At 48.6% G+C, this 72089-nt stretch overlaps 1 pseudogene; it reads left to right on the top strand.

The window, feature by feature from the left end:
* Positions 1-264: 264 nt before the first annotated feature.
* On the top strand, positions 265-52051 carry LOC137545132 (uncharacterized; annotated as a pseudogene).
* The last annotated feature ends 20038 nt before the right edge of the window (positions 52052-72089 follow it).

Below are 72089 nucleotides of genomic sequence, written 5' to 3' on the forward strand. Positions count from 1 at the left end.
CTACTAGGTTCGGCTGAGCCCGAACTGCGCCTAATGCTGATTCTGGAACATCGGCAAGCAGAGAGGGAAATACGACAAGCCCAGAGGGAACAAGCTGCCCAGCGACTCCAGGCCGAGAGTGAAAGACTCCGGGCAGAGGAGGAAAGAGCTGAACGGCAACACCAGCCGGAGCTGGCTAAACTTCAGCAGCAGAACTGGTCTGCTGGACCCGCAGAACGCGAAGGTGAGCGAGTCCACAGAATCCCCCTGTATAAGTTCCCCACTATGGACAAGGACTCTGACATAGACACTTTCCTACAGGGGTTTGAAAGGACTTGTCGGCAGTATGGGGTGCCCCATGAGCAGTGGGCAAGATACCTCACACCAGGGCTGAGAGGCAAGGCCCTGGAGGCGTTTGTGAGTCTCCCCCAGGAGGAAGAAACAGACTTTGAGGTGATTAAGAAAGCCATCATTGCGCGATACCACCTCACGCCAGAGGTGTATTGCAAACACTTCAGGACATTGCAGCGAGGTCCTAATGACAGTTACCTGGATTATGCGTGCAACCTGCGCACTGCCTTCCAGCAGTGGGTAAAAGGACTGGCTGTGGAAACCTTTGATGCCCTGCAGGAACTGATAATAAAAGACCAGTTTCTCCACACTTGTCCTGTTGAGGTCCGGCAGTTTGTACGGGACCGAGAGCCGAAGACCATGGATGAGGCCGTGAAAGTTGCTGATGACTACACGTCTAATCGAGCATCTGATTTTTGGAGGACTACGGCGCCCAGCTGGAAGGGAGAAAAGACTGCGAGACCTTCTCCTCTGAGCACCCAGCGAAGCTAAGCACCGCAGCCTTCTGGAGGTAAAACAGCCACCGTTGACACTCGGAGATGTTTTGCCTGTAACAAACCGGGTCATATCAGTGCTACGTGCCCAGAAAAGAAGAAGGAAGCCCCAAACTCTGGCGGGGCCCAAAATGCGTTGTGTGCCACCAGGAATGCAGGTCGCTATGCAGAGAATCTGCAACCTGTCACGGTTGGGGATACAGTTACCACCGGTTTGAGAGACACTGGAGCAGAGGTGACTCTTGTGTACCCCCAGCTTGTGAACTCGAAGGAGTACATTCCTGGCAAGACTATGGCTGTCAAAGGAGTTGGGGGTGTCACCCCCGCCATACCCACCGCCTTGGTCCACCTGGATTGGGGGGCCGGCAGCGGAATGAAAGAAGTGGGGGTAACGGATGCCATCCCCACGAACGTTTTGTTGGGTACTGACCTGGGACGGTTAGTGGCCCGGTATGAGCCTACTCCAAACCCCGTGGAGCCTGTATCCCCAGCAGAAGTTCAGGACTCTTGCAAGGTATTGTTTGATAATGCTGTGCAAGTGGGGAGTGCTGGTGAGGCCCCAGGGGCTATGGACTGTGTACTAGGAGCCAGCCCTAGTGAGTCTCCAGTGCCCAGGCCTGGAGGGGGACACGTTGTTACTAGTGTTGGACGAACAGTGTTCGCCACTGTTCGGGTTCTGCAGAACATCACCCTGTTGGTGTTCGGCCAAACTGTTCGGCCGAACTAAGAGCGCATGGCCGAACGTTACCCGAACGTTCGGCTAGCGCTGTGATTGGCCGAACGGGTCACGTGGTTCGGACCCGAACGCGCTCTGATTGGCCGAACGGGTCACGTGGTTCGGGTAAATAAATACCTGATCCACGTCATTTTTCCGCCATTTGTCTGTGGGTTTAGCTTTGGGTAGGTAGGCAGGGTAGTTCTCTCTCCAGCCAGGCTAGCCAGGGTCCCCGGTCATTGTGTCGCTGCTGGGAATAGTAGTACAACGCTCACCCACACTATATAGCATTGTGTTTACTGCCACTCTGTGTCTCTGCTGGGAACAGTAGTACACCGCTCACCCTGTATAGCATTGTGCTCTGTGTCGCTGCTGGGAACAGTAGTACACCGCTCACCCTGTATAGCATTGTGCTCTGGGTCGCTGCTGGGAACAGTAGTACACCGCTCACCCACACTATATAGCATTGTGTTTACTGCCACTCTGTGTGTCTGCTGGGAACAGTAGTACACCGCTCACCCTGTATAGCATTGTGCTTTGTGTCGCTGCTGGGAACAGTAGTACACCGCTCACCCACACTATATAGCATTGTGTTTACTGCCACTCTGTGTGTCTGCTGGGAACAGTAGTACACCGCTCACCCTGTATAGGATTGTGCTTTGTGTCGCTGCTGGGAACAGTAGTACACCGCTCACCCACACTATATAGCATTGTGTTTACTGCCACTCTGTGTGTCTGCTGGGAACAGTAGTACACCGCTCACCCACACTATATAGAATTGTGTTTACTGCCACTCTGTGTGTCTGCTGGGAACAGTAGTACACCGCTCACCCTGTATAGCATTGTGCTTTGTGTCGCTGCTGGGAACAGTAGTACACCGCTCACCCACACTATATAGCATTGTGTTTACTGCCACTCTGTGTGTCTGCTGGGAACAGTAGTACACCGCTCACCCTGTATAGCATTGTGCTTTGTGTCGCTGCTGGGAACAGTAGTACACCGCTCACCCACACTATATAGCATTGTGTTTACTGCCATTCTGTGTGTCTGCTGGGAACAGTAGTACACCGCTCACCCACACTATATAGCATTGTGTTTACTGCCACTCTGTGTCTCTGCTGGGAACAGTAGTACACCGCTCACCCACACTATATAGCATTGTGTTTACTGCCACTCTGTGTGTCTGCTGGGAACAGTAGTACACCGCTCACCCACACTATATAGAATTGTGTTTACTGCCACTCTGTGTGTCTGCTGGGAACAGTAGTACACCGCTCACCCTGTATAGCATTTTGCTCTGTGTCGCTGCTGGGAACAGTAGTACACCGCTCACCCACACTATATAGCATTGTGTTTACTGCCACTCTGTGTCTCTGCTGGGAACAGTAGTACACCGCTCACCCACACTATTTAGCATTGTGTTTACTGCCACTCTGTGTCTCTGCTGGGAACAGTAGTACACCGCTCACCCACACTATAAAGAATTGTGTTTACTGCCACTCTGTGTGTCTGCTGGGAACAGTAGTACACCGCTCACCCTGTATAGCATTTTGCTCTGTGTCGCTGCTGGGAACAGTAGTACACCGCTCACCCACACTATATAGCATTGTGTTTACTGCCACTCTGTGTCTCTGCTGGGAACAGTAGTACACCGCTCACCCACACTATATAGCATTGTGTTTACTGCCACTCTGTGTCTCTGCTGGGAACAGTAGTACACCGCTCACCCACACTATATAGCATTGTGTTTACTGCCACTCTGTGTCTCTGCTGGGAACAGTAGTACACCGCTCACCCACACTATATAGAATTGTGTTTACTGCCACTCTGTGTGTCTGATGGGAACAGTAGTACACCGCACACCCTGTATAGCATTTTGCTCTGTGTCGCTGCTGGGAACAGTAGAACACCGCTCACCCACACTATATAGCATTGTGTTTACTGCCAATCTGTGTCTCTGCTGGGAACAGTAGTACACCGCTCACCCACACTATATAGCATTGTGTTTACTGCCACTCTGTGTCTCTGCTGGGAACAGTAGTACACCGCTCACCCACACTATATAGCATTGTGTTTACTGCCACTCTGTGTGTCTGCTGGGAACAGTAGTACACCGCTCACCCTGTATAGCATTTTGCTCTGTGTCGCTGCTGGGAACAGTAGTACACCGCTCACCCACACTATATAGCATTGTGTTTACTGCCACTCTGTGTCTCTGCTGGGAACAGTAGTACACCGCTCACCCTGTATAGCATTGTGCTCTGTGTCGCTGCTGGGAACAGTAGTACACCGCTCACCCACACTATATAGCATTGTGTTTACTGCCACTCTGTGTCTCTGCTGGGAACAGTAGTACACCGCTCACCCTGTATAGCATTGTGCTCTGTGTCACTGCTGGGAACAGTAGTACACCGCTCACCCACACTATATAGCATTGTGTTTACTGCCACTCTGTGTCTCTGCTGGGAACAGTAGTACACCGCTCACCCACACTATATAGCATTGTGTTTACTGCCACTCTGTGTCTCTGCTGGGAACAGTAGTACACCGCTCACCCACACTATATAGAATTGTGTTTACTGCCACTCTGTGTGTCTGCTGGGAACAGTAGTACACCGCTTACCCACACTATATAGCATTGTGTTTACTGCCACTCTGTGTCTCTGCTGGGAACAGTAGTACACCGCTCACCCGCCACTGTATAGCATTTCTGTACTGCCACTGTACTGCTGCCAGTCAGCGTGTACTTTAAGGATAAGTGAAATGAAGAAGAAATCCTGTGAAAGAGGGAGGGGCAAGGGAAGAGGTGTTTCCCCTGACGGTTCACGTACAGGCCACAGTGGAGCACCGAAGAAAACCCACTCAATACCGCCCATGTTGTCCAAGAAATCAACCCTCACAAATCCAAAAGAACAGGACCAGATAATTAATTGGATGACCTCTCAAGTGTCCAGCAGTGAGTTAAGCAGCACCAGCACATCACGCACGAGGTCCGAATCCTCAGCCAGTTACAAGGAGCCAGTGGGCACAAAACTGACCCAACCGGCAGCGACACCACGCACACAACTGCCAAATAACCAGTCTGAAGAATTTCCTCAGGACACAATGGGGTATTCGCAGGAGCTATTCCCAGCCCAACAAACTTCCACCTTTCAAAGGTCAATGGAACAGCCAGAAATTTTGTGCCCGGATTCACAACCATTGACTGTGGGAAATGCACCGCGCACTGAAATGCAAGGCGAGTCCGAAGAGGACTTTGAAACCCAAATCCCAGAGCAAGTTGGGCAGGAGGGGTTTCAATTGCACGAGGTCGGCCGAGAAGATCTTGAAGACGACGTTGGAGTGTGCTGCGCAGAGGTTGTTGTGGGGAGCTCTACTCCACGGCGGCGGCCCACAATCACATATGACGAGTTTGAGGAGATGGAAGAGGAGGAGGGTATGGACAATGTTGACAGAGACCCAGATTTTGTATGTGAAGGAGAACATCGCCGTCGTAGCAGCACAGATGAGTCTGTTGAAGAACCCACTGCTGCACGAGTTCGCCTTGTGCCACAAGGTAGGCGGCGCGAAATTTCAGGCACCACAAGCGTGGAAGTTCAAGTGAGACGCAAAAGAGGCGCAAACAGAAATCGCCAGCAAGGCAGGTGCTCCAAAGGCCTTTCTTTGAAGACTGCAGTGAGGATGGTACCATGGTGATTTGCAAGGTGTGCAAGACCCGCCTGAGCAGGGGGAAACATATTAACAATCTCTCCACCACCAGCATGACCCGCCACATGGTATCCAAACATCCCACTCTGTGGCCGCCAGGACAGGGTACCAGCAACACTGCCTCCCTTGGGGTCACCAGACTCACCACCAGACCCTCCTCAGCAGCAGCAGTAGCCCAGCCATTGCGTGGTTCACAACAACATTCACAAACATCAGACGACGCTGACACTGTCACTTTCCGGAATAGTGCTCTTGAGGTCTCCCAGTCATCAAACACAACAACCAACAGCCGTTCAGTGTGCAGCCCTACGGTTCAGTTGTCTGTCTTGGAGATGCTTGAGCGCAAGAGGAAATTGCCAGCAAATGACCCCCGGGCCGTGGCACTAACAGCCAGCATAGCCAAGCTTCTGGCCTGCGAAATGCTGCCATATCGAGTGGTGGAGACAAACAGCTTCAAGGGCATGATGTCAGTGGCCATCCCACGTTACGTGGTTCCCAGCCGCTACCACTTTGCGCGCTCTGCAGTGCCTGAGTTGCATGAGCACGTGGTCAGCAAAATAACCCGAAGCTTGAAGAATGCCGTTGCCTGCAAGGTTCACCTCACCACTGACACCTGGACGAGTGCGTTCGACCAGGGTCGATACATCTCCCTTACCGCGCACTGGGTGAACCTTGTGGAGCCTGGCAGTGATTCCTCACCTGCTACGGCACGGGTGTTGCCCACGCCGCAAACAGCTGCACCGCCGTCCCTCCCACTGGATAACAACAGCAGCACCTACCTCTCTGACTCCTTCTCCTCCAACGCATCTCAAAGCTGTATCTCATCCGGAAACGCTAACCCAGCAGCAGTAGGATCGTGGAAGCAGTGCAGCACAGCTGTTGGCATGCGTCAGCAAGCGTTGCTGAAGCTGATCTGCCTTGGGGATAAGCAGCACACAGGGGAGAAAATTTGAAGGGGAATAAAGGAACAGACGGATTTGTGGCTGGCACCGCTGGACCTGAAACCAGGCATGGTTGTGTGTGATAATAGGAGTAATCTCATTCGCGCTTTAAGGTTGGCTAAGCTGACACACATCCCTTGCCTGGTGCACGTGATGAACCTAGTAGTTCAGCGGTTCCTGAGGACATACCCAGGCGTGGCCGATCTTCTGTTGAAGGTGCGACGAGTGGCCAAACATTGTAGAAATTCCAGTACTGCTTCGGGGGCACTCGCCAAAATGCAGGAGCACTTCAATCTCCCCCACCATCGCTTGCTGTGTGATGTCCCTACGCGCTGGAATTCTACGCTGCACATGCTAGCCCGCTTTTGCGAGCAGAAGAGTGCAGTGGTCCAGTACATGATGGCGCAGTACCGAGGCGCATCCGGACAGCTGCCAAGCTTCTGTGGATCCGATTGGGCCAACATTTTGGACCTCTGCCAAGTCCTCCAAAATTTTGAGCAATCCACGTTGCTTGTGAGCAGTGACAACTCTTCAGTCAGCATTACCATACCACTGCTGTGTTTACTGAAGAAGTCAATGTTGAAAATCAAGGAAACAGCTGTCATGATGCAACTGGGGGAATCTGAAGGAGAAAACGATCAGCGTGATGGTACCAACATCAGGCCATCCGCCTCAGGAAACGCTGGCCCCAGCAGCTATGACGAAGAAGAGGAGGAGGAACAGCTGGAGTTGGAGCAGGAATTTCATGCCACCACTGACGAGGGCCAGAGCGGTGCACGTTGGACTTCCACAATTCAGTGCGAATGGTCAGCAGAAGCAGACCAGGAAGAAGGTGACGACTATGATGCATCACAACAACTATCACAACGCTCACAAGAGGATGATGAGGATTCTGGCAGGACTCTGGCACACATGGCTCAATTCATGCTAGACTGCATTGAACGCGACCCACGCATTGTGCGCATTCTGGACAACACCAATTACTGGGTTTATACCCTTCTGGATCCACGGTACAAACACAATATTCCAAAACTGCTTGAAGAAAGAGTCAGACAGGTCAAAATAGAAGAATACCAGCAGGCCCTTGTGGAGACTTTAGAGAGGAGATTGACATCCTCCCCCTCCTCTAGCCAGTTGTACGCCGACAGACTGACTTCCACAAACCAAGGACGACCAGGAGGGCAGCAAACAACACAAGCCGCAGCTAGTGCCCAAAAGGAAATGGTATCGGCAGTGTCCTTGGAGTGGGAAAATTTTCTGACACCCATGCAGCAGCCCACAGAACAGCAAGGGTGCAGATCCACCTCCAACACCGATCGCCTGGAGAAGATGGTCAAGGACTACATGTCAGATGGCGTAGCTGTGTTGAACAATCCATCTGCACCCTTCAACTATTGGGTATCGAAGCTAGAAGACACCTGGCACGAACTGGCAATGCACGCAATAGAGGTGCTGGCTTGCCCGGCAGCCAGCGTTATTTCGGAACACTGTTTCAGTGCTGCCGGAGGCATCGTCCCAGATCGGCGTATCCGCCTCTCCACAGAAAATGCAGACCGTCTGACTCAAATTAAAATGAATCAATCCTGGATTGGAAACGACTATGCAACACTCCTGGAACCCAACCAAGTAACATGAACAATGACCATCTGTGATGGGTTAGCGTTTCCGGTCCCTGTTTATTGAACCTCTTATCTGTATTACATTTATGACTGCATGGCGGTAAAAAGCATGCTATCCGCACACTTCTTGTCCTCATGCAAGGCCTGGGTTGTTGTGTCTGAAAGCGTGGCCTTCTCCTCCTGCGCCTCCTCCTGTTCCATCACGTGTGCTGCTGCTGGGTTAGCGTTGCCGGTCCCTGTTTATGGAACCTCTTATCTTTATTACATTTATGACTGCATGGCGGCAAAATGCATGCTATCCGCACGCTTCTTGTCCTCATGCAAGGCCTGGGTTGTTGTGTCTCAAAGCGTGGCCTTCTCCTCCTGCGCCACCCTCCTCCTGTTCCATCACGTGTGCTGCTGCTGGGTTAGCGTTGCCGGTCCCTGTTTATGGAACCTCTTATCTTTATTACATTTATGACTGCATGGCGGCAAAATGCATGCTATCCGCACGCTTCTTGTCCTCATGCAAGGCCTGGGTTGTTGTGTCTGAAAGCGTGGCCTTCTCCTCCTGCGCCTTCTCCTGTTCCATCACGTGTGCTGCTGCTGGGTTAGCGTTGCTGGTCCCTGTTTATGGAACCTCTTATCTTTATTACATTTATGACTGCATGGCGGCAAAATGCATGCTATCCGCACGCTTCTTGTCCTCATGCAAGGCCTGAGTTGTTGTGTCTCAAAGCGTGGCCTTCTCCTCCTGCGCCTCCTCCTGTTCCATCACGTGTGCTGCTGCTGGGTTAGCGTTGCCGGTCCCTGTTTATGGAACCTCTTATGTTTATTACATTTATGACTGCATGGCGGCAAAATGCATGCTATCCGCACGCTTCTTGTCCTCATGCAAGGCCTGGGTTGTTGTGTCTGAAAGCGTGGCCTTCTCCTCCTGCGCCTCCTCCTGTTCCATCACGTGTGCGGCTGCTGGGTTAGCGTTGGCGGTCCCTGTTTATGGAACCTCTTATCTTTATTACATTTATGACTGCATGGCGGAAAAATGCATGCTATCCGCACGCTTCTTGTCCTCATGCAAGGCCTGGGTTGTTGTGTCTGAAAGCGTGGCCTTCTCCTCCTGCGCCTCCTCCTGTTCCATCACGTGTGCTGCTGCTGGGTTAGCGTTGCCGGTCCCTGTTTATGGAACCTCTTATCTTTATTACATTTATGACTGCATGGCGGCAAAATGCATGCTATCCGCACGCTTCTTGTCCTCATGCAAGGCCTGGGTTGTTGTGTCTGAAAGCGTGGCCTTCTCCTCCTGCGCCTCCTCCTGTTCCATCACGTGTGCTGCTGCTGGTTTAGCGTTGCCGGTCCCTGTTTATGGAACCTCTTATCTTTATTACATTTATGACTGCATGGCGGCAAAATGCATGCTATCCGCACGGTTCTTGTCCTCATGCAAGGCCTGGGTTGTTGTGTCTGAAAGCGTGGCCTTCTCCTCCTGCGCCTCCTCCTGTTCCATCACGTGTGCTGCTGCTGGGTTAGCGTTGCCGGTCCCTGTTTATGGAACCTCTTATCTTTATTACATTTATGACTGCATGGCGGCAAAATGCATGCTATCCGCACGCTTCTTGTCCTCATGCAAGGCCTGGGTTGTTGTGTCTGAAAGCGTGGCCTTCTCCTCCTGCGCCTCCTCCTGTTCCATCACGTGTGCTGCTGCTGGGTTAGCGTTGCCGGTCCCTGTTTATGGAACCTCTTATCTTTATTACATTTATGACTGCATGGCGGCAAAATGCATGCTATCCGCACGCTTCTTGTCCTCATGCAAGGCCTGGGTTGTTGTGTCTGAAAGCGTGGCCTTCTCTTCCTGCGCCTCCTCCTGTTCCATCACGTGTGCTGCTGCTGGGTTAGCGTTGCCGGTCCCTGTTTATGGAACCTCTTATCTTTATTACATTTATGACTGCATGGCGGCAAAATGCATGCTATCCGCACGCTTCTTGTCCTCATGCAAGGCCTGGGTTGTTGTGTCTCAAAGCGTGGCCTTCTCCTCCTGCGCCGCCCTCCTCCTGTTCCATCACGTGTGCTGCTGCTGGGCTAGCGTTGCCGGTCCCTGTTTATGGAACCTCTTATCTTTATTACATTTATGACTGCATGGCGGCAAAATGCATGCTATCCGCACGGTTCTTGTCCTCATGCAAGGCCTGGGTTGTTGTGTCTCAAAGCGTGGCCTTCTCCTCCTGCGCCTCCTCCTGTTTCATCATGTGTGCTGCTGCTGGGTTAGCGTTGGCGGTCCCTGTTTATGGAACCTCTTATCTTTATTACATTTATGACTGCATGGCGGCAAAATGCATGCTATCCTCACGCTTCTTGTCCTCATGCAAGGCCTGGGTTGTTGTGTCTCAAAGCGTGGCCTTCTCCTCCTGCGCCTCCTCCTGTTCCATCACGTGTGCTGCTGCTGGGTTAGCGTTGCCGGTCCCTGTTTATGGAACCTCTTATCTTTATTACATTTATGACTGCATGGCGGCAAAATGCATGCTATCCGCACGCTTCTTGTCCTCATGCAAGGCCTGGGTTGTTGTGTCTGAAAGCGTGGCCTTCTCCTCCTGCGCCTCCTCCTGTTCCATCACGTGTGCTGCTGCTGGGTTAGCGTTGCCGGTCCCTGTTTATGGAACCTCTTATCTTTATTACATTTATGACTGCATGGCGGCAAAATGCATGCTATCCGCACGCTTCTTGTCCTCATGCAAGGCCTGGGTTGTTGTGTCTGAAAGCGTGGCCTTCTCTTCCTGCGCCTCCTCCTGTTCCATCACGTGTGCTGCTGCTGGGTTAGCGTTGCCGGTCCCTGTTTATGGAACCTCTTATCTTTATTACATTTATGACTGCATGGCGGCAAAATGCATGCTATCCGCACGCTTCTTGTCCTCATGCAAGGCCTGGGTTGTTGTGTCTCAAAGCGTGGCCTTCTCCTCCTGCGCCGCCCTCCTCCTGTTCCATCACGTGTGCTGCTGCTGGGCTAGCGTTGCCGGTCCCTGTTTATGGAACCTCTTATCTTTATTACATTTATGACTGCATGGCGGCAAAATGCATGCTATCCGCACGGTTCTTGTCCTCATGCAAGGCCTGGGTTGTTGTGTCTCAAAGCGTGGCCTTCTCCTCCTGCGCCTCCTCCTGTTTCATCATGTGTGCTGCTGCTGGGTTAGCGTTGGCGGTCCCTGTTTATGGAACCTCTTATCTTTATTACATTTATGACTGCATGGCGGCAAAATGCATGCTATCCTCACGCTTCTTGTCCTCATGCAAGGCCTGGGTTGTTGTGTCTCAAAGCGTGGCCTTCTCCTCCTGCGCCTCCTCCTGTTCCATCACGTGTGCTGCTGCTGGGTTAGCTTTGCCGGTCCCTGTTTATGGAACCTCTTATCTTTATTACATTTATGACTGCATGGCGGCAAAATGCATGCTATCCGCACGCTTCTTGTCCTCATGCAAGGCCTGGGTTGTTGTGTCTGAAAGCGTGGCCTTCTCCTCCTGCGCCTCCTCCTGTTCCATCACGTGTGCTGCTGCTGGGTTAGCGTTGCCGGTCCCTGTTTATGGAACCTCTTATCTTTATTACATTTATGACTGCATGGCGGCAAAATGCATGCTATCCGCACGCTTCTTGTCCTCATGCAAGGCCTGGGTTGTTGTGTCTCAAAGCGTGGCCTTCTCCTCCTGCGCCACCCTCCTCCTGTTCCATCACGTGTGCTGCTGCTGGGTTAGCGTTGCCGGTCCCTGTTTATGGAACCTCTTATCTTTATTACATTTATGACTGCATGGCGGCAAAATGCATGCTATCCGCACGCTTCTTGTCCTCATGCAAGGCCTGGGTTGTTGTGTCTGAAAGCGTGGCCTTCTCCTCCTGCGCCTTCTCCTGTTCCATCACGTGTGCTGCTGCTGGGTTAGCGTTGCTGGTCCCTGTTTATGGAACCTCTTATCTTTATTACATTTATGACTGCATGGCGGCAAAATGCATGCTATCCGCACGCTTCTTGTCCTCATGCAAGGCCTGAGTTGTTGTGTCTCAAAGCGTGGCCTTCTCCTCCTGCGCCTCCTCCTGTTCCATCACGTGTGCTGCTGCTGGGTTAGCGTTGCCGGTCCCTGTTTATGGAACCTCTTATGTTTATTACATTTATGACTGCATGGCGGCAAAATGCATGCTATCCGCACGCTTCTTGTCCTCATGCAAGGCCTGGGTTGTTGTGTCTGAAAGCGTGGCCTTCTCCTCCTGCGCCTCCTCCTGTTCCATCACGTGTGCGGCTGCTGGGTTAGCGTTGCCGGTCCCTGTTTATGGAACCTCTTATCTTTATTACATTTATGACTGCATGGCGGAAAAATGCATGCTATCCGCACGCTTCTTGTCCTCATGCAAGGCCTGGGTTGTTGTGTCTGAAAGCGTGGCCTTCTCCTCCTGCGCCTCCTCCTGTTCCATCACGTGTGCTGCTGCTGGGTTAGCGTTGCCGGTCCCTGTTTATGGAACCTCTTATCTTTATTACATTTATGACTGCATGGCGGCAAAATGCATGCTATCCGCACGCTTCTTGTCCTCATGCAAGGCCTGGGTTGTTGTGTCTGAAAGCGTGGCCTTCTCCTCCTGCGCCTCCTCCTGTTCCATCACGTGTGCTGCTGCTGGTTTAGCGTTGCCGGTCCCTGTTTATGGAACCTCTTATCTTTATTACATTTATGACTGCATGGCGGCAAAATGCATGCTATCCGCACGGTTCTTGTCCTCATGCAAGGCCTGGGTTGTTGTGTCTGAAAGCGTGGCCTTCTCCTCCTGCGCCTCCTCCTGTTCCATCACGTGTGCTGCTGCTGGGTTAGCGTTGCCGGTCCCTGTTTATGGAACCTCTTATCTTTATTACATTTATGACTGCATGGCGGCAAAATGCATGCTATCCGCACGCTTCTTGTCCTCATGCAAGGCCTGGGTTGTTGTGTCTGAAAGCGTGGCCTTCTCCTCCTGCGCCTCCTCCTGTTCCATCACGTGTGCTGCTGCTGGGTTAGCGTTGCCGGTCCCTGTTTATGGAACCTCTTATCTTTATTACATTTATGACTGCATGGCGGCAAAATGCATGCTATCCGCACGCTTCTTGTCCTCATGCAAGGCCTGGGTTGTTGTGTCTGAAAGCGTGGCCTTCTCTTCCTGCGCCTCCTCCTGTTCCATCACGTGTGCTGCTGCTGGGTTAGCGTTGCCGGTCCCTGTTTATGGAACCTCTTATCTTTATTACATTTATGACTGCATGGCGGCAAAATGCATGCTATCCGCACGCTTCTTGTCCTCATGCAAGGCCTGGGTTGTTGTGTCTCAAAGCGTGGCCTTCTCCTCCTGCGCCGCCCTCCTCCTGTTCCATCACGTGTGCTGCTGCTGGGCTAGCGTTGCCGGTCCCTGTTTATGGAACCTCTTATCTTTATTACATTTATGACTGCATGGCGGCAAAATGCATGCTATCCGCACGGTTCTTGTCCTCATGCAAGGCCTGGGTTGTTGTGTCTCAAAGCGTGGCCTTCTCCTCCTGCGCCTCCTCCTGTTTCATCATGTGTGCTGCTGCTGGGTTAGCGTTGGCGGTCCCTGTTTATGGAACCTCTTATCTTTATTACATTTATGACTGCATGGCGGCAAAATGCATGCTATCCTCACGCTTCTTGTCCTCATGCAAGGCCTGGGTTGTTGTGTCTCAAAGCGTGGCCTTCTCCTCCTGCGCCTCCTCCTGTTCCATCACGTGTGCTGCTGCTGGGTTAGCGTTGCCGGTCCCTGTTTATGGAACCTCTTATCTTTATTACATTTATGACTGCATGGCGGCAAAATGCATGCTATCCGCACGCTTCTTGTCCTCATGCAAGGCCTGGGTTGTTGTGTCTGAAAGCGTGGCCTTCTCCTCCTGCGCCTCCTCCTGTTCCATCACGTGTGCTGCTGCTGGGTTAGCGTTGCCGGTCCCTGTTTATGGAACCTCTTATCTTTATTACATTTATGACTGCATGGCGGCAAAATGCATGCTATCCGCACGCTTCTTGTCCTCATGCAAGGCCTGGGTTGTTGTGTCTGAAAGCGTGGCCTTCTCTTCCTGCGCCTCCTCCTGTTCCATCACGTGTGCTGCTGCTGGGTTAGCGTTGCCGGTCCCTGTTTATGGAACCTCTTATCTTTATTACATTTATGACTGCATGGCGGCAAAATGCATGCTATCCGCACGCTTCTTGTCCTCATGCAAGGCCTGGGTTGTTGTGTCTCAAAGCGTGGCCTTCTCCTCCTGCGCCGCCCTCCTCCTGTTCCATCACGTGTGCTGCTGCTGGGCTAGCGTTGCCGGTCCCTGTTTATGGAACCTCTTATCTTTATTACATTTATGACTGCATGGCGGCAAAATGCATGCTATCCGCACGGTTCTTGTCCTCATGCAAGGCCTGGGTTGTTGTGTCTCAAAGCGTGGCCTTCTCCTCCTGCGCCTCCTCCTGTTTCATCATGTGTGCTGCTGCTGGGTTAGCGTTGGCGGTCCCTGTTTATGGAACCTCTTATCTTTATTACATTTATGACTGCATGGCGGCAAAATGCATGCTATCCTCACGCTTCTTGTCCTCATGCAAGGCCTGGGTTGTTGTGTCTCAAAGCGTGGCCTTCTCCTCCTGCGCCTCCTCCTGTTCCATCACGTGTGCTGCTGCTGGGTTAGCTTTGCCGGTCCCTGTTTATGGAACCTCTTATCTTTATTACATTTATGACTGCATGGCGGCAAAATGCATGCTATCCGCACGCTTCTTGTCCTCATGCAAGGCCTGGGTTGTTGTGTCTGAAAGCGTGGCCTTCTCCTCCTGCGCCTCCTCCTGTTCCATCACGTGTGCTGCTGCTGGGTTAGCGTTGCCGGTCCCTGTTTATGGAACCTCTTATCTTTATTACATTTATGACTGCATGGCGGCAAAATGCATGCTATCCGCACGCTTCTTGTCCTCATGCAAGGCCTGGGTTGTTGTGTCTGAAAGCGTGGCCTTCTCCTCCTGCACCACCCTCCTCCTGTTCCATCACGTGTGCTGCTGCTGGGTTAGCGTTGCCGGTCCCTGTTTATGGAACCTCTTATCTTTATTACATTTATGACTGCATGGCGGCAAAATGCATGCTATCCGCACGGTTCTTGTCCTCATGCAAGGCCTGGGTTGTTGTGTCTCAAAGCATGGCCTTCTCCTCCTGCGCCTCCTCCTGTTTCATCATGTGTGCTGCTGCTGGGTTAGCGATGCCGGTCCCTGTTTATGGAACCTCTTATCTTTATTACATTTATGACTGCATGGCGGCAAAATGCATGCTATCCGCACGCTTCTTGTCCTCATGCAAGGCCTGGGTTGTTGTGTCTGAAAGCGTGGCCTTCTCCTCCTGCGCCTCCTCCTGTTCCATCACGTGTGCTGCTGCTGGGTTAGCGTTGCCGGTCCCTGTTTATGGAACCTCTTATCTTTATCACATTTATGACTGCATGGCGGCAAAATGCATGCTATCCGCACGCTTCTTGTCCTCATGCAAGGCCTGGGTTGTTGTGTCTGAAAGCGTGGCCTTCTCCTCCTGCGCCTCCTCCTGTTCCATCACGTGTGCTGCTGCTGGGTTAGCGTTGTCGGTCCCTGTTTATGGAACCTCTTATCCTTATTACATTTATGACTGCATGGCTGCAAAATGCATGCTATCCGCACGCTTCTTGTCCTCATGCAAGGCCTGGGTTGTTGTGTCTGAAAGCGTGGCCTTCTCCTCCTGCACCTCCTCCTGTTCCATCACGTGTGCTGCTGCTGGGTTAGCGTTGCCGGTCCCTGTTTATGGAACCTCTTATCTTTATTACATTTATGACTGCATGGCGGCAAAATGCATGCTATCCGCACGCTTCTTGTCCTCATGCAAGGCCTGGGTTGTTGTGTCTGAAAGCGTGGCCTTCTCCTCCTGCGCCTCCTCCTGTTCCATCACGTGTGCTGCTGCTGGGTTAGCGTTGCCGGTCCCTGTTTATGGAACCTCTTATCTTTATTACATTTATGACTGCATGGCGGCAAAATGCATGCTATCCGCACGCTTCTTGTCCTCATGCAAGGCCTGGGTTGTTGTGTCTCAAAGCGTGGCCTTCTCCTCCTGCGCCACCCTCCTCCTGTTCCATCACGTGTGCTGCTGCTGGGTTAGCGTTGCCGGTCCCTGTTTATGGAACCTCTTATCTTTATTACATTTATGACTGCATGGCGGCAAAATGCATGCTATCCGCACGCTTCTTGTCCTCATGCAAGGCCTGGGTTGTTGTGTCTCAAAGCATGGCCTTCTCCTCCTGCGCCTCCTCCTGTTCCATCACGTGTGCTGCTGCTGGGTTAGCGTTGCCGGTCCCTGTTTATGGAACCTCTTATCTTTATTACATTTATGACTGCATGGCGGCAAAATGCATGCTATCCGCACGCTTCTTGTCCTCATGCAAGGCCTGGGTTGTTGTGTCTCAAAGCGTGGCCTTCTCCTCCTGCGCCTCCTCCTGTTCCATCACGTGTGCTGCTGCTGGGTTAGCTTTGCCGGTCCCTGTTTATGGAACCTCTTATCTTTATTACATTTATGACTGCATGGCGGCAAAATGCATGCTATCCGCACGCTTCTTGTCCTCATGCAAGGCCTGGCTTGTTGTGTCTGAAAGCGTGGCCTTCTCCTCCTGCGCCTCCTCCTGTTCCATCACGTGTGCTGCTGCTGGGTTAGCGTTGCCGGTCCCTGTTTATGGAACCTCTTATCTTTATTACATTTATGACTGCATGGCGGCAAAATGCATGCTATCCGCACGCTTCTTGTCCTCATGCAAGGCCTGGGTTGTTGTGTCTCAAAGCGTGGCCTTCTCCTCCTGCGCCTCCTCCTGTTCCATCACGTGTGCTGCTGCTGGGTTAGCGTTGCCGGTCCCTGTTTATGGAACCTCTTATCTTTATTACATTTATGACTGCATGGCGGCAAAATGCATGCTATCCGCACGCTTCTTGTCCTCATGCAAGGCCTGGGTTGTTGTGTCTCAAAGCGTGGCCTCCTCCTCCTGCGCCGCCCTCCTCCTGTTCCATCACGTGTGCTGCTGCTGGGCTAGCGTTGCCGGTCCCTGTTTATGGAACCTCTTATCTTTATTACATTTATGACTGCATGGCGGCAAAATGCATGCTATCCGCACGGTTCTTGTCCTCATGCAAGGCCTGGGTTGTTGTGTCTCAAAGCGTGGCCTTCTCCTCCTGCGCCTCCTCCTGTTTCATCATGTGTGCTGCTGCTGGGTTAGCGTTGGCGGTCCCTGTTTATAGAACCTCTTATCTTTATTACATTTATGACTGCATGGCGGCAAAATGCATGCTATCCGCACGCTTCTTGTCCTCATGCAAGGCCTGGGTTGTTGTGTCTCAAAGCGTGGCCTTCTCCTCCTGCGCCTCCTCCTGTTCCATCACGTGTGCTGCTGCTGGGTTAGCTTTGCCGGTCCCTGTTTATGGAACCTCTTATCTTTATTACATTTATGACTGCATGGCGGCAAAATGCATGCTATCCGCACGCTTCTTGTCCTCATGCAAGGCCTGGGTTGTTGTGTCTGAAAGCGTGGCCTTCTCCTCCTGCGCCTCCTCCTGTTCCATCACGTGTGCTGCTGCTGGGTTAGCGTTGCCGGTCCCTGTTTATGGAACCTCTTATCTTTATTACATTTATGACTGCATGGCGGCAAAATGCATGCTATCCGCACGCTTCTTGTCCTCATGCAAGGCCTGGGTTGTTGTGTCTCAAAGCGTGGCCTTCTCCTCCTGCGCCACCCTCCTCCTGTTCCATCACGTGTGCTGCTGCTGGGTTAGCGTTGCCGGTCCCTGTTTATGGAACCTCTTATCTTTATTACATTTATGACTGCATGGCGGCAAAATGCATGCTATCCGCACGGTTCTTGTCCTCATGCAAGGCCTGGGTTGTTGTGTCTCAAAGTGTGGCCTTCTCCTCCTGCGCCTCCTCCTGTTCCATCACGTGTGCTGCTTCTGGGTTAGCGTTGCCGGTCCCTGTTTATGGAACCTCTTATCTTTATTACATTTATGACTGCATGGCGGCAAAATGCATGCTATCCGCACGCTTCTTGTCCTCATGCAAGGCCTGGGTTGTTGTGTCTGAAAGCGTGGCCTTCTCCTCCTGCGCCTCCTCCTGTTCCATCACGTGTGCTGCTGCTGGGTTAGCGTTGCCGGTCCCTGTTTATGGAACCTCTTATCTTTATTACATTTATGACTGCATGGCGGCAAAATGCATGCTATCCGCACGCTTCTTGTCCTCATGCAAGGCCTGGGTTGTTGTGTCTCAAAGCGTGGCCTTCTCCTCCTGCGCCACCCTCCTCCTGTTCCATCACGTGTGCTGCTGCTGGGTTAGCGTTGCCGGTCCCTGTTTATGGAACCTCTTATCTTTATTACATTTATGACTGCATGGCGGCAAAATGCATGCTATCTGCACGGTTCTTGTCCTCATGCAAGGCCTGGGTTGTTGTGTCTCAAAGCATGGCCTTCTCCTCCTGTGCCTCCTCCTGTTTCATCATGTGTGCTGCTGCTGGGTTAGCGTTGCCGGTCCCTGTTTATGGAACCTCTTATCTTTATTACATTTATGACTGCATGGCGGCAAAATGCATGCTATCCGCACGCTTCTTGTCCTCATGCAAGGCCTGGGTTGTTGTGTCTCAAAGTGTGGCCTTCTCCTCCTGCGCCTCCTCCTGTTCCATCACGTGTGCTGCTTCTGGGTTAGCGTTGCCGGTCCCTGTTTATGGAACCTCTTATCTTTATTACATTTATGACTGCATGGCGGCAAAATGCATGCTATCCGCACGCTTCTTGTCCTCATGCAAGGCCTGGGTTGTTGTGTCTGAAAGCGTGGCCTTCTCCTCCTGCGCCTCCTCCTGTTCCATCACGTGTGCTGCTGCTGGGTTAGCGTTGCCGGTCCCTGTTTATGGAACCTCTTATCTTTATCACATTTATGACTGCATGGCGGCAAAATGCATGCTATCCGCACGCTTCTTGTCCTCATGCAAGGCCTGGGTTGTTGTGTCTGAAAGCGTGGCCTTCTCCTCCTGTGCCTCCTCCTGTTCCATCACGTGTGCTGCTGCTGGGTTAGCGTTGTCGGTCCCTGTTTATGGAACCTCTTATCCTTATTACATTTATGACTGCATGGCGGCAAAATGCATGCTATCCGCACGCTTCTTGTCCTCATACAAGGCCTGGGTTGTTGTGTCTGAAAGCGTGGCCTTCTCCTCCTGCACCTCCTCCTGTTCCATCACGTGTGCTGCTGCTGGGTTAGCGTTGCCGGTCCCTGTTTATGGAACCTCTTATCTTTATTACATTTATGACTGCATGGCGGCAAAATGCATGCTATCCGCACGCTTCTTGTCCTCATGCAAGGCCTGGGTTGTTGTGTCTGAAAGCGTGGCCTTCTCCTTCTGCGCCTCCTCCTGTTCCATCACGTGTGCTGCTGCTGGGTTAGCGTTGCCGGTCCCTGTTTATGGAACCTCTTATCTTTATTACATTTATGACTGCATGGCGGCAAAATGCATGCTATCCGCACGCTTCTTGTCCTCATGCAAGGCCTGGGTTGTTGTGTCTCAAAGCGTGGCCTTCTCCTCCTGCGCCACCCTCCTCCTGTTCCATCACGTGTGCTGCTGCTGGGTTAGCGTTGCCGGTCCCTGTTTATGGAACCTCTTATCTTTATCACATTTATGACTGCATGGCGGCAAAATGCATGCTATCCGCACGCTTCTTGTCCTCATGCAAGGCCTGGGTTGTTGTGTCTGAAAGCGTGGCCTTCTCCTCCTGCGCCTCCTCCTGTTCCATCACGTGTGCTGCTGCTGGGTTAGCGTTGCCGGTCCCTGTTTATGGAACCTCTTATCTTTATTACATTTATGACTGCATGGCGGCAAAATGCATGCTATCCGCACGCTTCTTGTCCTCATGCAAGGCCTGGGTTGTTGTGTCTGAAAGCGTGGCCTTCTCCTCCTGCGCCTCCTCCTGTTCCATCACGTGTGCTGCTGCTGGGTTAGCGTTGCCGGTCCCTGTTTATGGAACCTCTTATCTTTATTACATTTATGACTGCATGGCGGCAAAATGCATGCTATCCGCACGCTTCTTGTCCTCATGCAAGGCCTGGGTTGTTGTGTCTGAAAGCGTGGCCTTCTCCTCCTGCGCCTCCTCCTGTTCCATCACGTGTGCTGCTGCTGGGTTAGCGTTGCCGGTCCCTGTTTATGGAACCTCTTATCTTTATTACATTTATGACTGCATGGCGGCAAAATGCATGCTATCCGCACGCTTCTTGTCCTCATGCAAGGCCTGGGTTGTTGTGTCTGAAAGCGTGGCCTTCTCCTCCTGCGCCTCCTCCTGTTCCATCACGTGTGCTGCTGCTGGGTTAGCGTTGCCAGTCCCTGTTTATGGAACCTCTTATCTTTATTACATTTATGACTGCATGGCGGCAAAATGCATGCTATCCGCACGCTTCTTGTCCTCATGCAAGGCCTGGGTTGTTGTGTCTCAAAGCGTGGCCTTCTCCTCCTGCGCCGCCCTCCTCCTGTTCCATCACGTGTGCTGCTGCTGGGCTAGCGTTGCCGGTCCCTGTTTATGGAACCTCTTATCTTTATTACATTTATGACTGCATGGCGGCAAAATGCATGTTATCCGCACGGTTCTTGTCCTCATGCAAGGCCTGGGTTGTTGTGTCTCAAAGCGTGGCCTTCTCCTCCTGCGCCTCCTCCTGTTTCATCATGTGTGCTGCTGCTGGGTTAGCGTTGGCGGTCCCTGTTTATGGAACCTCTTATCTTTATTACATTTATGACTGCATGGCGGCAAAATGCATGCTATCTGCACGCTTCTTGTCCTCATGCAAGGCCTGGGTTGTTGTGTCTCAAAGCGTGGCCTTCTCCTCCTGCGCCTCCTCCTGTTCCATCACGTGTGCTGCTGCTGGGTTAGCTTTGCCGGTCCCTGTTTATGGAACCTCTTATCTTTATTACATTTATGACTGCATGGCGGCAAAATGCATGCTATCCGCACGCTTCTTGTCCTCATGCAAGGCCTGGGTTGTTGTGTCTGAAAGCGTGGCCTTCTCCTTCTGCGCCTCCTCCTGTTCCATCACGTGTGCTGCTGCTGGGTTAGCGTTGCCGGTCCCTGTTTATGGAACCTCTTATCTTTATTACATTTATGACTGCATGGCGGCAAAATGCATGCTATCCGCACGCTTCTTGTCCTCATGCAAGGCCTGGGTTGTTGTGTCTCAAAGCGTGGCCTTCTCCTCCTGCACCACCCTCCTCCTGTTCCATCACGTGTGCTGCTGCTGGGTTAGCGTTGCCGGTCCCTGTTTATGGAACCTCTTATCTTTATTACATTTATGACTGCATGGCGGCAAAATGCATGCTATCCGCACGGTTCTTGTCCTCATGCAAGGCCTGGGTTGTTGTGTTTCAAAGCATGGCTTTCTCCTCCTGCGCCTCCTCCTGTTCCATCATGTGTGCTGCTGCTGGGTTAGCGTTGCCGGTCCCTGTTTATGGAACCTCTTATCTTTATTACATTTATGACTGCATGGCGGCAAAATGCATGCTATCCGCACGCTTCTTGTCCTCATGCAAGGCCTGGGTTGTTGTGTATCAAAGTGTGGCCTTCTCCTCCTGCGCCTCCTCCTGTTCCATCACGTGTGCTGCTTTTGGGTTAGCGTTGCCGGTCCCTGTTTATGGAACCTCTTATCTTTATTACATTTATGACTGCATGGCGGCAAAATGCATGCTATCCGCACGCTTCTTGTCCTCATGCAAGGCCTGGGTTGTTGTGTCTGAAAGCGTGGCCTTCTCCTCCTGCGCCTCCTCCTGTTCCATCACGTGTGCTGCTGCTGGGTTAGCGTTGCCGGTCCCTGTTTATGGAACCTCTTATCTTTATCACATTTATGACTGCATGGCGGCAAAATGCATGCTATCCGCACGCTTCTTGTCCTCATGCAAGGCCTGGGTTGTTGTGTCTGAAAGCGTGGCCTTCTCCTCCTGCGCCTCCTCCTGTTCCATCACGTGTGCTGCTGCTGGGTTAGCGTTGTCGGTCCCTGTTTATGGAACCTCTTATCCTTATTACATTTATGACTGCATGGCGGCAAAATGCATGCTATCCGCACGCTTCTTGTCCTCATGCAAGGCCTGGGTTGTTGTGTCTGAAAGCGTGGCCTTCTCCTCCTGCGCCTCCTCCTGTTCCATCACGTGTGCTGCTGCTGGGTTAGCATTGCCGATCCCTGATTATGGAACCTCTTATCTTTATTACATTTATGACTGCATGGCGGCAAAATGCATGCTATCCGCACGCTTCTTGTCCTCATGCAAGGCCTGGGTTGTTGTGTCTGAAAGCGTGGCCTTCTCCTCCTGCGCCTCCTCCTGTTCCATCACGTGTGCTGCTGCTGGGTTAGCGTTGCCGGTCCCTGTTTATGGAACCTCTTATCTTTATTACATTTATGACTGCATGGCGGCAAAATGCATGCTATCCGCACGCTTCTTGTCCTCATGCAAGGCCTGGGTTGTTGTGTCTGAAAGCGTGGCCTTCTCCTCCTGCGCCTCCTCCTGTTCCATCACGTGTGCTGCTGCTGGGTTAGCGTTGCCGGTCCCTTTTTATGGAACCTCTTATCTTTATTACATTTATGACTGCATGGCGGCAAAATGCATGCTATCCGCACGCTTCTTGTCCTCATGCAAGGCCTGGGTTGTTGTGTCTGAAAGCGTGGCCTTCTCCTCCTGCGCCTCCTCCTGTTCCATCACGTGTGCTGCTGCTGGGTTAGCGTTGCCGGTCCCTGTTTATGGAACCTCTTATCTTTATTACATTTATGACTGCATGGCGGCAAAATGCATGCTATCCGCACGCTTCTTGTCCTCATGCAAGGCCTGGGTTGTTGTGTCTGAAAGCGTGGCCTTCTCCTCCTGCGCCTCCTCCTGTTCCATCACGTGTGCTGCTGCTGGGTTAGCGTTGCCGGTCCCTGTTTATGGAACCTCTTATCTTTATTACATTTATGACTGCATGGCGGCAAAATGCATGCTATCCGCACGCTTCTTGTCCTCATGCAAGGCCTGGGTTGTTGTGTCTGAAAGCGTGGCCTTCTCCTCCTGCGCCTCCTCCTGTTCCATCACGTGTGCTGCTGCTGGGTTAGCGTTGCCGGTCCCTGTTTATGGAACCTCTTATCTTTATTACATTTATGACTGCATGGCGGCAAAATGCATGCTATCCGCACGCTTCTTGTCCTCATGCAAGGCCTGGGTTGTTGTGTCTCAAAGCGTGGCCTTCTCCTCCTGCGCCGCCCTCCTCCTGTTCCATCACGTGTGCTGCTGCTGGGCTAGCGTTGCCGGTCCCTGTTTATGGAACCTCTTATCTTTATTACATTTATGACTGCATGGCGGCAAAATGCATGCTATCCGCACGGTTCTTGTCCTCATGCAAGGCCTGGGTTGTTGTGTCTCAAAGCGTGGCCTTCTCCTCCTGCGCCTCCTCCTGTTTCATCATGTGTGCTGCTGCTGGGTTAGCGTTGCCGGTCCCTGTTTATGGAACCTCTTATCTTTATTACATTTATGACTGCATGGCCGCAAAATGCATGCTATCCGCACGCTTCTTGTCCTCATGCAAGGCCTGGGTTGTTGTGTCTGAAAGCGTGGCCTTCTCCTCCTGCGCCTCCTCCTGTTCCATCACGTGTGCTGCTGCTGGGTTAGCTTTGCCGGTCCCTGTTTATGGAACCTCTTATCTTTATTACATTTATGACTGCATGGCGGCAAAATGCATGCTATCCGCACGCTTCTTGTCCTCATGCAAGGCCTGGGGTGTTGTGTCTGAAAGCGTGGCCTTCTCCTCCTGCGCCTCCTCCTGTTCCATCACGTGTGCTGCTGCTGGGTTAACGTTGCCGGTCCCTGTTTATGGAACCTCTTATCTTTATTACATTTATGACTGCATGGCGGCAAAATGCATGCTATCCGCACGGTTCTTGTCCTCATGCAAGGCCTGGGTTGTTGTGTCTCAAAGCATGGCCTTCTCCTCCTGCGCCTCCTCCTGTTTCATCATGTGTGCTGCTGCTGGGTTAGCGTTGCCGGTCCCTGTTTATGGAACCTCTTATCTTTATTACATTTATGACTGCATGGCGGCAAAATGCATGCTATCCGCACGCTTCTTGTCCTCATGCAAGGCCTGGGTTGTTGTGTCTCAAAGTGTGGCCTTCTCCTCCTGCGCCTCCTCCTGTTCCATCACGTGTGCTGCTTCTGGGTTAGCGTTGCCGGTCCCTGTTTATGGAACCTCTTATCTTTATTACATTTATGACTGCATGGCGGCAAAATGCATGCTATCCGCACACTTCTTGTCCTCATGCAAGGCCTGGGTTGTTGTGTCTGAAAGCGTGGCCTTCTCCTCCTGCGCCTCCTCCTGTTCCATCACGTGTGCTGCTGCTGGGTTAGCGTTGCCGGTCCCTGTTTATGGAACCTCTTATCTTTATCACATTTATGACTGCATGGCGGCAAAATGCATGCTATCCGCACGCTTCTTGTCCTCATGCAAGGCCTGGGTTGTTGTGTCTGAAAGCGTGGCCTTCTCCTCCTGCGCCTCCTCCTGTTCCATCACGTGTGCTGCTGCTGGGTTAGCGTTGTCGGTCCCTGTTTATGGAACCTCTTATCCTTATTACATTTATGACTGCATGGCGGCAAAATGCATGCTATCCGCACGCTTCTTGTCCTCATGCAAGGCCTGGGTTGTTGTGTCTGAAAGCGTGGCCTTCTCCTCCTGCACCTCCTCCTGTTCCATCACGTGTGCTGCTGCTGGGTTAGCGTTGCCGGTCCCTGTTTATGGAACCTCTTATCTTTATTACATTTATGACTGCATGGCGGCAAAATGCATGCTATCCGCACGCTTCTTGTCCTCATGCAAGGCCTGGGTTGTTGTGTCTGAAAGCGTGGCCTTCTCCTCCTGCGCCTCCTCCTGTTCCATCACGTGTGCTGCTGCTGGGTTAGCGTTGCCGGTCCCTGTTTATGGAACCTCTTATCTTTATTACATTTATGACTGCATGGCGGCAAAATGCATGCTATCCGCACGCTTCTTGTCCTCATGCAAGGCCTGGGTTGTTGTGTCTCAAAGCGTGGCCTTCTCCTCCTGCGCCACCCTCCTCCTGTTCCATCACGTGTGCTGCTGCTGGGTTAGCGTTGCCAGTCCCTGTTTATGGAACCTCTTATCTTTATTACATTTATGACTGCATGGCGGCAAAATGCATGCTATCCGCACGCTTCTTGTCCTCATGCAAGGCCTGGGTTGTTGTGTCTCAAAGCATGGCCTTCTCCTCCTGCGCCTCCTCCTGTTTAATCATGTGTGCTGCTGCTGGGTTAGCGTTGCCGGTCCCTGTTTATGGAACCTCTTATCTTTATTACATTTATGACTGCATGGCGGCAAAATGCATGCTATCCGCACGCTTCTTGTCCTCATGCAAGGCCTGGGTTGTTGTGTCTCAAAGCGTGGCCTTCTCCTCCTGCGCCTCCTCCTGTTCCATCACGTGTGCTGCTGCTGGGTTAGCTTTGCCGGTCCCTGTTTATGGAACCTCTTATCTTTATTACATTTATGACTGCATGGCGGCAAAATGCATGCTATCCGCACGCTTCTTGTCCTCATGCAAGGCCTGGGTTGTTGTGTCTGAAAGCGTGGCCTTCTCCTCCTGCGCCTCCTCCTGTTCCATCAAGTGTGCTGCTGCTGGGTTAGCGTTACCGGTCCCTGTTTATGGAACCTCTTATCTTTATTACATTTATGACTGCATGGCGGCAAAATGCATGCTATCCGCACGCTTTTTGTCCTCATGCAAGGCCTGGGTTGTTGTGTCTCAAAGCGTGGCCTTCTCCTCCTGCGCCTCCTCCTGTTCCATCACGTGTGCTGCTGCTGGGTTAGCGTTGCCGGTCCCTGTTTATGGAACCTCTTATCTTTATTACATTTATGACTGCATGGCGGCAAAATGCATGCTATCCGCACGGTTCTTGTCCTCATGCAAGGCCTGGGTTGTTGTGTCTCAAAGCGTGGCCTTCTCCTCCTGCGCCTCCTCCTGTTTCATCATGTGTGCTGCTGCTGGGTTAGCGTTGGCGGTCCCTGTTTATGGAACCTCTTATCTTTATTACATTTATGACTGCATGGCGGCAAAATGCATGCTATCCGCACGCTTCTTGTCCTCATGCAAGGCCTGGGTTGTTGTGTCTCAAAGCGTGGCCTTCTCCTCCTGCGCCTCCTCCTGTTCCATCACGTGTGCTGCTGCTGGGTTAGCGTTGCCGGTCCCTGTTTATGGAACCTCTTATCTTTATTACATTTATGACTGCATGGCGGCAAAAATGCATGCTATCCGCACGCTTCTTGTCCTCATGCAAGGCCTGGGTTGTTGTGTCTGAAAGCGTGGCCTTCTCCTCCTGCGCCTCCTCCTGTTCCATCACGTGTGCTGCTGCTGGGTTAGCGTTGCCGATCCCTGATTATGGAACCTCTTATCTTTATTACATTTATGACTGCATGGCGGCAAAATGCATGCTATCCGCACGCTTCTTGTCCTCATGCAAGGCCTGGGTTGTTGTGTCTGAAAGCGTGGCCTTCTCCTCCTGCGCCTCCTCCTGTTCCATCACGTGTGCTGCTGCTGGGTTAGCGTTGCCGGTCCCTGTTTATGGAACCTCTTATCTTTATTACATTTATGACTGCATGGCGGCAAAATGCATGCTATCCGCACGCTTCTTGTCCTCATGCAAGGCCTGGGTTGTTGTGTCTGAAAGCGTGGCCTTCTCCTCCTGCGCCTCCTCCTGTTCCATCACGTGTGCTGCTGCTGGGTTAGCGTTGCCGGTCCCTGTTTATGGAACCTCTTATCTTTATTACATTTATGACTGCATGGCGGCAAAATGCATGCTATCCGCACGCTTCTTGTCCTCATGCAAGGCCTGGGTTGTTGTGTCTGAAAGCGTGGCCTTCTCCTCCTGCGCCTCCTCCTGTTCCATCACGTGTGCTGCTGCTGGGTTAGCGTTGCCGGTCCCTGTTTATGGAACCTCTTATCTTTATTACATTTATGACTGCATGGCGGCAAAATGCATGCTATCCGCACGCTTCTTGTCCTCATGCAAGGCCTGGGTTGTTGTGTCTGAAAGCGTGGCCTTCTCCTCCTGCGCCTCCTCCTGTTCCATCACGTGTGCTGCTGCTGGGTTAGCGTTGCCGGTCCCTGTTTATGGAACCTCTTATCTTTATTACATTTATGACTGCATGGCGGCAAAATGCATGCTATCCGCACGCTTCTTGTCCTCATGCAAGGCCTGGGTTGTTGTGTCTGAAAGCGTGGCCTTCTCCTCCTGCGCCTCCTCCTGTTCCATCACGTGTGCTGCTGCTGGGTTAGCGTTGCCGGTCCCTGTTTATGGAACCTCTTATCTTTATTACATTTATGACTGCATGGCGGCAAAATGCATGCTATCCGCACGCTTCTTGTCCTCATGCAAGGCCTGGGTTGTTGTGTCTCAAAGCGTGGCCTTCTCCTCCTGCGCCGCCCTCCTCCTGTTCCATCACGTGTGCTGCTGCTGGGCTAGCGTTGCCGGTCCCTGTTTATGGAACCTCTTATCTTTATTACATTTATGACTGCATGGCGGCAAAATGCATGCTATCCGCACGGTTCTTGTCCTCATGCAAGGCCTGGGTTGTTGTGTCTCAAAGCGTGGCCTTCTCCTCCTGCGCCTCCTCCTGTTTCATCATGTGTGCTGCTGCTGGGTTAGCGTTGCCGGTCCCTGTTTATGGAACCTCTTATCTTTATTACATTTATGACTGCATGGCCGCAAAATGCATGCTATCCGCACGCTTCTTGTCCTCATGCAAGGCCTGGGTTGTTGTGTCTGAAAGCGTGGCCTTCTCCTCCTGCGCCTCCTCCTGTTCCATCACGTGTGCTGCTGCTGGGTTAGCTTTGCCGGTCCCTGTTTATGGAACCTCTTATCTTTATTACATTTATGACTGCATGGCGGCAAAATGCATGCTATCCGCACGCTTCTTGTCCTCATGCAAGGCCTGGGGTGTTGTGTCTGAAAGCGTGGCCTTCTCCTCCTGCGCCTCCTCCTGTTCCATCACGTGTGCTGCTGCTGGGTTAACGTTGCCGGTCCCTGTTTATGGAACCTCTTATCTTTATTACATTTATGACTGCATGGCGGCAAAATGCATGCTATCCGCACGGTTCTTGTCCTCATGCAAGGCCTGGGTTGTTGTGTCTCAAAGCATGGCCTTCTCCTCCTGCGCCTCCTCCTGTTTCATCATGTGTGCTGCTGCTGGGTTAGCGTTGCCGGTCCCTGTTTATGGAACCTCTTATCTTTATTACATTTATGACTGCATGGCGGCAAAATGCATGCTATCCGCACGCTTCTTGTCCTCATGCAAGGCCTGGGTTGTTGTGTCTCAAAGTGTGGCCTTCTCCTCCTGCGCCTCCTCCTGTTCCATCACGTGTGCTGCTTCTGGGTTAGCGTTGCCGGTCCCTGTTTATGGAACCTCTTATCTTTATTACATTTATGACTGCATGGCGGCAAAATGCATGCTATCCGCACACTTCTTGTCCTCATGCAAGGCCTGGGTTGTTGTGTCTGAAAGCGTGGCCTTCTCCTCCTGCGCCTCCTCCTGTTCCATCACGTGTGCTGCTGCTGGGTTAGCGTTGCCGGTCCCTGTTTATGGAACCTCTTATCTTTATCACATTTATGACTGCATGGCGGCAAAATGCATGCTATCCGCACGCTTCTTGTCCTCATGCAAGGCCTGGGTTGTTGTGTCTGAAAGCGTGGCCTTCTCCTCCTGCGCCTCCTCCTGTTCCATCACGTGTGCTGCTGCTGGGTTAGCGTTGTCGGTCCCTGTTTATGGAACCTCTTATCCTTATTACATTTATGACTGCATGGCGGCAAAATGCATGCTATCCGCACGCTTCTTGTCCTCATGCAAGGCCTGGGTTGTTGTGTCTGAAAGCGTGGCCTTCTCCTCCTGCACCTCCTCCTGTTCCATCACGTGTGCTGCTGCTGGGTTAGCGTTGCCGGTCCCTGTTTATGGAACCTCTTATCTTTATTACATTTATGACTGCATGGCGGCAAAATGCATGCTATCCGCACGCTTCTTGTCCTCATGCAAGGCCTGGGTTGTTGTGTCTGAAAGCGTGGCCTTCTCCTCCTGCGCCTCCTCCTGTTCCATCACGTGTGCTGCTGCTGGGTTAGCGTTGCCGGTCCCTGTTTATGGAACCTCTTATCTTTATTACATTTATGACTGCATGGCGGCAAAATGCATGCTATCCGCACGCTTCTTGTCCTCATGCAAGGCCTGGGTTGTTGTGTCTCAAAGCGTGGCCTTCTCCTCCTGCGCCACCCTCCTCCTGTTCCATCACGTGTGCTGCTGCTGGGTTAGCGTTGCCAGTCCCTGTTTATGGAACCTCTTATCTTTATTACATTTATGACTGCATGGCGGCAAAATGCATGCTATCCGCACGCTTCTTGTCCTCATGCAAGGCCTGGGTTGTTGTGTCTCAAAGCATGGCCTTCTCCTCCTGCGCCTCCTCCTGTTTAATCATGTGTGCTGCTGCTGGGTTAGCGTTGCCGGTCCCTGTTTATGGAACCTCTTATCTTTATTACATTTATGACTGCATGGCGGCAAAATGCATGCTATCCGCACGCTTCTTGTCCTCATGCAAGGCCTGGGTTGTTGTGTCTCAAAGCGTGGCCTTCTCCTCCTGCGCCTCCTCCTGTTCCATCACGTGTGCTGCTGCTGGGTTAGCTTTGCCGGTCCCTGTTTATGGAACCTCTTATCTTTATTACATTTATGACTGCATGGCGGCAAAATGCATGCTATCCGCACGCTTCTTGTCCTCATGCAAGGCCTGGGTTGTTGTGTCTGAAAGCGTGGCCTTCTCCTCCTGCGCCTCCTCCTGTTCCATCAAGTGTGCTGCTGCTGGGTTAGCGTTACCGGTCCCTGTTTATGGAACCTCTTATCTTTATTACATTTATGACTGCATGGCGGCAAAATGCATGCTATCCGCACGCTTTTTGTCCTCATGCAAGGCCTGGGTTGTTGTGTCTCAAAGCGTGGCCTTCTCCTCCTGCGCCTCCTCCTGTTCCATCACGTGTGCTGCTGCTGGGTTAGCGTTGCCGGTCCCTGTTTATGGAACCTCTTATCTTTATTACATTTATGACTGCATGGCGGCAAAATGCATGCTATCCGCACGCTTCTTGTCCTCATGCAAGGCCTGGGTTGTTGTGTCTCAAAGCGTGGCCTTTTCCTCCTGCGCCGCCCTCCTCCTGTTCCATCACGTGTGCTGCTGCTGGGCTAGCGTTGCCGGTCCCTGTTTATGGAACCTCTTATCTTTATTACATTTATGACTGCATGGCGGCAAAATGCATGCTATCCGCACGGTTCTTGTCCTCATGCAAGGCCTGGGTTGTTGTGTCTCAAAGCGTGGCCTTCTCCTCCTGCGCCTCCTCCTGTTTCATCATGTGTGCTGCTGCTGGGTTAGCGTTGGCGGTCCCTGTTTATGGAACCTCTTATCTTTATTACATTTATGACTGCATGGCGGCAAAATGCATGCTATCCGCACGCTTCTTGTCCTCATGCAAGGCCTGGGTTGTTGTGTCTCAAAGCGTGGCCTTCTCCTCCTGCGCCTCCTCCTGTTCCATCACGTGTGCTGCTGCTGGGTTAGCGTTGCCGGTCCCTGTTTATGGAACCTCTTATCTTTATTACATTTATGACTGCATGGCGGCAAAAATGCATGCTATCCGCACGCTTCTTGTCCTCATGCAAGGCCTGGGTTGTTGTGTCTCAAAGCGTGGCCTTCTCCTCCTGCGCCACCCTCCTCCTGTTCCATCACGTGTGCTGCTGCTGGGTTAGCGTTGCCGGTCCCTGTTTATGGATCCTCTTATCTTTATTACATTTATGACTGCATGGCGGCAAAATGCATGCTATCCGCACGGTTCTTGTCCTCATGCAAGGCCTGGGTTGTTGTGTCTCAAAGCATGGCCTTCTCCTCCTGCGCCTCCTCCTGTTTCATCATGTGTGCTGCTGCTGGGTTAGCGTTGCCGGTCCCTGTTTATGGAACCTCTTATCTTTATTACATTTATGACTGCATGGCGGCAAAATGCATGCTATCCGCACGCTTCTTGTCCTCATGCAAGGCCTGGGTTGTTGTGTCTCAAAGCGTGGCCTTCTCCTCCTGCGCCTCCTCCTGTTCCATCACGTGTGCTGCTGCTGGGTTAGCTTTGCCGGTCCCTGTTTATGGAACCTCTTATCTTTATTACATTTATGACTGCATGGCGGCAAAATGCATGCTATCCGCACGCTTCTTGTCCTCATGCAAGGCCTGGGTTGTTGTGTCTGAAAGCGTGGCCTTCTCCTCCTGCGCCTCCTCCTGTTCCATCACGTGTGCTGCTGCTGGGTTAGCGTTGCCGGTCCCTGTTTATGGAACCTCTTATCTTTATTACATTTATGACTGCATGGCGGCAAAATGCATGCTATCCGCACGCTTCTTGTCCTCATGCAAGGCCTGGGTTGTTGTGTCTGAAAGCGTGGCCTTCTCCTCCTGCGCCACCCTCCTCCTGTTCCATCACGTGTGCTGCTGCTGGGTTAGCGTTGCCGGTCCCTGTTTATGGAACCTCTTATCTTTATTACATTTATGACTGCATGGCGGCAAAATGCATGCTATCCGCACGGTTCTTGTCCTCATGCAAGGCCTGGGTTGTTGTGTCTCAAAGCATGGCCTTCTCCTCCTGCGCCTCCTCCTGTTTCATCATGTGTGCTGCTGCTGGGTTAGCGTTGCCGGTCCCTGTTTATGGAACCTTTATCTTTATTACATTTATGACTGCATGGCGGCAAAATGCATGCTATCCGCACGCTTCTTGTCCTCATGCAAGGCCTGGGTTGTTGTGTCTCAAAGTGTGGCCTTCTCCTCCTGCGCCTCCTCCTGTTCCATCACGTGTGCTGCTTCTGGGTTAGCGTTGCCGGTCCCTGTTTATGGAACCTCTTATCTTTATTACATTTATGACTGCATGGCGGCAAAATGCATGCTATCCGCACGCTTCTTGTCCTCATGCAAGGCCTGGGTTGTTGTGTCTGAAAGCGTGGCCTTCTCCTCCTGCGCCTCCTCCTGTTCCATCACGTGTGCTGCTGTTGGGTTAGCGTTGCCGGTCCCTGTTTATGGAACCTCTTATCTTTATTACATTTATGACTGCATGGCGGCAAAATGCATGCTATCCGCACGCTTCTTGTCCTCATGCAAGGCCTGGGTTGTTGTGTCTGAAAGCGTGGCCTTCTCCTCCTGCGCCTCCTCCTGTTCCATCACGTGTGCTGCTGCTGGGTTAGCGTTGTCGGTCCCTGTTTATGGAACCTCTTATCCTTATTACATTTATGACTGCATGGCGGCAAAATGCATACTATCCGCACGCTTCTTGTCCTCATGCAAGGCCTGGGTTGTTGTGTCTGAAAGCGTGGCCTTCTCCTCCTGCACCTCCTCCTGTTCCATCACGTGTGCTGCTGCTGGGTTAGCGTTGCCGGTCCCTGTTTATGGAACCTCTTATCTTTATTACATTTATGACTGCATGGCGGCAAAATGCATGCTAACCGCACGCTTCTTGTCCTCATGCAAGGCCTGGGTTGTTGTGTCTCAAAGCGTGGCCTTCTCCTCCTGCGCCGCCCTCCTCCTGTTCCATCACGTGTGCTGCTGCTGGGTTAGCGTTGCCGGTCCCTGTTTATGGAACCTCTTATCTTTATTACATTTATGACTGCATGGCGGCAAAATGCATGCTATCCGCACGCTTCTTGTCCTCATGCAAGGCCTGGGTTGTTGTGTCTCAAAGCGTGGCCTTCTCCTCCTGCGCCACCCTCCTCCTGTTCCATCACGTGTGCTGCTGCTGGGTTAGCGTTACCAGTCCCTTTTCCTGGAACCTGTTATCTGTATTACATTTATGACTGCATGCCGACAAAAAGCATGTTACCTGTGCAAAGAAAACAGACATTTCCCGCATTTAAAAGACAGTTTTCCCTTTGAAACTTTAAAATCGATTTTCTCAAAAACTATAAGCTCTTTTTGCTAAAAAAAATGTTCCTCTTGTACCCACTCCCAAGGTGCACATACCCTGCAAATTTGGGGTATGTAGCATGTAAGGAGGCTTTACAAAGCACGAAAGTTCGGGTCCCCATTGACTCCCATTATGTTCGGAGTTCGGCGCGAACACCCGAACATCGCGGCCATGTTCGGCGAACGTTCGCGAACCCGAACATCCAGGTGTTCGCCCAACACTAGTTGTTACCATGAATGCATATAATGTTGATGTAATATGTGATGTGTTGCATAATGACATGTGTACAGTGAACGCTCCGTCAGCTGCAGTGGTGACCCGCAGTGCTCACCGGGCTGCAGCAGATGAATTGTCCACTGAAGGGGCTGATGTCACTGGGTCGGGCTCTTCCACTTCAGAGCCTGGCTCTGAGGACCCAGAGGCCTCTCAGTTTGCCACCTCCCTGGTGCCTGTGGCCGACAGCGCTGAGTTCTCCGAAGCTGTATGACTTGATAGCAGCCTGGAAGAGCTCAGGGGTCTGGCGGACAGGGCACCGGTGGAGGGCAACAGAGTGAGGGTGTACTGGGAGCAAAGCAGACTGTACAGAGAGGTTATTCCCTCTGAGCCGTCTGAAGTGGAGGAGGCAGACCGGCAGTTGATTGTTCCCCACAGGTACAGGGAGCAGCTATTAAAGGGACTCCGAGCAGTGCAGAAACTATGGAAAGATGCATATCATTTTAAAGCTCTCTTTCTCCTCTTTCCAATGATATATAAACCACCACCCTACGTCTTTTAGTTTTCGCTATTTTCGCGATTGAAATTGCCGCGGCCGCGATTTCGATCGCGAAAATAGAGAAAACTAAAAGGCGTAGGGCAACGATTTAGGTGTCGTCAGAAAGAGGAGAAAGAGAGCTTTAAAATGATATCCATCAAGCCATAGTTATATTGTATTACACAGGACGACACTTTCCCCAGTGTCAGCAGCTCCATTCTGCTGAATGCAGCTGCTGACTTTGACAAAAAGTCGCCCTGTGTAATACAATATAACTATGGAAAGATGGATATCATTTTAAAGCTCTCTTTCTCCTCTTTCTGACGACACCTAAATCGTTGCCCTACGCCTTTTAGTTTTCTCTATTTTCGCGATCGAATTCGCGGCCGCGGCAATTTCAATCGCGAAAATAGCAAAAACTAAAAGGCGTAGGGTGGCGGTTTATATATCATTGGAAAGAGGAGAAAGAGAGCTTTAAAATGATATGCATCTTTCCATAGTTTCTGCACTGCTCGGAGTCCCTTTAAGAATAGCACATGAGGTGCCCCTGGCTGGTCACTTGGGGATCCGCAAGACCAAATCCCGGCTTGCCCATAATTTTTATTGGCCCCACATGGGGACAGATATTGCTGATTTTTGCCGGTCTTGTGTTGCATGTCAGCGGGTTGGCAAAGCAGGTGACACAGACAAAGCCCCACTGAGGCCCTTGCCCATCATAGAGGAGCCCTTCCAAAGGGTTGCTGTTGACATCATTGGGCCTCTAGCAATACCCAGCAGCACAAGGAAACGTTTCATTCTCACGGTGGTAGATTATGCCACTCGCTACCCTGAAGCTGTAGCCCTGAGCTCCATACGGGCAGACAAGGTTGCGGATGCATTGGTGCGCATTTTCTCACGGGTCAGTTTTCCCCGCGAAATGCTCAACGATCACGGCCCACAATTCATGTCGCGCCTAATGGAATGCCTCTGTAAGCAAATGCAGGTAGAACACATCATGGCCAGCCCTTACCACCCCCAGACAAATTGGTTATGTGAGCGGTTCAATGGTACTCTGAAACAGATGCTAAGGGTGTTTGTTGAATCGCAAGGGAGAGACTGGGAGCGATACCTGCCCCACTTACTGTTTGCTTATCGTGAGGTGCCCCAGGCATCCACCGTGTTCTTGCCCTTTGAGCTCTCATATGGGAGGAGGGTACGCGGACCCCTCGATCTCATTGGAGAGGTCTGGGAGGGGCAGGATATGGGTCCCGGGGTCTCCATAGTGGAATACGTTCTAAAGTTCGGGGAAAAGATGGACACCCTGGTGGGGGTTGGTGCGAGAGAATCTTACTCAAGCCCAGGCCACCCAGAAGCAGTGGTACGACCACGGGGCTAGGGAGAAAGTTTATGAGGTAGGTCGCAATGGGTCCTAAACCCGATGCGACAGAATAAGCTGCAGGCCGCTTGGGATGGGTCCTATACCATACATAGGAATATTAGTGATGTGACCTATGTGTTCGCGCTGGATGACCGAGGTAAGCAGCTGAAAACGTACCATGTCAATATGTTAAAGGAACATCATGATAGAACCGCTTGCGCTCTCCCTGTCTGCAGTTTACTACCGGACGGTAAAGCAGAGGTCCTGGTTGACATCATGGCCTCCACCCAGGAAACCGACTCTGTTACCGAGGTGCAGATCAATCCGGAGTTGACAGCAGAGCAGCAGGCTGGGCTATCTGATGTGCTGACCCTTTACCGTGGTACCTTTACAGCCCGCCCTGGTCTGACCAGCCTGGCTGTACACCATGTTGGCACCGGAAATAACAAGCCGGTTAGACAGTCAGCATATAGAGTCTCCCCTGAGGTTCAGGCCCACATCAGCAAGGAGATTGAGGAAATGCTGTCACTAGGGGTGATCCAACGGTCGCACAGCGCATGGGCATCACCTCTAGTGCTAGTACCCAAACGGGACCAGACCACTCGGTTCTGTGTGGATTATCGAAAACTAAATTTGATAACTGCGTCAGATGCTTACCCAATGCTTACCCAATGCCGAGGGTCGACGAATTGTTAGATAAGCTAGCTGGCGCGCAATATTTAACAATCGTGGATTTGAGTCGGGGATACTGGCAGGTCCCTCTAACAGCTGAGGGACGGGAGAGGTCTGCCTTTATCACCCCCTCAGGTCTGTTTGAATTTAATATAATGCCTTTTGGAATGAAAAACGTAGTGGTGCTCAAATACCCCTTTTTAAAATTCGAGTTTGGTCGAATTCGAATAGTAAATTATTCGAGGTCAGTCGAATATTCGAGTCGAATAATTTTTACTATTCGATTCAACCTCGGACTTCGAGCTCACTATTCGAGTCGGTATTCGAGCTCATTATTCGAGCTGACTATTCGAATTGGCCTTAAATAGCTTCCAACACTTGTTTTGAGGGTGAATGATGCAAGAAACATCTTTTTTTCCAAGTAACAACAGCAAGTGATTATGTGGGGATGTTCCTTTAAAAAAAAAAAGGTGAAAAGAGAAGTTGTGTCCAGAATTTTGTTCAGTACTGTATATACTTCTTCTTCTTCTTCTTCTTCTTTATCTTCTATCTTCTTCTTCTTCTATATCTTCTTCTTCTATATCTTCTTCTTCTATATCTTCTTCTATATCTTCTTCTTCTTCTTCTATATTGTCTTCTTCTTCTTCTTCTTCTTCTTCATCTTCTTCTTCTTCATCTTCTTCATCTTCTTCATCATCATCTTCTTCATCTTCTTCATCATCATCTTCTTCTTCTTCTTCTTCATCTTCTTCTTCTTCATCTTCTTCATCTTCTTCATCTTCTTCTTCTTCATCTTCTTCTTCTTCATCTTCTTCTGCATCTTCTTCATCTTCTTCTTCTTCATCTTCTTCATCTTCTTCTTCATCTTCTTCATCTTCTTCATCTTCTTCTTCTTCTTCTTCTTCTTCTTCTTCTTCTTCTTCATCTTCTCCTTCTTCTTCTTCTTCTTCATCTTCTTCTTCTTCATCTTCTTCATCTTCTTCTTCATTTTCTTCTTCTTCATCTTCTTCTTCTTCTTCTTCTTCTTCTTCTTCATCTTCTTCTTCTTCATCTTCTTCTTCTTCATCTTCTTCATCTTCTTCTATATCGTCTTCTTCTTCACTTATTTCTCTTTTCAATTTTTTTTTTACAGAAATGCAGCTATTTTTGAGCGTAACAAATAGCTGGTGGCGCACGCATGTTGGAAGCGCCATTGTATGTGCTCCCTGGCAGTGGAAACACACAGACAGCAGGAGGTAAATTCAGCAGCAGGAGGAGGAGGATGAGTGTGTGGCAGCAGGCAGTCAATGAGGCAGGCAGCGTGACATAATAGCCCTGGTACCTAGCAGTGATACCAGGGCTGTAAATAAACACAACAGGAGGTCCCAGACAGCGGTCGTGCAGCCCACATCGTGTCCAATACACAACTGGGACAACACAGTTTTCAACCCGGGCACCTCAGAAAAATTAAACCTTTTTTTTTTTTTTTAATGGTTTTTTGGTTTTGTTTGTACAACCAATTACACAGATATATAGCTATTGTTTGACGTAATAGCTGGTGGCAGAGTGGCAGCAGAATGTAATTCTGTGTACCCTGGCAGTGGGAAACACAGACCGACAGCAGCAGCAGCAGCAGGAGGAATGGAGGAGTAATGTGAGCAGCTATTGTTTGACGTAATAGCTGGTGGCAGTGTGGCAGCAGAAGGTAATTCTGTGTACCCTGGCAGTGGGAAACACAGACAGACAGCAGCAGCAGGAGGAATGGAGGAGTAGTGTGAGTGTTGCAGCAGGCAGGCAGCGTGACATAATAGCCCTGGTACCTAGCGGTGATACCAGGGCTTTAAATAAACACAACAGGAGGTCCCAGACAGCGGTCGTGCAGCCCACATCGTGTCCAATACACAACTGGGACAACACAGTTTTCAACCCGGGCACCTCAGAAAAATTAAACCTTTCTTTTTTTTTTTTAATGGTTTTTTGGTTTTGTTTGTACAACCAATTACACAGATATATAGCTATTGTTTGACGTAATAGCTGGTGGCAGAGTGGCAGCAGAATGTAATTCTGTGTACCCTGGCAGTGGGAAACACAGACAGACAGCAGAAGGGCAGTACACAGCAGCCCACTGTAGGTGTAAAATGTGTGGCTGCAGGCGACGTAATAGTCAAACTGAACCAGGCTGGCTTAGTGAGCAGGAGCCAGGAGGTGGTAAAGGGTGGTAAGGCACATTAACGATGGTTCTTAGCCAGTTCATGTCCCCCTCTCGCCGACAACAGGGGCCAGGAACTCGCCTTCCACCCATGCCTGGTTCATCTTGAGAAACGTCAGTCTGTCCACAGACTTGTGAGACAGACGTGAGCGTTTCTCGGTGACCACGCCACCAGCTGCACTGAAGCAGCGCTCGGACAGCACGCTGGAAGGGGGGCAGGACAGCACTTCCAGGGCGTACTGCGCCAGCTCGCTCCAGATCTCCAGGCGCTTGACCCAATACTTCATGGGATCAACAGGGGCATCACTGTCAAGCCCGCTGTAGGACCCCATGTAGTCAGCCACCATGCGGGTCAGGCGCTGGCTGTGACCGGAGGAGGATGCTGCTGCATCATGCACCTCCTCTCTAGTCACTGCTGCCGGAGCCTCTACAGTCCTGTAGAGCTCGTGGCTGAGAGACAGCAGGTCTGTGGGGCGCTTGCTGCTGGATGCAGGCACCTGCTGCTGCCTCTGTGCTGGCTGCTGGACAGTGGGGGTGGAAGGCTGGGGGAAGGCTTCCTCCAAGCACTCAACAAGGGCCTGCTGCAAGCTCCTTATTTGTTGCGCTGGGTCTCCTCCTGCAGGCAGCAGGAACTGGCTCAACTTCCCCTTGAGGCGTGTGTCCAACATCATGCTGATCCAGATGTCCTCCCTCTGCTTCATCTGGATCACCCTGGGGTCCTTGCGCAGGCACGCCAGCATGTGCGCTGCCATTGGGAAGAGGCGGGCCACGTGTGCTGGCACATCGACGGCAGTGCTGTCCTCCTCATCCTCCTCCTCTGCCGCCTCATCCTCTCTCCACCCCCGCACCAACTCAGCTGCGCTGTGCTGATCCCCCTCATCAGCAGCAAGGTAAGGGACCTCCACCAAGTCCTCCTCCTCCTCCCCCTCAGAGGTGGACTGTGCAGCTGCTTGCTGCTCCTGCTGGTCCAAGGCTGCCGCTCCCTGTTCCAGCAAAGCATCGAGGGCCCTGTTCAGCAGACAAACCAGGGGCACCCACTCGCAGACCATAGCATGGTCCCTGCTCACCATGTTAGTGGCCTGCAGAAAGGGAGCCAGCACTAAGCACACCTGCTGCATGTGCCTCCAGTCATCATCGGGGACGATGGACGGGATGTTGCTGGTCTTGTCCCTTCTCCGAGCGGCGGAAACAGTGGCCAGGGCAAGGTACTGGTTGACAGCGTGCTTCTGTTCAACCAGACGCTCCAACATCGCCAGGGTGGAGTTCCAGCGAGTCGGAACGTCAAGGATCAGCCGATGGCGTGGCAGCTCTAGCTCCTTTTGCACGTCTTCCAGGCTCGCACAGGCTGCAGCCGAGCGCCGGAAGTGACGCACAACGTTCCTTGCCGTTTCCAGCAGTTCGCCCATCCCCTGGTAGGTGCGCAAGAACTTTTGCACCACCAGGTTCAGCACGTGGGCAAGACAGGGGATGTGGGTCAGGTTTCCCCTGTCTATTGCGGCAACCAGATTGGCCCCATTGTCGGCCACCACCTCTCCGACTCTGAGGCCTCTGAGGGTCAGCCAAATCCTCTCCTGCTCCTGGAGTTTGGCCAACACATGGGTTGCCGTCAGCTTGGTCTTCCCAAGGCTGACCAAGTGCAGCAGAGCTTGGCAGTGGCGGGCCTTCACGCTGCTGCTGAGGCGGGGGGTTTGGCCAGGTGTGCCGGAGGATGGCAGAGGATCGGAGGAACCTGCTGCAGTTCCCCTGACCCTGCGGGGGGGCACCACCCACTGTGTTGCTGCTGCTGTGCCCGCTGCTGCTCTCCCATCCTCACCCCCTTCCACCAAGCTGACCCAGTGGACAGTGAAAGACAGGTAGCGGCCTGTCCCGAAGCGGCTGCTCCAGGAGTCCATGGTGACGTGGACCCTTTCACCAACCGCGTGCTCCAGCCCTCGCTCCACATTGGCCATCACAAAGCGGTGCAGTGCAGGAATGGCCTTGCGGGCGAAGAAGTGTCTGCTGGGGAGCTGCCAGTCTGGGGCTGCACAAGCAAGCAGCGCACGCATGTCGCTCCCCTCCTGCACAAGCGTGTACGGCAGGAGTTGGGAGCACATGGCCCGTTCCAGCAAGCCGTTCAGCTGCCGCACGCGACGGCTGCTGGGAGGCAGAGCCCTAACCATCCCCTGGAAGGACTCGCTCAAAAGGCTCTGGCGTGGCCTTTTGCTGGCACGGGAATCAGCAGACACAGCAGAGGAGGCCACTGAGGACTGGCTGCCAGAACAGGCCTCAGTGTCGGCGGCAGGAGTTGCAGAGGGGGGAGGAGCAGTGCGTTTCCGCACTCCTGCTGGTGCTGCTGGAGGAGCAGGAGGGCGGGTGGCTGCTGTTGCTGCTGCTGCTGCTGCTGAAGGCTGTGCAGTGATGGGTGTGGTGCCACTGCCAGCACCAGATGCCTTCAGCCTCTGGAACTCCTCATGCTGGTGGAAATGTTTCGCAGCAAGGTGGTTGATGAGCGAGCTGGTGCTGAACTTTAAGGGGTCTGCACCTCTGCTCAACTTCCGCTGACAGTGGTTGCAAGTGGCGTACTTGCTGTACACTGTGGGCATGGTGAAAAAACGCCAGATTGGTGACAAAAACGACCCCCTACGGCATGGAACCGCTGCTGCCTGTCTCCCTGTGGTGGTTGGGGGGGGGCTTGGGTGCGGCTGGTGGTGGTACTGGCAGATGCTGCTGCTGCTGCTGCTGAGCCTGAGACACCAGCAGGCTGTGGGACCTGCCTACTGCTGCCAATGAAAAGTGGGGTACTTTAATGGAGTGGGTTGGTGGGTGAGGTTACTGAGTGAGTGTCCCGACTCCCTAGTACAGTAAGTAAGTAGTAACAGTCAGGAAGTACAACTAGCAGTTACAATAATCAGTAGTAACCACAAGGAAATAGAGTGTGTGTACACTACAGACAGTGAGTGCACGCACGCGCAAACACGCGCAGGAGCTGGCCTATGAACAGAGAGTGAGTGAGTGTCCCTAGTACAGTAAGTAAGTAGTAACAGTCAGGAAGTACAACTAGAAGTTACAATAATCAGTAGTAATCACAAGGAAATAGAGTGTGTGTACACTACAGACAGTGAGTGCACGCACGCGCACACACGTGCAGGAGCTAGCCTATGAACAGTGACTGAGTGAGTGTCCCTACTACAGTAAGTAGTAACTGTCAGGAAGTAGAATTTACAATAATCAATCAGTAATCAGAAGGAAATAGAGTGTGTGTACAGTACACAGACAGTGAGTGCACACACACACGCAGGAGCTAGTAGCCTATGAACAGTGACAGTGAGTATCCTAGTACAGTTACAGTATATAACTATTCAGAAGGAAATAGAGTGTGTGTACAGTACACAGACAGTGAGTGCACGCACACGCAGGAGCTAGCCTATGAACAGTGACAGTCAGTTAGTGCCCTAGTACAGTTACAGTATATAACTATTCAGAAGGAAATAGAGTGTGTGTACAGTACACAGACAGTGAGTGCACACACACACACGCAGGAGCTAGTAGCCTATGAACAGTGACAGTGAGTGTCCTAGTACAGTTACAGTATATAACTATTCAGAAGGAAATAGAGTGTGTGTACACAGACAGTGAGTGCAAGCACACGCAGGAGCTAGCCTATGAACAGTGACAGTCAGTGAGTGTCCTAGTACAGTTACAGTATATAACTATTCAGAAGGAAATAGAGTGTGTGTACAGTACACAGACAGTGAGTGCACACACACACGCAGGAGCTAGTAGCCTATGAACAGTGACAGTGAGTGTCCCAGTACAGTTACAGTATATAACTATTCAGAAGGAAATAGAGTGTGTGTACACAGACAGTGAGTGCAAGCACACGCAGGAGCTAGCCTATGAACAGTGACAGTCAGTGAGTGTCCTAGTACAGTTACAGTATATAACTATTCAGAAGGAAATAGAGTGTGTGTACAGTACACAGACAGTGAGTGCACACACACACGCAGGAGCTAGTAGCCTATGAACAGTGACAGTGAGTGTCCTAGTACAGTTACAGTATATAACTATTCAGAAGGAAATAGAGTGTGTGTACACAGACAGTGAGTGCAAGCACACGCAGGAGCTAGCCTATGAACAGTGACAGTCAGTGAGTGTCCTAGTACAGTTACAGTATATAACTACAATACAAAATACAATCACTAAGTAGTAAAGGACAGCAGAAATACTGTCTAATACTATCTAATACTGTCTAATACTGTCTAAATACTAATGAGAAATAAACTAACAGAGGACAGGAGGACAGCTGCCCACACAAGCAAGGCCCTGAGGCCTAAAGCTGTAAGCCTGCAGCAGCTGTCTGAGTCTCTCTCTATGTAACACAAAAGCTACTAACTAAAATACAATGTCTATCTAACTAACAACAATATAGGTGTGTATAGGAGGTGTATGTGAGCAAAAACGCTAGGTAAATGACCACAATAGAGCTCTTGCTAAGCCAAAGCACAAAGGAACAACTCTCTCTCTATGCAAGTCTCAGGCAAGGACGGAGAAACGGAACATGGCGGCCGCTATTTATAGGGTAGGGGCTGGCCAGGGTCCCCCTCTGTGATTGGCTGCCGTCAGAGGGCCTGGGAGCCCTCTGATTGGCTCTAAGGACATCAATCTGGGCTATGACGCTATTCGAGCTCGGTATTCGAGCTCGAATAGCGCCGTTTGCTCGAATAGCTCGAATAGTGAATGGGCTATTCGCGTTTACTCGAATAGCCCATTCGAATAGCTGCAGCTATTCGGAGCTCGAATACCGAGCTCGAATAGCTGGAAAAGAGCTCGAATATTCGAGCTACTCGAATATTCGAGCTCTGCTGAGCACCACTGCCCGGCCACCTTCCAAAGGGTTGTAAATGGTCTCCTGGAAGGTTTGGAACACTGCGCTGTCGCCTACCTAGATGACATCGCCGTGTTTAGTGCCAACTGGAAAGACCACTTAGTGCAGCTGTCACAGGTTCTGGGACGCATTACTGCAGCAGGACTAACAGTCAAGCCTAGCAAGTGTCAGATAGGCATGAAACAGGTACAGTACCTGGGACATGTGGTGGTGGGAGAGCTTCGTCCAGATACTGGGAAGGTAGATGCCATTGTGTCCTGGCCCACCCCCCCCCCCCCACACACACACACACAAAGAAGCATATTCAGTCCTTCTTAGGGACTGCTGGGTACTATAGAAAGTTTGTCCCCAACTACAGTGCCCTCGCCAAGCCATTGACAGATCTCACCAAAATGAAGCTGCCCAAGCAGATTCTCTGGACGCCAGAATGTGAACAGTCATTCACAGCTCTGAAGAGAGCTCTAGCCAGTCCTCCCGTTTGCAAGTGCCAGACTTCAGCCGACGGTTTGTAGTCCAGACGGACGCCTCAGCCTTTGGCCTAGGTGCTGTGTTAAGCCAGTTAAACCAAACTGGGGAAGAACATTCGATTCTGTACTTAAGTCGGAAGCTGCTAACCCGGGAGGTAGCTTACGCCACCATAGAGAAGGAGTGCTTGGCAATTGTATGGGCCCTACAAAAGCTGCAGCACTATCTCTACGGTCACGTATTCACGGCCGTCACCGACCACAACCCTCTTAGTTGGTTACATCGGGTTTCTGGTGACAATGGCAAATTGCTGAGATGGAGCTTAGTTCTCCAACAATACAGCTTCACTATTCAACATAGGAAGGGGAGCAATCATGGGAATGCTGATGGGCTGTCCCGTCAAGCAAAACCAACAATGTAGGCGCTGGCAGGATAATCTGGGAAGATCATCTGCCTTGCCCCATTCTAAAGAGGGGAGGTGTGGTGATATATTGGGGTGCTGATGATGTTAGGGAATACAGGAACGTGTTTCTGTCATTTTTCTGTCTACTATGTCTGCTAGAGGCTAGTCTGGCTCTTGAAGGTGCCACCTGGCCCCAGGAAACGGTTGATGGAAGCCTGTATGTACATGTAAATTCTGTATGTGGATGTGCATTGCCTCTGCCCTCATTGTCCAGCAGGGGAAGAGGTGTCTACTGCTAATTGGCTGCCAGTTGGGGAAGAATAGGCTGGTCGGCCTGGCTTTTGAACTCTAGAGTCAGCCATTGTCCCATTATACAAAGCAAGACTACCAGAGTCTTGGGGACAGGGGAAGTTGACACCTGAAGGTTTGAAATTTACATGACAGCCGGCTGGAAGGGGTTGGAAATCTCTGCAGACTTTGAAAACGGAGACAGGAAAACTTTGATGCTGGGAAATAATGTTGAGGAAGCCTTTTGATGTCTGTTGGGATGCAATCTTGCCTGTTGAATTCTGCAACCTTCAAGGGGCTGAAGCGGGAGTCCTTTGAAGTTCGCGTGTCACAGGAAGACTGGGACGGGCGTTCGGTGATGTCACAGGCAGGGAAATTGCATTGGTTCCTGGGGACTGGACATTGAAGGCCCCAGGGGACACTTCGGACTATTTGAGTTGGTCCAGGACAGTCACAGGTGTCTTCTCCTGGAGATAGCGCATAGCTAGGGATGATCTCGACTCTTGGTAGAAAAAACGGCGTGCTCCCGCCAACAACGTTTAGACCTTCAAGTTGGTAACGTTTTAATCCCCATTTTTATTTTTACGCAAATATCCTTGTGTGTATTTTTGTAACTTTTATCTTGTAACTTTTACTGTGTAACTTTTTTACTTTGTTTTTGTACATCTTTTGTATATATTAACCACTTCACCACTGAGGGGTTTTACCCCCTGACCACCAGAGCAATTTTCACCTTTCAGCGCTCCTTCCATTCATTCGTCTATAACTTTATCATTACTTATCGCAATGACATGAACTATATCTTGTTTTTTCCGCCACCAATTAGGCTTTCTTTAGGTGGGACATTATGCCAAGAATTATTTTATTCTAAATGTGTTTTAATGGGAAAATAGGAAAAAATGTGGGAAAAAATTATTATTTTTCAGTTTTCAGCCATTGTAGTTTTTAAATAATGCATGCTACTGTAATTAAAACCCATGAAATGTATTTGCCCTTTTGTCCCGGTTATAAAACCTTTAAATTATGTCCCTATCACAATGTTTGGCACCAATATTTTATTTGGAAATAAAGGTGCATTTTTTTCAGTTTTGCGTCCATCCCTAATTACAAGCCCATAATTTATAAAGTAACAGTGTTGTACCTCCTGACATAAATATTTAAAAAGTTCAGTCCCTAAGGTAACTATTTATGTATTTTTTTTATTGTACATTTTTTAATTTTTTTTTAATTACAAAAAAAAAAAAATTGGGAGTGTGGGAGGTAATGAGTTAATTTTTTGTGTAAAAGTAATTTATTTGTATGTGAAAAATGTTTAGGGTGTAGTTTTACTATTTGGCCACAAGATGGCCACAGTAACTTTTTGTTTTAATGTGACCTCCAAGCGTCCTTCCGGACTCTTGGAGGAAGTACTAGGAGGCTGGGTAAGTGTGTTTTTTTCACAATGATCGCGCTGTTCATCGGAGAGCAGCGGATCATTGCGGGGCTTAGATCAACGAACGGGAATGGCGGCGGGCGGTGTGTTTACGAGCGGCCGGCGGCGTGTTTACGAGCGGGAGCGCGGGCAGCGGCGGGAGTGCGCAAAGTACGGATTTCTCCGTCCCTGGGGGTTAAAGGATGGAAAAAGGGACGGAGAAATCCGTACGGGCGGGGGTAAAGTGGTTAAGTTCTGCATTGTTCCATGTTTTTTCTGGAATATTAAATTGTTATTTAAATAAGTTTGACTTCTGCTGTACTAAACTAACACTCATAGGGCCTGATTCACAAAGTGGTGCAAAGGGAATTTTCGCGCGCACTGGACTTTGCGCGCGATCACGCACGCAAAGCGCTATGCTCGCGTGGAAAGCGTTGTGATCGCGCGCAAAACGCGGTCCGCGCGTACTGCCCTATGCTTCACGCGGAGAGCGGAATTCCACGTGAACTACGGCCCAGCGCGCGTTGTATAGATAGAATTGTTACAACTAATTGCTAAACTGTGTATGCGCGCGAAAGCGTTCGCGCGCAAAGCACTATGCGCAGTGCTAATTAGGTCCAATTATTTGTCTTTCTGAATCCAATGGAGCTAATTACTGTGTGTATTAAAGGATTTGTTTGAGGGTGGTGTTTTGTGGGTAGACATGGAGCCAGGTAGGAGTCAGGAGGTGCGACGTAGCGCACATGTTCATGCAGCTGCGCAGTCACCCACAACTGGATATAGGCGCAGTGGTCGATTACAGAGTCGTGAATATAGTGGCAGCCATGAGTATGGTGGTAGCCGTAGCCGCAGCCGCAGCCGAAGCCGCAGCCCCCATTATCGCTGGAGTCCCAGCCAGAGTCCGAGAGGAGGCAGACAACGCCACCGCACCAATAGTCCCCGTCCTGGGACGTCCTCTAGTCAAAGGGGTTCGCAGCGGGCATCAGCTGCAGAAGAAGCCCGGAAAAGGGGGGTGCATTTTTCTGAGGCTGAGAACCTTGTTCTTTGTGAGGAGGTGGGATTGTATTTTTCCCAGTTATATGGGCACCTGTCGAAAAAGACAGATGTGGCCTCACGAACAAGAATGTGGCGCAGTATTTGTCGCAGTGTGAGCGACGTAGATCACCAGCCTCGGACTGAGCAGCAGTGTCGCAAACGCTTTGCTGACATAAAATTGCGTTTGCGCAAGAAGTTGAGCAAGCAGCGGCAGTACGCGTAAGTGTTTCAATTGTTGTTTGTAAGAAAATGAATGTTCTGACAAAATGCATGTGCAAAACAATAGAAATGGGCAAGTCAATAGTTTGGATGTAAACTTTTGTTGCTTAACCAATGTTTGTTTATTGTGGCCATACATGGTTGCATTTATGTTGATGCAATCTTACGATTTATATGTATTATAAGGGTAAAATCACACCAATACTGTAAAATCTTTATTTAATCAGTTCCCTTATACTACATACAATTGATAACTACACATGGTTAGATTGATAACTCACTGAATGCCATGTGGTCCATTTGGTTTGTTTGTTGTATGGTTTCAATGCTTGTGTCTTCATGGGCAGAACCAGCATGCATCCATGTGTGTGATTGTTTTGTGTGTTGAGTAGGCGCATGCTTCTTCCTGCTGTGAGTGATAATATATGAGCATAAAGTTTGGACATAAACACTCTCTAAGGCCTGGAACCCACTGAAATCAGCAAAGGCGAAACGCAACCACTAGCGTTTTGTCTGAGCGGTTTGCAAGCGGATTCATGTACGTTTTTGGTTGCATTGTTCAACATTGTATTTTGTTGCTCAGCGGTTGCGTAGCGTTTTGCCTTACGCTTTTTTATCCTGATTGTTCCTGAGAATTATGTTTGATTTTGTTATTGTGCTGAACCGCAAAACGCTATCAAAACTACTCAGTGTAGGTTTTGCAGAGCGTTTCCGCTAGCGTTTCAAGACTTTACATTGAAGCGCTAACGCTCCCAAAATGCTGCACGTCCTGCGTTAGCGTTTCCGGGAAACGCAAACGCTCCTGTGGAAGGTGCCCCATCCATTAACATTAGGCAAGCGTTTTGGCAAAGTGCTAGCATATTGTGGTGCTGCCAAAAGCGCTCTTGTGGGTTCCAGCCCTCAGGGTCCATTAACACTTGTGCGTTTTCAGAGCGATTTCACCTTTGCTGAGGTTTTTTGAAACGTGTGCACAATGAAAGTGTATGGAAGTGTTCTCATCTAAGCGGTTAGCGATTTGCTGAAACGCAAACGCGTTACATGCAGCGTTTTCTGTGCGATTCTGGAGCAATTAGCGATTCAAAAAGTATTAGAGGTACTTATCCGTTAGCCGGGCGCATCCGGCAGGTGGCGACAAAACTCCACCAGAGTTACATCTTTCCCTACTATCCATGTCGGCCTGGAGGGGGAATAGTAATTAGCGCCACCTGCCGGATGCGCCCGGCTAACGGATAAGTACCGTATTAGAATTGCCCTACAAATTGCAAAATGCTAATTGCTGGGAAACTGCTCTCTATACAGTGAAGAATCGCTAGGAAAAAACGCCAGACAATCGCTCAGCGTTTTGCATTAGCGTTTAGCGATTTCTAGTGTGAATTGGCCCTCATGGTTGGAAGCCACTGCAAAATGCTTTAACTAATTTCAATTGCTTGCGTTTTGTATGCCATTAGTAAAGCAATGTCATGAATGTTTTTGCTGTGCCGTACTAAAAAGTGGATGATTTTGCAAGTGGTTGTTAAGCAATTAGCTGTTTCAAGTGTGCTTGGTCCTTTAAAAGCATGTTTAGGTACTTATCCGTTAGCCGGGCGCATCCAGCAGGTGGCGCTAATTACTATTCCCCCTCCAGGCCGACATGGATAGTAGGGAAAGCTGTAACTCTGGTGGAGTTTTGTCGCCACCTAGAGGATGCGCCCGGCTAACGGATAAGTACCCATGTTTATTTTGTTAGTCTGCAGGAACGTTCAAACCCTATCTATATTGCTCTGTGCAGGTTTACATTAACTACTTAACATTGAAGTGTGAACGTTTTTTGAATGCTGCATGTGCTGTGCCTGCAGTGTTCTGTGTTGCAATAGCTCCAGTGGAAGTTGGCCCATACATTATCAGTGGCTGTGCCTTGTTAACAAATGTGTGTGTGTTTGTAAAGCCAAAAAAAAAATGTTGCCAAAATTGCCCTTACCCAGAAGAGCTTTTTTGTCTGCATTTCTTGTTGAATTGAGAACGCTTGCGTTTTGCCAAAACGCACAGCAAATGTAAATTGATGGTGAACATTCAACTGGAGCAATTGTACTTTCAGAAATTGTAAAGGCAGGGCATGCAGCATTTTTGGAGCGTCCAGTTTCAATGTAAAGTGTAGAAATCGGATCGTAATTGCTAATTAAAACCTGCAAGGATGGATTTTGGTAGTGTTAAAGTTACTGCACACTAACAAAATTTCAATTAATTGAAAGGACCAATCACACTTTAAAATGCAAATTGCTAATCGCTGCACAACTGCTTGCAAATTGATATACCTCCAGAAAATGCTCATGAATTGACTTTAAAAATGATTGTCAAAAAACTTAACTATTGCGATTAGCGAGTGCGTTTTGAAGTGGGGTCCTGGCCTCATGGTGTAAATGTGACATTTCACAATTAGAACCTTTTTAGGGGTCGTGTCCACTATAGTAGAGAATCCACATGCGGGCACCACATGCGGATTTGCATAGCCAATAAAAGTGCATGGGATTGTTTGCACTTGTGCGTTTTGTTGTGCATGGAAATTTGCGTGCGGCTGGAGTAAGACCAAAATAAGCCAGAATCCTTTTAATAGGGAAATAGCATGCGGCTGTGGCATGCGTTTTTCACTGCGATTTCGCCTGTAATGGTATGGAAATGTACCCAGGTAGGTTACATTTGCCTGATTCTTAGCCATGCAAAAACACATGCAAAATAGCGGCCATAGCCGCATGTGGAAATGCATCTGCCTGCGATTTTGTGTGTGGCCAAATCCAGCCAATTCCCCACTGCAACATTGGAAATGAGCCCTTAGCATTTTAACCTTCTGTGCAGTTTTCCTTGAAAGGACAGCTGAAGTGTGAGAGATGTGTAGTTCCCCATATGTGTACATTTGAAGGTATTAGAACTTGGCTTGCTCTGCTGCTGATTATGTTGTAGTTGTAGACATTAGCCCCTGAGTAAGCCGGGTTTTGTTTTTTATTTTTATTTTTTTTGTTTTATTTTGGAGTATGTTTCTATTAGTTTTTTTAATGTGCTTCCTGTTTTGTCCAAAGTATTGTAGACATGCATTACCTGGACTGGTGTCCTGCTTCTATTGTTGAAAAATGAACATACCCCATAAATAAACCTGTATGATAGTGCTGTCTCAATAGGGGGTGCCGAGGTAGCATGCACATTTGGCCACTTGGCCTACAGGTGTCCTGTTGTAGCCACCATAATTGGCACTAGTAGATTTTTTTTTCTTATGCTGAACAGTTAGGCTGCATTTCCACTTGTGCGGTGCGAATCGCCGCGGTAAAAATTCGCATGCGAATTTTCATGCGAATTCGCATGGATGACGATGCATGTGAATTTAACCTTGGCAGTGCTGGAGTGCTTTTTCCATTGTTTCTATGCGAATTCGCATGAAAATTCGCATGAAAATTCGCATACCTAAACCGCATGCGAATTTCCTATTAAATGCATTGCATGCGATTCGCATAGCGGTATGCGGTATGCGAATTCTGATGGCTCTGCCATCCAAATTTTTTCTGCACAGAAAAACGCACAGGAATCCTGACAAGTGGAAACAGTCCCATTCACTTGTATTGCTATGCGAATTTGCATGCGAAAAACGCATGCAAATTCGCGATAGTGGAAATGAGCCCTAAGGCTGCAGTATTGTGTGAATTGCACACTGCAAATCCATAATCAGTATGTGTCCTGGATTGTCATTCAGAACATGTGGTGTGCATGTTTCATTGTGGTTATTGGATGAAACTTTCAGAGACAGGATTAGCAGGATAGTGAAGCAAATGTATTTGTTCGCATATGTAAAAACATTTAAATGCCAAATATTTTTTTTTTAGTTGTCATTTTTTTTAATTGTTGTATCCCTTTATTATTGTAGTCTTGGTACAGGTGGTGGCCCAGCACGCTCTGTGGAATTTACTGATTATGAGCGAGTAGTGGAGCCTTTTTTGCAGACTGACGCCCTGCATGGCATCAGGGGGGGGCTATGATGCACAGTTGCCAAGCTCCGACAGTTCAGAAGATGGTAATTGATTATTATGTTGTCTGTTTCAGGGAGTAGTTTAGTGGACAGGAAGTGTACTATTGTTACATTGATAATGTTCTAACTGACACTATTGTAGGTAATGTTGTGTCTGTGGTTACTGGGGATGCTGGAGTCAGTGACATCGGCCATGCGATATCAGAGGCAACTGATGCAGGCGACACTACTGGTGAGTTTGATGTGTTTGTGAAAAAGATGGAAATGGAAAGGTCTGAAGGCAGATATGCTGCATACAGTTTTTTTCCCCTTTTTAACAATGACACTTTGCCAAATAAACATGGCGGCATACTAATGGGTATGGGCCACGCCCCCTGACCCCGATAGGACAATGTACTCTTAAAAGAATTCCGCCCCCATCCGTCCCGTCATTTTTTTCTGTCCTCGATGGACAGGTACTCTGTTTTGGACCTTATCTTTTTTTTTTTTTACCTGGGTCCGTTTTTTCTTTTTTATTTATTATTATTTTTTTTTCCTCTTCTTTCTCCCCCTTACACAGGTTCAGCCTCTCCCGTGTCCCGACGGCATAGTTGTCCCAAGTAGGACTTCAGCCGTCTGCTTGTATGCGAAGGTCCCTTCCCCCAGAAGCCCTCTTCAAACATGGCTGCCACCCAATAGGAGGATCTCTGCCAAATCTCGCGAGACCTCAGCCAGGCATCTGATTGGCCGCATCTCGCATGACGTCCTATATCCAAGGAAGCAGAAGGAAAGAGGACGCCGAGCACTACAGGAGGCGTGGGAGCTGGCTGTTTGGCTAAACTGCTGAGCGCTGCTTCCCCTCTAGCGAAAGGCTGGATGACGGACACTCTTGTGACCTACACCTCATCGGATTCAGGTCTGAAAGAGCATATTTGTTTTGATTGTGCATATTTATGTGGCAGCAGTACAGGAGGCTTATGAAGTTAAATACTTCTTTTAAAGGGGAAATGGATGATTCTGCGCAGGGGGCCTCCGCTGGAAAATCCAGGTAAAGGATGCTAAATGCATCCTATCACACTGGTGTGTCACAGGGTGTATTGTTTTAAAAGGGGGTGCACCGGTACTGGTTTTTTAAAAGAGTGCTCTTTTCTCTTACTTTGTCTTTTATTTGCGGATCCTTTTTTAGTGAAAACACTATATTTTCTTTGTGTTTTCACAGTCCGCATGAGAGAGAAGATGGACTTCTGGTTACTAAAAGCAGCCGGTCGGGGTCAACAAAAGATGCACCACAGTCCCGTGAGGATTTCCGCAGATCAAGTAGATCTGTCTCCGCAAGGAGGAAATCTCCGCAAAGACTATATGTGGACAGACCTGAGGTTTCATGGAGGCCTTATGATCAGAGGAGAAGATCTCCAGATTATACAGCATCAATGCCTTATTATGAATCTTACAGATACAGGTCTCCTAGGAGACGTAGTGATTATCAATATAGACGTTCATCAAGAAGAGCTTCTCCTGGGGACAGATATGACTCAGATCGATTCTCTCCTCAGAGATACTATGCAAATAGGTCTCCGAAAAGACAATATAGATCCCGGTCACATTCTTCAGATTGTGAATTATTGACAAGTCGCAAGGAACCTGCTCTGAATATATGCTGGTCTTGCACTCAGCCGTCTCTGCCGGATAAAAAATTGTGTCAAACTTGTCTTTCCGAGGCTGCTAGAGACAAAGATACTGAAAATCAGGAAGTTTTGTCTTAGATTCAGCAGGCCGTGCAGGAGACTTTTCAAAAGCTGTCTGCTTCTCAGTCAATTCCACCCTCTGCCGCTCAATCGCAAATGGAGGAATCTGGTACTCAGGGGGACTTGCCTCCTCTTGGCTTTGATTTTGCCTTGGTGCCAGCCTTCCTATCTGCAATTAAATCTGCGATTGATTGGCAGGAGGAGGGTGATTCAACTGAGCAACCAGATAAATATTATCCGCATTTGCAGTCCCAACAAAAGGCTTTTCCCTTTATGAAAGTCATCAAGGACATTATACTGAAAGAATGGGCCAAGGTTGACCATAAGCCAGCTCTAACAAATAGATTTTCTAAGTTATATCCTCTAAAAGAAGAGGATGCGAAGCTATTGGATGTGGCGCCTATAATAGATGCATCTATTAAAAGGCTAGCGAAGCATGTCACTTTACCAATGAAAATGCCATATTGTTTAAGGATCCTCTAGATAGAAAAATTGATATTGACATAAGGAAAGCCTTTTTGGCAGCAGGGAGTGCATGTAGACCAGCAGTCGCCCTTACTTCCTTGGCAAAAGCCATTAAAGTCTGGGTGGAAAACGTGGAAACCGCTCTGAATAATGACACGGATAGACAAGAGATTATAAAAGCCCTTGATGAACTTAAGCTGGTGGGAGATTTTGTTGGAGAAGCGGCAATAGATACCATACGCTCCTCAGCAAGATCTATGCTACACTGTGTGACGGCAAAGAGGGCGCTGTGGCTGAAGCCTTGGTCGGCCGACCCAGCGTCACGGACCAATTGGTGTAAAATTCCTTATGACGGCACTCATTTATTCGGCCCAGTAATGGACAAGGCAATTACTATGGTAACAGGGGGCAAAACAGGTCTCATTCCACAGGACAGGAAACAAAAGGAGTTTAAGCAACAAAATTCTAAACGTTTCTTCCAGAATAGGTTTCAGCAAGCTAGGTCCTACAGGCCTGGAAAACCGTTCAATAAAAACTGGAGGGGCACCCAATCCTCGTTTCTGAAGAACAAGGGAAAAACCACCTCCACCTCACAACAGGGCCAGAAGTCCTTTTGAGATGACGTCCATCCAGGATTCTCCAGTGGGGGCCAGACTAAGTCTCTTCACAGAGTCCTTGGTGGAGAAAATACAAGAGTCGTGGGTGCTAAATACAGTGAAGAACGGACACAAATGGAGATTTCTGTCGACTCTTCCAAAAGCTCGTTATATCTCCACAAAAATCCCGCAGAGCAGACTAAAGCGTCAATCCCTATTGGACTATGTGGAGGCTCTACTAAAAGCAGAAGCAATCACAGAGGTTCCGGTAAATCAGCGGTTCGCAGGAATCTATTCACAGCTATTCTTAGTACCAAAGGCAGGCGGAAGCTGGAGGCCAGTCCTGGACCTGAAGTTCTTGAACCGTCATATAAAAACGAGCCATTTCAAAATGGAGTCACCCCAGTCCATTATACCAATGGTAAGGGAGTACGATTGGATGACTTCTGTGGATTTGGCAGATGCATATCTGCATGTACCCATTCACAAGGACTATCAAAAGTTCCTACGTTTCTCCGTTCAGGGCAATCACTTTCAGTTTCGAGCACTGCCGTTTGGAATATCAACAGCGCCAAGAACTTTCACAAAAATATTACTTCCTGTGATAGCATTATTGAGGACTGCAGGTATTCGAACCTTCCATTACCTGGACGATATACTAATTCTGCATCAAAACAAAGACCAGTTGTTGCAACATCAAGATCAGCTCCTATCTACATTGAAAAGCCTCGGCTGGTTAGTAAACCACAAGAAAAGTCAACTCAAGCCATCCCAAGATATGATCTTCCTGTGAGCCAGGTTTGTAACAAACTTGAACAAAGTCTGTCTTCCGGAGCAAAAAGTACTGATGATTCAGAAGAAAGTAGCAACACTACTCCAGGGTCGGCAAATATCAGCTAGGTTCCATGTCGGCAGTGATCCCTATAGTAAAGTGGGCCCATTGGCATCTTCGGCCCCTGCAGTTCTTTTTTCTGAAAAAATGGAACAAGTGGAACTTGAATCAAGTAATTTCCTTGCCACAGAATGTGAGGGAATCCCTAGCCTGGTGGCTATGCAGGAAGAATCTGATGAACTGTCATCAAATACAGGCTTCAATTCCCATCGTGATAACCTCGGATGCGAGCATAATTGGGTGGGGAGCCCACTGCAACGGGATGTGCATGCAGGGGAAATGGAGTTTTCGCCAGATCGGTGTGCCCTCAAACATACTGGAACTAAAGGCAGCATTTATGGCGTTGAAAGCGTTCCATTTCCTAATCCGGAACCAGTCTGTTCTTTTGAAGATAGACAACATCACAGCTGTGTCATATATAAAGAGGCAGGGGGGAACAAGAAGTCTCTCTCTTCTGCACGAAACCTATCGAATAATGGAGTGGGCACAGGAAAATCTGACGAACCTATCAGCGACTTACCTACCAGGAATCAGGAATGTGTTAGCGGATCGCCTGAGCAGATCATTCGTAGACCCCCACGAGTGGCAGCTGAATCAAGAGTCGTACAACAGCCTAGTCCGGAGGTGGGGACTTCCACAGATGGACTTATGGGCGTCTCCTCAGAATGCCAAGGTGCGGAAATGTTTTACTCGTCTCCCGCATCCGTTGGCAGCAGGAACAGATTGTCTAACGCAGAAGTGGAACTTCGACCTAGGTTACGCCTTTCCCCAGTTTCCTATGATTCCCAAGTTTTTGCAGAGACTAGCAAGAGAGCGCTGCTCGATCATAACTATTCTGCCCTTTTGGCAAAGGAGGCCTTGGTTTGCCCTAGCAATGGATCTAAGTGTCGAGGAGCCAATAAAATTGCCCGATCATCACAATCTTCTGTTCCAAGGGAATCTCCTATTTCCAAATGTGAAGGCATTACATTTGACGGCCTGAAACTTGAGAGGCAAAATTACTTAGACCAAGGTTGTTCGGAAAATGTAGCCGAAACATTGCTCAGGGCCAGGAAGCCCTCAACTAATGTGACCTATAGGAAAATATGGGAGAAATTTATTGCCTTTGCAAAAGTACATAAGTTTGATGGTCTAACTCCCTCTGTATCAAATATACTAGACTTCCTACAATCAGGGGTAGAAAAAAATTTGAGTTTAGCAGCGATCAAAGTCCAGATATCTGCATTATCAGCGTTAACCAATGTAAGGTGGGCCCAGAAGCCTTTAGTAATGCAATTTGTGAAAGCGGTGCTAAAGATCCATCCGCCAAGGTAACCTTTTTTTTCCCAAATGGGACTTGTGTCTAGTACTAGATGCCCTTTCATCACCTCCCTTCCACCCGGTGGAGTCGGCCTCAATTCAGGACGTCACTTTGAAAACGGTGTTCCTGATAGCGACAACGTCGGGGAAACGAGTTTCTGACATACAGTCTTTAGGGTGCACAGAAAACCTACTGGAATTCTACCCTGACCGAGTGGTAATAAGACCAGTCCTAGACTACGTGCCTAAGGTTGCTTCCAGTTTTCATGTGAATCAGGAGTTGACTCTACCTACTTTTCCGTTTAATGAGGACACACATCCATTAGATGTAGGTAGAAGTATCAAAGCTTACCTAGAAAAAACCTCCTCTTTCAGGCAGTCTGACCACTTGTTGGTGAACTCTCAGGGCTGCAACAAGGGGAAAAAGGTCTCATCAAGGACCTTGTCTGCTTGGCTTGTAAAAGCTATCCAGACTTCTTACCGAATTAAAGGCTTACCGATACCCGAGGAAGTAAAAACCCACTCAACTAGAGGCATGGCCGCCTCATGGGCCTCCTTTTCAAAAGTATCTCTAGAGACAGTATGCAAGGCAGCATCTTGGTCCTCTGTAAATACATTTGTCTCACTATAGAGTTGATCCTGCTTCATTGTCTACGCTAAGTTTTGGCAAAGCGATAATGTCTGCTAAACTGTAAATAAATTGTGTGATATGTTCAGCATTATACCCTCCCTCGTTTGTGATTTGTTACATCCCATTAGTATGCCGCCATGTTTATTTGGGAAAGCTGAAAATTGAATACTTACCTTCAGTAATTTTCCTTTCCCGAATAAACAATGGCGGCATACGTCTCCCTCCCTCCTGTCCAATCGAGGACTAATTTTTACCGAGAATGATGGGACGGATGGGGGCGGAATTCTTTTAAGAGTACTTATCCTATCAGGGTTAGGGGGCGTGGCCCATACCCATTAGTATGCCGCCATTGTTTATTCGGGAAAGGAAAATTACTGAAGGTAAGTATTCAATTTTCAGCTTTTGTGTAGGTGATGTTGCGGCTGTGGTAACTGATGCTGGAGTGAGTGACATCTCACTATCTGGGGCCCAATCGGATGCAGACTACACTACTGGTGAGTTTGATGTGTTCTTGAAAAGATGTAAGGCTACTTACTTGTAGACTGGGATATGCTGGATACCTTTGTTGATATAATTTTGTTTTTCCTATGACAATTGTCTGTAGGTGATGTGTCTGCTGTTGAGGCTGTAGTGGTTGAGGAAATAGCAGGTGTTCCGAGGCCAACACATGTTTCAGAAACTACTGGTAAGTTTTATTTGTTCCAGGAAATCATGTAAAGAAAGGGACATGAAGAGAGTAATATTGTGGATAGCATATGTTGTTTTGTGCAACACTAAACCGTTTTAATAGGTGGCCTGGCGAGATTTGTGTGGATAATGTGGTTGGAGTCAATTGCATGCACGTAATATACACATAAACGTGCAAGATGTGAGTAATGAATGTCATGTTATGCATGCTTGAGGGGGTGATGTTGAAGGGACATCCAAACTGTTTGATTTTTATATTTTTGAACTTTCCCGTGGCTGAGTTTCATCATATGTCTTGTCAACAGACTACAAAACATATAATGCTTTTCCGCTTTTGTCCCACCAACGTAGAATCAACATCCAGCAGGTGGTGATACTGTTCTGACTGGATGTGGAATCAACGTTGGCGCAACTGAACTGTGCCGACGTCATTGTGCGCACCGGAGAGGGGAGATTAAGCTATCATATGACACCTACCATCTCCCCTCAGTGATCAGCAGCCATCGCGTATGGGTGCTGATCACTACAATCAACATCAGATAGTAGTGTGATGCCAGTGACAGGTGTGGACATAGGAGGTAAAAGAAGAGGAGCCACGCACATCCCTGCTGTCCCAGCGCAGACTGGTGGTTGCCACCGGTCCGGCCACCATCCCCGCTCTGTCTGACATCATGGCTGGTTCTCGGCTTGATGACGTCATCAAGGGCAAACACAACCTGATTGTCATTTGAAGCCTAGATGCTGGTTGGAGAAGAGGTGGCTACTGTGGTTCATCGCTGGAGGCTGGAAGGTGAGTGATGGGCAGGGCCAGGGCCGAGCCATAGTCTGGAGAGGCTCCAGCCTCAGGGCGCAGTGTAGGAGGGGGCACACAATTCATTCAGCTGTCATTCCTAATTGTGTATTAAGCAGAAAGAAATAAGAAAAGGGGATACATAGCAGTGACTGCAAGCCATATAACGAGATATTAAGGTGTTGGGGAGGTTGTGGGCCCTGTGGCGTCTCTTAGTATAATAGCAATCAGTGTGTGATGTCTGGGGTGGGAGGGATGGAGGGCTGCACTTTGGTGTCTCAGCCTTGGGTGCTGGAGGACCTTGTCCTGCCTCTGGTGATGGGTGTTTCCGTAAAGGGGGCACATTGGTCTAAAGGGGTGGGACACATAGGGCAGCACACCACAGAGAGGATCCAGCTGCGTGCACCCCCCAAACGGGCCCCCCACTGCAAAAATGGCTGGGCCCAAAGGAAGGGGGGGGGGTATGCGGCTGTTGATGAATTAAGTCAAAAACCAATAGGTCGTGCCCTTAGCTATGCGAACCCACAACATTGTAATGACCAAAGGATCAAGGATGTTGTGGCTTCACACACCCAAGGGCACAACCCAATGTTTTTTAAAATCTGTGTCCCATGGCGCTCTTAGGGCCCTTTTCCACTAGCAGTCACTACCGTGCTGACTACAGGCTGAACGGTAGCGATTGCTGAGTGGCTAAAGTGCAGCCAACTTCTGGCAATTCCATTCATAATTTAGCTATGCTGTAGTGCATACCAAAATAGGTGGAAATATCGCTCCGCGGCGGAATTGCGTTTGAGGCAAAAACAAATGGCGGTAGTGGAAATAACCTACCGCAATTCCGATGTTGTTTATCAAAGCCTAGCGATTTGTAAAATTGCTAGTGGTTTGCAATTGTTCTATTCAGCTAGTGCAAAGGCACTAGTGGAAAAGGGCCCTTTGTGCAGGGCACAAAGTTACATCCAACAATTGTACTATATATGTTCCATTGGGGGAGCTGTGGTGCCTCTTCGGATGGACATTGGTGTCAATAGCCTTTTGCCGTGTGGTTATCTGTACTGTGCAGGCCACTTGCGTCTGCACAGTCGAGCTGCCGGATGGAGATGCTTTTTGTCTCTTTTAGCATGCAGATAATTGGTACTGTGGGTGCACTTTAGCATGCTTGGTACATATTGAAATTGGGGGTGACGTGGGAGGATAGTGTCAGCTGCCGTGGGATGGAGGGGGGGGGGGATGCTCAATAGGCTGTGGAGGTTTCCTACAGGTGAGGTAAGTACACCCCATGCTAAGTTTATCAATACAGCTCTAATTTAACTACCATGTACCCTATCATTTAGTTTGATGGTGTTTGGTGAAGGTGGCCATACACTAGTTGTTTTGAACTCATTTTTAAAAAACAGATAATCCCTCTCTGAGAAAATTGGATCTGAGAGGGATCGTATGGCTGCCTTTACTGCAAACAGACTTTCACCGGATTTCTGCCTGAAATCGTTCCCAATCTGTGCTGCTGCTGTGGCCGCCGGGCCCGCATACATTAGCTGCTCCAGTTGGCGCCAGTCCCCAGTCTCTGCTGTGTTCTCCGTCTCCCCTCTGGTCTCTGGCATGCTTCTCTTCTTCTTGCCCTGCAGGAAGTGTAAACATTACATCGCCCTCTACTGATTACAGTTGCTGTTGGCCAGGAAGAAGTGCAGCATGCTGGAGACAAGATCAGAGAGGGAGCAGCGTTGACCGGGGGCAGTGGAGCTGGTGGAGCAGGTAATGTATTTTGCCTCTATTGCGTCGGCCAGTGTAATGCCGCTAGTGACTCCATCCCTTCCTGCGGGCGATTGATGTAATTTTTCCACACGCCGCCATCAACGTGAACAATCTATTTTTGGACAAAATCAATGTACATTTCTCGTGTAGCATGAAGGATGTGACAACAGATTAGATGAGTGATCGAACCTGATGTCGATCTGCGGTCAAAAGGGCTAGTGTATGGGCAGCAGAACAAAATATATCATATGTTACCCATGAGAAAAGGTTGGAAGTGATCGTATTTGTTTATGTTGTGATTGTTGTTTAAACCTTTCTGGACCAGCACCCTCTGCCCCCGTAAGGACCATAGGGTGCTGGTCCAGCAAGGCTCTGCTTCCCGACAAATTGACAAAAGTGACCATTGCTCCCGCCGGACACGCCACTCTGCCCCCGCTGCAGGCTGCTCTCTCTGCCGTCGCTATGATGGCAGAGCGCTGTGCGTCGGGTTGGAGCCGCTTTCATTGGCTCATGACCCTGTCATTCCATGTAAGCCAATGAGAACGGCTTATAGTAATGACAGGGCAAGGAGCCAATGAAAAGGGCTCCTGCCCAGCTCAGTGGTCTGCCGTCATATAGGCGGCAGCCCATCACATTGTGGCGGGGGCACAGCGGACCAAGTGACGTGGACGGGCGGGGACGTGCGGTGAATGGTCCGTAGAGTTTATGTCCGGTCAGGAACACCGCGCTCCCTGCCCGCCGTAGATTGAGACTTGCTTGGTCCGCAGGTAGTTAAGAGGCCTAAGCCATCATTTAGTAGTCTGAGATTTCAAGCTAATACACACATCTCTAACGTACCTCCTAATCAATATGTAATGTAGTGTGTTAGAAAAAAAAAACACTTTCAACATGTCTGATGTATATGTTTGTGAATGCTACCAATAATTGTATTGTGTACATGCTGCTCACATACAGCCCCATGTACATGTCAATATTAATTGATTTAGAAATTGGTGAGTAAACTATGTTGAATGTTATTAAAGGGACTCCGAGCAGTGTATAAACAATTGAAAGATGCATACCATTTATAACCTTTTTCGCCTCTTTACAACGATGTATAAAACGCTGCACTACACCTTTTGTACTTTATGTTTGCATTAATGATAGCGTTTGTGGAGACTTTCATAGCAAACATTTAGAAAGTTACAAGGGCTAGGGTGGTGCTTTACATATGTTTGGGAAGGCCATAAAGAGCTTAGAAATGGTATGCATTTGTCCATTGTATGCATTTGGCAAGATTTGTTGCGCTGCTGAGTCCCTTTAAATACAACAACATGTCCTATACTTAGTTCTTTTTACATTGAAGACAAATGTGGCATGGAATTAAATTGATTCATGATGGGACATGTTTGACTACATTGAATGCTTGATAGATGTGAACACAATTATTTAATGCATTTGGATACTATTGATAGCTCTTCATAAAAGTCTCACACTGTCCTGAAATGTTTAGAATTACAACAGAGGCCAGACATGTTTTTTTTTTTTTTTCTTTTACTTTCTATTAATAGGTGACATTCGGTCGGAAGATGTGGTGCTGGTGCTGGAGCCTATACTTCTTGAAGAAAGCTTTCTTGGTGAGTGTATAAATGAGTAGGGTGCAGCTTGTTGTGGCCCGCAAATATGTAGCTAAAATCTTTTTATATTGCCTTCCTAGCTGAAGAGACACCACTTGAAATAGATTATGATCTAGATCAGGACATTGAAGGGCATGAGTTTCACCTGCACCTCTCTTCCGACTCCAATGACACCATTAAAATTTCCTCACCAGGTTCCCAACAAGAAATTGCTGCTGCCGACTCACCACAGTCACTTCAAGAAAGTGCTGCTGCAACCACAGGTTCACTGGAAAGTGCAGATGGATCACCAGCTTCTGTGGCAGAAAGTCCTGGACCAACAAGAGCACCACACGGAGGTTCCCGGCCATATTCACGGGCCAATTATAATGCAGACGACTGGCACTCGAGGCAGTTTCTACAGGCCCAAAGAGAATATCGAGGCCTCATGGAGAACCAGATGAGGCAAATTCATCATGACTTGGGAAACATAAATGCCAATAGTCAGCAGCTGGAGGTCACTTTACAGCAGGTGGCCACTGTGGTTCAGGCCCAACAACAGATATTGGGCCGACTGGCTGATGGGCAAGACCGGCAAAATGTTATTTTAGGCCGAATGGTACGGGTAGGCGAAAGCATGAATATTATTTTAGGCCGTTTGGCCGATGGCGTAGACCGCCACAATGTAACACATGCCAGAATGGCAGATGCCATAGAAAATCACAATGATTTGCAGCGGCAATCATTAAATAAATGATTTTTGTTGTTCACATTACAGTTTCGACTTAGTCTTTACTGGACCTTGTTATGAATGGTAATGAGGCGTTACAACATCTTAATGTAATTTGTTTGAGCAAACCTTAAGGCCCCTACACACACTACGGAATGATGGCTCTGTTGCTGGCTGGTGTTTCAGGCAACAGTAGTGCGTGTGTACGCACCTTTCCATACCTAATTTGTTGGCCAAACAGTTCTGACATTGGCCTCAATTTACTAAGCTTAACTCCTGGCTTTAATAACTCTTCAGAGCCGTTTTTACAGTTATCACAATTATATGACCATGGTGATAACTGTAAAACAGCTCTGAAGAGTTATTAAAGACAGGAGTTAAGCTTAGTGAATTGAGGCCATTGTGATGTATGCACAACAACCAAATGATTAACATTCAGTAACCCAAATTTTCCACTGCAAACATGTGTAAAGTAAGAGTATATGGTTTTTTTACACACTGGCTATGGTAATATAATGATGCCTGACTGTTAACTTATAATTCTGGATGGTGGGGCTTACTACAGGTTATGGGGAAACATGTGCAGTTTGATCACCTGATAGATTTGTAACATTCACATTGCCTGGTCCTGATCATGTGGTCAACCAGGAAGTATTCACAGACAAAAATAAGGTTTAAACTCTGTCACATTATCACAATGTTCACATGCTTCTCCTCGGCTGATCCATCCCTACTTGTAATGCATCAACCTATTTGGGTCATTATTTATTTGTCACTGGAAATAAAGTGTGTTAAAATCAAATCATGACACAGTACCAAAAGCATGTCCTGAAGGGCCAGCAACATTGCATGTTTTCCAGGAAACCACAAACATTACCAGTTGACTTCTATTGGCTGTACACAGGTAATTGCATATGTACAGTATGTGCAATGTAAAGGCACATGCACTGTTGTTGTTTCTTCGGGACATGTTGTTTCAACAGTGCGTTTAGGGATGTAATACTGATAATTATGGCAGTAACGTCACCTAATTTAACTACTAAGGTTTAGCCAATCAATAACAATTGGTACAAGTACAATGTTATCTACAAAAAAAGTGAGAGAAAGTTTTAGTGTAGAACACTAGTTTTATCAAAAAATAAAAATATAAATATAATAATCCTTAAAGGGGATTTCAAGAATGGGTAACTCAAACAAATGGTCCAAAACAGAACCACAACATCACAAATCCCATCATGCTTTGCACAGCATTAGGGGAAAAATGCCCGGACAGTTTTCTTCTGTGCAGCTAAAAATGTCACTTGACTTAAGTGGAGTCCGATGAGGATGACTGGAGAGTATTTTGCAGGGCCGAAGTAACCTGGGCAAGTTGGCGGCAAATGGCTGCCAATGCAGCACGCCCTTAAAAAAAGAGAAACAATATTACATTAACCAATGTTCCAACACCACAAATATGCATGTCAAGGTTTGGACAGTATTAATAAGGACAAAACCTACTGTTGCGGTGTCTTTGCCGCCGACCAGCTTGTGGTTGCTGGACAACCTCTTGTTGAGGCTCTTCGACCTCCAGAGCTGGTGGGCCATCGTCCACATCAGCTGGTGGGTTTGAGGAACCTGCCTCATTGGAGGACCTGCTGCCTCACCCACATACAGTGGAGGTGGTTGGTCCTGAGCTTCGTCCGAGTCGTCCTGTGCCCTCCCGCGGCGTCGGCGGGGTGGCATTTGTGCATCTATAGAGACAGACATACAAAGGGGTCTTGAAATTCCATGCAACATTAAAGGTACTCAGTTTTGTTGTCCTAATGGCTACCAGGCTGTATCTAGCAAAGAGTCAGCGCTGCAGCATTTTACGATGTCCCCCCCCCCCCCCCCCCCCCCTAATAGTGGCTCTCCAAGCAGCCGTGCGGCAGCAATGTCCAGCTATTAGTCATGAATTCCTGTTGCCGCCGTCTATGATCCTTAAGGGGGCATATACCACTGGTACTTAGGTGGTTAACTGACTTGTGGTGAACAGCACTTTCACACAACACAAGTGTTAGATTCGTTTATTTGAGAAATAAGTTAATGTAAAATGACATTTGACATAACACCATTATCTACCAAATGTCAAGGTGAGCAGTCAATAATCTCAAGTTACATTCACATGTAACTTAAATGTATGTAGTGTAAGGGCAATTGATAGAATGGATAAAGTAGTCATTTCCATTATATTAGTTTGAAAATCTCTGATTGGCATAATAATAAATAAATCATCAGCGGGGCACATTAATCTAATTTAAACCCATCAATTAAACCGGCCCGATAACTTTATCACCGTTACTTTGGGATCAGAATGAAAATGGATGTATGGGAAGTAATGTGTTGCTTCCAACAAAACAAGTAATGGGTTGAGAATGAGGCTGCAGGAAACACACCTGTAGTACTGATGTATGACCAATCAGCACACAAACACTTCCTGCTATATCTGTAGGGCAATTTAAAGTCCTAATTGATTAGTTAAGTTGTCTACAAGCCATGAACGTATCTGCTTGGCCGATCGGCAATAGTCACCATTCTTTACACAAACCAACAGAAAATTAGGTTTGTGGGTCACTTTAAAGTAGATGGGTACCATTATAACAATAAAGTAATATACTCACCTATGGAGACGGAAGGGTTGGTCCAAATGAGCCTTCACTCTCCTTAAGTCAGTATGTTACTTTATTTTTTACAACGGTCGCCATTCCCTTGAATGCCAATATATATATGCATGCTTGTTCCGGTGCAGTAGTTAAACAAGCACCATAAAAACAGAGTTAAGGCACCCCTGCTATATGCATTGTGCTTCATTAGCCCCAAAGCAATTGCTTGACTTAACACACCAGGCATAGCAAGCACAACAATACCAAAAGGACATGTACATTAAAGGTTTCTTCAATTCACCACCCTCTAGGTTAACAAACAAAATATTTTGGATACATTACATACCAAGCACATGCTCACGTTGCACTTCTCGGACGAAGCTTCGCTCTCTCCTCTTCATGTCTGACCACCTCCGCTGGATCTGGGTGATGCTGTGGGTGCCCCTGAAGTGCTGCCTCAGTTCACCCCGCAGGTCCTCCATGATTCGCCTCTTTTCAAAGAGGTCCGTCAGCCGATCATAATCGGTGCGGAGTAACGTCTGTAAGAAGAAAAACATTGCTAACAAAGTAACATTTCACTTGAAGGAAGACCCGAAGTGACGTGATAAGATAGTTGTGCATATACAGTGGGTAGAACACAAATAACTATGCTGTGTTGCTTTGGTTTTATTCTGTGTATCTAAGAGTTAAATATGTGGCATTGGGATTGGTTAACTCAGTACTGACAGTGTGAGCACACTCAATAGATTTGTAGCTCTGTGTTGGTTTTAGAAGCCATTTTGTGTTTTGAAAGTGTTTGAGAAGTCATTTCTTAACAGTGAGGCTCACACTCTACTCCCTGTGTGAGTCATCCACTTCCAAAAATATGCATCTCTTTCAAGCAGAGAAAGACAAAAAGGAACACAGCCTACTTCTTTGTATGCTAGCCACTGTACATACACATGTCTATCTCGTCATGTCACTTTGGTGATCCTTTACCTTGGCAACAGAAAACAATGTAAATATGTGAATTGAAAACATTATTTTATATCAATATAACCCAGTCCTTTGGAGAAAACTGCTAAAGTTCAGGTAACTTACACACAATCGCTATGACCTATTAACCACAACCAACAAATTAATCAGCTCATTGAGGAGCCTTTGTCACTGTACGCTTGCCAGTGGTGCAGTGAGCTAGATAAGGAGTTATGTGGCCTGGTGCAGCTGAGCATTTTACACCAACCACAGCCAATACGTAACAACTGTTACTGGGTAAATAAGACTTCACTAAGATAACCAAAGACATCAGTAAACGGAGGGTATGGTGATCTCTAGGCACAGTATTATGCTGGGTACACACTATGATATTTTCAGGGCAATTTACTGTCAGATCGATTATTGCCAACATGTCCGATTTGCTTTTCGATCGATTTCATAGCATATTCCGAACGATTTCCGTGCACTTTAATAGGAAATGAATTGGAAAATGCTTGGAAAACGATCTGAAAGCAAATCAAACATGTTGGGAATAATCGATCTGACAGTAAATCAACAAGAAAATCTCAGTGTGTACCCAGCATTAGTATGATCAAGCTACTAGTCACAAACCTCATTACAAACACAGGACAACAAGGAAGATTAGCGTTGTGGTGGTGGGTCACTCGGTGACTCAATTGCCTAAGTGGCCTGTTTCCACTACATGCAGATTGGATGCATCAAAAATGTCTCCAATGAATGCCTACGGCCCTTTTGCCAGTAAACGCACATTTTATGAGGCAGATTTTGCCATCGGCATTCATGGGAGTCACTTTTCAGCATCCATGCAGCATCCAAATCTGTGTGTAGTGGAAACAGGCCCTTAGTGGCGTCAAGACCTTCTCACATACACATACATTCCTATAAGGGATCAACAGGGGGCTGAATGTTTTACCGATAAAGCGTTCAACCAAAAAATAACACCTTAGTGAATTCAAAATGAGATTTTACCCATGCGGTAAATTCTCAAACGTTTGATAATGCTCCGTGAATTGAGGCCCTTGTCAACATGTACTGAATGTCAGAATGAGAATCATTACTACAATTACTTTTTCTAACGAAAAACCAGTATTTATACATTGTCCAAATTTGACTTTAAATAAACCCAAGTTCTTCAAACATTATGTACCCTGCAGTGGCCCTTTAAGAAATGACAATAACATTGTTGAATTAAGCTTCAGCTTCTATGGCTGTCAAACAACACTTTTTCATCAGAATCACATGACACATTAATCAACCAATACATCAATAATGGTGCCACATTTAACACATTTCACATACTACTGGAAATCACACTGTCATCAAAATGACAAGTGTACACAGTCAGTATCATAGATCAGATCTATAGACGTAAACATTTCAAAATACAACAGTCTGTGATAGCAGGTTGAAACCACACCCTTTATATACAGTCGTGAACAAAATACAACTACATACAGACATACATACATACATACATACATACATAAAGGCATGAAAACAGACACATGTTATACACAGCCACAAAATATTGATACTTACAGTGGCCAAATAGACTCTCTCCCGCTTGCTAAACTTCTGGACCATGTTGGCTGCTGTCTGTCTCAATGTCCACACAGAAGATGGGTCACTTCCTGTCACTTCTGTATGTAAAGTGCGCCATAACGCGCGTAGCGCGCACCGCACAACGTGCACGGGCGACTTTGCAACATGTGCGCATGTCAATCTACGCCATGCGCGCAATGCGCGCATGTCACTCTGCGACATACAACTCTGCGCAATGCGCACGGTCTACTCTGTGCAATGCGCATGGTCTACTGTGCGCATTCTACACTGCGCCATGCGCGCATATATACAGCACAGGAGAGGCTAAACTGCCAATAAAAAGTCTACATTAACATACACAGACCCCATATGCGTGGTGCACTAGTGAGTTTGGGCTAAGTTGCAACAACAGCTGTTGGCCCAATTTGGCCATCTCACTCGTCTGGCAACAGCTGTAAGTAGCAACAGTTCTGGTCGTGTGCGTCATACACACGGGTGACCTGTCGCCACAACAGACGGATGCCACGTTGTTGCGGCGACAGTTGCAGGCCGTGTGTATGTACCTTAAAAGGCCCCTATGCATTACACATTTTCGCAGTTTCTTCATACAGTACACACTACAATCAACATTAACTGACATTAACTGTATGTACATCATAGCACATTGTGCAATATTTCAGTGCACAGTTGGACATGTGCAATGGCATGGTGAGTGAAAATGGCATTAATTTGACATTATTTGTCTGAAAATACACGTGTAGTCCACAATATACATGGACAACAGCATTGCAAGGCTATGTCCCCATAATATTAATAGACCAAATTTTTACTCTACGCTGCATTTTTTAAAAAAGGGAGCAAAAAGAAAAAAAACAAAATCATTCAAAAAATTCAACAATGACCCTTGCGCGCACTACATTGCTGGCTTCATCTGGCTCCTGGACATCATCAAAGTCATCCGATTGCACAGATAAGGGTGTGTGTGGAAGCCTGTAGCCAGGGAGGTTTTGTTTAATGCAAATGTTATGCAACACACAGCAGGCCACTATAATGTCAATGACCTTCTGCGGCTTGTATAACAATGCACCTCCACTGTTGTCGAGGCAGCGGAAATGAGTTTTTAAGTGCCCAAAACCACGCTCTATAACAGAACGGGTACGAACATGTGCTCTGTTATAGGCCTCTTCCGCATTATTGCTTGCATGGCCAAGAGGTGTCAGAAGCCATGGCAGGCAAGGATATCCTGCATCACCTTGAATGATAAAAACATAAATACATATTATTAATATAAATACATATATATATATATATATATACATACATACATACATACATACATACATACATACATACATACATACATACATACATATATATAATATATATATACATACATACATACATACATACATTGAAGACATACCTAATTATACATAAAACAACCATAAACTTACCAAGCAACCAGCCGCCATCACGATAAAACGCATGAAAAAAATTAAAAAGGCCAGATTCACGTAAAATATGGGCATCATGACACGAACCAGGGAATTTTGCGACAACAGAGAAAACTTCCATGTCAGGGCCACACACTACTTGGACATTCAATGAATGGCCCAACTTCCGGTTCCGATACATGTATTCATCTGCACTTGGAGGAACAAGTGCAACATGGGTGCAGTCAATGGCCCTGATGACATTGGGCATTTGGGCAAGATGGTAAAATGCCACTTTGACTGCATCCCATTGGGCACGGGAACTCGGAAAGTGGATAAACTGTCTGCTTATCCTCCGCATGCCCATCAGGAACTGGGATAGAACCCTGCTCATGGTGGACTGGGACACCCCACAGGCAAAGCCACCCAGCCTTTGAAAGCTCCCATTGGCCAGGAACTGCAGGCAGGCAAACAACTTAGTTTGCCCACTCACAGCATGACTTCGAGATGTTAATGGCCTGAGATAGGTCTCCAAACGAGCATACAGCTCATCAAAGGCTGCCCTGTTCAGCCTTGTCAGCCTCAGCAGTTCTCTGTCGCAAAGCAACGCCACATCAGTGCGTTCCGGTATGAGACGTGGAATGTGTCTCCTGCGCTGATTATAGCGGCATATGCGGTCAACAGTCCGAGCCTCATTCAAACAAACAGCAAAAGGCTCCATCTGTCAATGAAATTGGAAAGGAAATAACAATAACAAACTTTCAAAACATAACATTACACATTTAAAAAAATACAAAAACTTAAATAACCATTTAGATTAATTCCACATATTAATTGACAAATCTACATAACTATTGTAAACACCTTTATCAACTATTGGAATGTGGTTTCGGGGCAGGGTCGGCGCTACCATAGAGGCAAAGGAGCCAGTTGCCCCAGGGCCCCTGAGCCTGTAGGGGCCCCAGTGGCTAAAAGAGGTTACAAATTTAAAACAAAAAAAATAAAAAAAAAAATATATTTTTTTACAGAATCAATTAGAAAATTAAAAATTAAAAAAACAAACACATTTACAAACCCGGCCAGTTTAACGGTTAATAGCAAATCCACCTTAAAATGCTATAAACTCTGCTTTTGCAAGATATATGAAGGAGAACATTGGGAATAAGATGAAAATACAGTTTTTTACAAATACCTTATCATTTTGGATAACATTCATGTTAAAGTTTGGTTGAAAAAAAGTATACTTTTAAATGCGGAAAATGTCACTTTTAGTTGCAAACCTAACAGTAGTGTAAGTTTACATGCATGAAAAGACCAAGCAAAAAAACCCCTGAGGCCATTTCCAGGGGGTCCATACACAGCCACATCGCTTTGGCCAGGGATCGCTATACAGCCGCAATATGGCTGTATGAACATCCCTGGGATTTTTTCCAATATTCCAAATTTAGTTACTTATGTTTACAGTGTGGAAATTTAACATTTTCATTATGTGGGGCTCCCCCCTCCTGACACTTTTTAACCCCTTGTCCTCCATGCAGGCTGGGATAGCCAGAATGTGGAGCTCCAAACAATTGGGGTCACCCTGACTATACCAGCTGCAAAAAAGGCCCCTTAATGCCGATTTTGGTTCCGGGGTATCTGTTGGGGGGCCCCCCCAGGTTAATTTTGCCCCATTGATGCTTAAAGCAGCCCTATGTGGAATAAAAACCATTCTTTAGATACCAAGGTTCACGCCATTCACACTATCAGGGCCCCATGAGCAGAGGGGCCCCTCAGGACATCCTAGTACACTCACTTCAACTCATAATAAAAATACACATTCATTCACATACATTGACAAAAAGAAATATGTTACTAAACTAACATTTAACATGGAAACAAATGGAAGCCACAACATCAAACAGCACTTACTTGCTCAATCGCAATCACAAACCTTTCTGAATAACTTCCTCATAAGCCAAGGCTTATAAAGGCCAAAAACACCTGTTAATTGTCAACTACTTTAGTTCATTAACATCATTATTACAAACACATGGTTAATTGATTGCGCACGCGCAGCACATAGTGGTCTATGCGCGGAAAAAGTTACGCGCGTAAAGGCATCCCAGGGTTCCATGCTATTATTGCCAAGTTCACATCGCGTGATTTGTATTCAGTACGCGCGAGCCGACGCCTGATCACGCGTAAACAGTGTCATCACGCGATGCGGAGCATGTACGTGCGAAGCTAATTTCATTGCACGCGTAAACGCTTACGCGCAAAACTTTCCGCGCTAGGCTTAATTTATCACGCCTAAACAGTGTTTAGGCGTGATAAGGGGCAATTCACCAGGGTGCAAACACTTTGCACCGCTTTGTGAATCAAGCCCATAGCCTAGAAGAGACTTAAGTGCAACTGTGTATAAATCCATGCCTAATTGTACGTTTGAGCAACCCTACCGTATGAGCTTGTAATTGCATTGTGTGTGGGGGCATTTGTCATACGCTGGCCTAAAGCGCGCAGCTGACCCAACGTACGAAAACGCCAGTGTGAGTAGCTCGACAGCAGAGTGGCTAACAGTATCGTTCGGAACGACTGTTAGTGGTTTTGCTTCACTTCAGTGTAAGATTGCAACTGTGTGTGTGCGTGGCGTTCCCGTATTCGGCCTAAAGCGCAAAGCTGACCCGAATACGAAAACGCGGATTGCGTGCTGAGCACTCGACAGCCGAGTGGACGTGTCTAGCAAAGCGCTAGTGGTGGCAGTAAGGAGCTTTTGAGGGGTCACAGCCTTGTTTGTAGCTCGAATAAGGCTGCTCCCCGCTTGATCTGGTCAAACCCGCAGTCGGGAACTGTATACAAGACAAGACAAATAACATTTATATTGCGCTTTTCTCATGGCGGACTCAAAGCGCCAGAGCTGCAGCCACTAGGACGCGCTCTATAGGCAGTAGCAGTGTTAGGGAGACTTGCCTAAGATCTCCTACTGAATAGGTGCTGGCTCACTGAACAGGCAGAGCCGAGATTCGAACCCAGGTCTCCTGCATCAGAGGCAGAGCCCTTAACCATTACACCATCCAGCCATATACGCAGGCGTGCTGCGGGCCGGTTCCTGACACCCTGTACACTACCTCTAGCAGAGGGTGCAGCGGAACAATCTGTGCTTGGGGGTTGCATGGTGGTGGTGCCAGCTGAAGCAGTGTCCTGTCTACTTCCTCCACGCCCACTGCTGCACCTGCCCCTGCCTGACAATGGCGATATCCTTGCCTAGGCCTAGGTGACTCGTCATCCTGCTCCGACCATTCTTCCCCAGACTCAGACTGGACCACCACCTACTCTTCCGCCCCTACATCTCCAGACACAGACCCCTCCTCATCAACATTGTCCAATAACAGTTGTAATTCTGTCCCAAGCTTCAGCCATCAATATGTTCCCAGATGCCGGACTGAGGGACAGAGCGCTGTCATCCTGGGAGGGCTGCTGACTACTGGTTGCTGGAGTGGATGTCACAGCAAGCGTTGGGCGTTGGCTGCTGCTGCCTGGAGTGCTGCTCACAGTAGAGGTCTGGGATGCTGTCATGATGTCCATCAATACGTCAGGTTCCATCTGCTCAACCACCAAACGGGGACCAGAAGTTTTAAAATATTTTGATAACGGCGTCCGCTGACTCGGCCCAGGCTGTGCTGCCCTTTCTGCTGCACCACGACCCCGTGATTAATACCAATGAGCACAGTACAACCTAAGTGAAGGGTTTTATTGGGTAATGAGATGATTAATACCAGTGAGCAGTGAGCACAGTACAACCTAACTGAAGGGTATCACTGAGTAATGAGATGATTAATACCAGTGAGCAGAGTACAACGTAACTGAAGGGTATCACTGGGTAATGAGATGATTAATACCAGTGAGCACAGTAC

This window comes from Hyperolius riggenbachi, chromosome 2 (genome assembly GCF_040937935.1).
Source record: "Hyperolius riggenbachi isolate aHypRig1 chromosome 2, aHypRig1.pri, whole genome shotgun sequence".
Taxonomy (NCBI): domain Eukaryota; kingdom Metazoa; phylum Chordata; class Amphibia; order Anura; family Hyperoliidae; genus Hyperolius; species Hyperolius riggenbachi.